Consider the following 72,089-nt stretch of genomic DNA (forward strand, 5'->3'; position numbering starts at 1 on the left):
AATAGCTATTTTTTATTAGCCTAATCTTCTTCCACGATTAAACCGAGAAGGAAAATTTCGTCGGTTCCTTAAATTGTTTTATTTATTATTATTATTAGTTTTCTAACGTCAATGCTTCTCATTTTTCATGTTATAGGGGAGACCAGGCTGATAATAGTTTTTTTGCTACATTTATACAACAATGTGACACACAAAACAATACTTCAACTTAGATATTAAAATGCAATCAAAATGTCTGATTAATGATTTAACATTTAAATAATCTATTAATTTATAAGGTCATTTAAAATTATTCAATAAAAGTCACAACTTTCTCTGACCTGTATCATTATCTTGAGAACACTGGCCTCCCTTTTCTTTTTAAATATGCCTTTGTTGTAGTTCCACTGTGTTAAAATCTTTAAGAGGTGTACCTTAAACCAAAACACAAAACTCTTTTTATAAAACACATTTGTGCAACTGGACTTTTTTGACTCAAAGCAGCTTGTATACGGTTTACATTGATTTCGCAATTACAAGAAAAAATAAACTGTATTTATTTTGATTTTCTGTATTTATGCCAATATCTGCATTCAAATTATATTGAGTATCTAGTGTTTAAATTAAACGAAGAACAGTCAAGATAACATATGGCACACTGTAAATATAAAGACTTTTAAATTGGGAAGAAAATCTAAACTAGATGTGCCTAAGCAGAGACAAAACCACACAAACACAGTCGAGACACAAGACGACACCGGTTTACTCATCTTTTATTGTCACATTCATATCTATGCTCTGTATTCTTTACAAGGAGTTCAAAACAACTGTGGATGAGAATCAATCAAAGTAAATCAGGCAGAGGCTGAAAGTCCTGGTGATGTCTGTGGCACCTGCTGTAAGAAGGGTGAAGGGATAAAGGTAGTCAGGTAAAGGTAGTCTCCTTCCTCTCTCATCCTCCTAAAATGTGCCCCATTTAATTCAACAGACCTTCACTCTCCTGTTGCATCATTACAGGTGAAATGAAACAATAAAAATGAAAACTATTTCAACATCATGCTGCTCTGTGTGGCCTGAAAAGATACTATTATGTTGCAGTTCACAGAGAAAGAGAGCGGATTCTATTGCAAACATAAGAGATACAATCCTATGTCCTTTTTTTAAAAAGCCATCAGAAATATAAATCAAATTAAGAATTTGTAAGTTAAAAATAAAGTCAGTTTAATAATAATGAAAAGGAAAAAAAAAAGAGATTGGATAGTTAAACATGTTTATCTCCCCTCCCACATTCCCATTTATTCCATTTCCGAATTCATCCTAAACAATTTCAAGCACAACTGAAGAAAAATCATCTTTGGAAGTAAAAGACTCCTATGCACTACAGTAAGGAGATGCTGCTACCCAGTTGCTTAAGTCATTTATTATTATAATTATTGATTCATTAAGCTTAACATTTTCAAAATTAACTTTTTGTGTCCTTTTGTTTGTTTGTTTGTTTTATGATCTGTTCTATCTGTTTGTCTTTATTCTAAGAGGTAGATCAACAAAAAAGAAAAGGAAAAAATTTTAAACATATGGTTACAGGAGTCGCGTCTTTCGATTCAGGCCGTGAAGTCATAAAATGGGACAACAGGTGGAGGACAGAATGTTAGTAGAAGCTCCGGGCAGGTCGTGCCATTTTATTGCTGATTTAAATCTAGTTTCACCAAAGAAGAGAGAAGGTGAAACCATTTTCAAGATCGGCGAGAAAAGGGCTTCAAGACGGGGAGGGTTGTATTAGGGTCAAGGCTGCATGGCGTGGAGGTAGTGTGGTGCCATCGAAGTGGGAAAGGACACAGAGGAAATAGCGCAACAGGCACAGTTGTGTGTTTCATCTATGGAGGTATCGTTAGTCACTCTATGAATGCTGGCCTAGTTAAGTTTGTGCCATTAGTTTCAGAAAAATCGGGGTTTATGGTGTATCCAAGTCCTCCGGGAAGTCTGTATTTATGAACAGGGAAGCCGTAATTATGACGTCACTTTAGTGGTGCGTGTAGCTTTTCTACAAAAAACAGATTTGTTTTAACTTCTATAAATCATCTTCACCTCAGTTGTGTTTTTCTTTATGTTTTATCCAATTTCTAAATGTGCTGTAATAGTAATTATACTACTTTATTTTATACATGCGATCTATTGCGACAGCTATATATTCTTACACACTATATATTATATATATAAATTATATATATATATATATATAAATTATATATATATATATATATATATATATATATATATATATATATATATATATATATATATATATATATATATATATATATATATATATATATATTCTTATTCGAATACACACACCCCAACTTGAAAATTAAAGGGCTTATATGAAAATGTGCTTAAAATGTATTCACCCTCAGGCCATCCAAGATGTAGTTTGTTTCTTTAACTGAACAGATTTGAAGGAATTTAGCATCACTTGCTCACCAATGGATCTCTGCAGTGAATGGGTGCCGTCAGAATGAGAGTTAAAAAGATCACGATAACAAGTCATCCATAAGGTAAAGCAATACAGTAGATAGAGGACTCATATTTGAAGTTATAAACATCTTAATGGTGGATTCTTACAAACACACAGCATTTCACGTCACATGCTGTTAACTGACGTACTTATGTTTGGACTCTAATTCTGAAGGCAACCATTCATTACAGAGTATCCACTGGTGAGCAAGTAATGCAAAATTTCTCCAAATCTGTTCAGATGAAGAAAAACTTAAGCATGTTTAGCATGTTAATGTGCGGTCAACTCATAAATACAACCTTTCCGACCATGACTTGAATGCACCGTAAGTCACAAAGATAATTTAAGCGTAACTCTGCACGAACAGATCTTCACAGGTTAAACAGCGTTCCTCGTCCCGTGCAAACCATCACACCACACATCCGTTGCCTGTCCTGCCACCTCCCCCCGAAAGAGTCCCAGCTCCAAGCTGGAGTAGTATTCTATCCAAACGTCTACTTAAATGAAGAGCTAAAAATAAATTAAAACTCAAAAGTAAAATGTAACATGCACTTTCGCTCTCATCTGCTTGATAAAAACAATCTTATGGCTAAGTCTTGAGGTAGCGTTCCTAGTTATGTGAGGTTTGAGTCGTCATTTGTAGCACCCAAATGTTTTCCTTAAGGAGAGGCCAGAAACTAGCACGGTGAGATACAACAGTGGCATGCAACGTCGATATGATGATCACACCCAACTAAGCTGAACTTCAGCCTGTGGTCTACATGTACATCTATGCACTGCAATGCAACTTTTCCAAGTGGACGCTTAACAGTCTGTGTGACAAACGACAGCCATTCGTTTGACTCGTCACAGAATTGCATAAGTAAACAACATACTATCTCTTTTCCAAGCTCAAGTATGCTAAACTGTTCTACGATTTGTTCAAGCCCTCGACCACTCACAATGTGTGGAGGACATTGAAATAAAAAGAAGAGAAGAAAACACTTCCAAGTGCCAAACAGGAGGCCGACTCGGAGTACTCAGGGAATCCTGTTTCTGTATGAGCACTGCATCCGTTCCTGACTGCGAACAGTCTTATTCTGTTTCTTTTTCCTGGAGTACAACAACAAGACGCAAAACCCCAGTTTGGCACAGGTATTACATGAAGAATTATTTATTTGTTAGTATTTTAAATGAACTAGTAGCAGTGTAAGAGGTGTCTGTGCATAAAGAATTCATATCGAGGAGAAACCTAGCTAGAATCCAAACTTAATGGAGAAAATTTGAGAAAAAAAAAAAAACCGTGACGAATGAGGAAAAATAAAATCACAAATAAATTCAATATCAAACGACTGAACTGAACAGAGAAAACGGTCACAAACGAGGCCAGCGTGAGAGAGGGCGTTCAACTCCAGAAATGAAAAGACACGTCTCTTTTGAATTGGATAATAACGCAAAACTAAAACGAGCAGATGAAGGTAGCGATTGGTGAAGGGGATGAAAGGTGAGAACACGTGGGGGAAAAGAGGAAGAGGACTTTTGAAATCTTTACAAAATGTCCACCTGTCTACTGAAACCAGGGCATCTCCTTCTCATCGCTTTTACCTTTCACCCGAAGAATAATAATAATAATAATAAAAGAGACAAAATAACAAAAAATGCAATTACAATAATATATCTACTATTTCTGTTGTTTTTTTGTTGCTTTTTTTCACAACTATGTTAGTTCTTGGAGATCCGCTGTTATGTTAATATTTCTTGCTCACAAATTTTTTTGTCTTTTATTTATGAAACAGTTCGCAACCAGATGTCATGTCCAAATAATGCTTGCTGTCAAAAAATACAAATAAAAAGGTAAAAACAAAAAAGGTTGCTGCAGTCTGAACAGAGCAGAAGTGTGTGAGTGTGTCTTGACAGAAATCTATGGGCTGGAACAGTGTTGTGTCTCCATGAAGATGAGTCATTGACAAGTTCAACCCTCAAGCAGAAAACAGAAGACTGCCCTCTAGTGTCAAAAAGGGAAGCTAAAAAAAAAAACATGAACATGCTAGCAAACCCTTCGCCTGAACGGAGCCTGAGAAGGACGTGGTCTGGCAGTGTCCATCTATCTTTAACGGTTAAAAGTTTTTCCATCCTTGTCCAATTAGTATTTTATTAAAAAAAAATACAAACAATTTCTTTTATCCGAATGTTCCGGTAAACAAATTATTTACAGGTTTCAATTGGAAAGATGTGAATGTTTTTATTTTATTCTTTCACGTTCTATTTTTTCGGCTTCCGCTTTTCGCAGGTACATTTTATGTTCTCAGTCAGTTTAAAAAAATGAGTATGACCGAGGCCATAGAGTGTTTTTCTATGTTCCTGCCTTTTTAAAACACCCTAACCACTTCCCCAACAAAAAGATTCAACTCAATTAGAAAACACACTCGCGCACACTTGCACAGGACAATGGGGAAGGACGGGACTCAATGTTGAGAATGGTTCACATTCAGTGTCTTGGGGCTGAAGATTGTAGACATGCTGTTGTTGTTTTTTAAGCATGGCGAGTTAAGTCAAGCCCTTTCAAGTATGTCATCCAAATGATGTCAAAATCCATCAGCGCAGCATGACGAAGAGCAACACCACAGGTGCAAAAACATTGGCACGAGTTAGAAATAGAAGCCATTTTTAGATTCTACCAAACTTAAAATCCTGTGGTCTAGCAGTGTTCATTATGCACCAGCTAAAGATGGTATGATCCGTCCTACATCCCACTGAAACGTGATTTCAAGTGCGACTCTCCAAGGACCCCCAGGTTGGCCTAAAGGCTGCGAGAGAGACCACCTAAATTGTGAATTTTTTCTGGGAGTCCTTCTGATCTCAGGTGAGGAAAAACCCCCTCAATTACACTCACGCATACACTCATACCCAAAAAAAGGGAAAAAATAAGAGTAAAATATTTCTTCCTTAAAAAAATAAAATATTCAAGACTATCAGCTTTTATATAAAAACACCAGCAAGCAAGCAAAAAAAAAAAGAAAAATGAAAAAATAAAGAAAAGAAACAAGAAATTAGGAATACTGAGGTAACAATACCCTGAGGTAGTTTTTTTTTTCTTTTTTTCTTAATTTCATTTTATCTAATCTGTTCTAGGTTCAGTGAGAAAGGCCAGGACTCTGGCAACCTCATCGGCAAATGTCGAACAAAGTGGGCGAGAGAGAGCACAGAAACCATCTTGCGGTCACCCGTTCTTGACCTTTGACCTACAGGCAGACTTGTACCCTGTCATTTCAAACCTGGCATTCAGGCTGACTGTCCTCATTTGATTCGGTCTCTGCATATCTTACAGCATATTTACTCTCAGGAAAACCACAGAACAATGCATCTGAAGGCCAGGTTTTATGATTGCTTTTTAAAAATCTGTGAATATGTCAATCACATATTCTTCAAAGAGAAAACATTTAAAAAAGATGCCAGGTCACGTTTTCTGAAATTGCGGTACGTTGTTTTTTTTCATCATCTGCCTGTTCCACTGCATTGAGGGGCCAGGTTAACTCACATATCATATATATATAATATATATAAAATATGCCGTTTGGGTGTGAGCGGCGATCGATCCTGGCCGGCGTGGTTTAGGACGGAACTGATGGGTCTCCGCACATCAAAGCTGAGCCACTGCAATACAACTGCAGAGGTCACCTTTAGCCCACACGCTTACTGAACTCTCGCCGCACGTCCCGCCGGACAAACGGCACACAGCCTAAAAGGGAAGCCTCTGAAAAACACTGCAACCCTCTTAAGCCAGGAACGCGATTGGTGGTGGTTAAACGTGCAGCATCTCAACACAAAGTCATGAAGATTATATTTACAACCTCATTTTTTTTTTTAAATCTCGTCACCCTCACAGTTTAGCGTGGGGGACTTCAAGAGCTGTGTTAACAACTTTGGCCCCTCCCCTCGTCTCTTATAGGCAGGGAGAAGTCACCTGATTGGTGACCCCGCCCTGCAAAAAATTGCTAAAGTTCCTCTGCTCTCTCCTTCCCATCTCTACCTCACTGCATTTCATTAATAATACCTCTGAATAAACATTTCTATACATATATCTCTATCTTAAAAAAAAAAACTGTTAAAATTTTGAAGTGACTGCTGATGGCTGAGGGTCCCAAGGAGCTCAAACACACTTTTGAGGGACCTTCATTACGCCCCATTCCTATTAAGCAGCTATGTAAAAAGCTCTCACTAGAGGGCGCTCCGCTTTGACGGACCTCCTCACCATCCTCAGTCACTCCATCTGGCCTGGCATCTGGTCTCTGTTTTCTAGTTATCTCTCTTTAAAAAAAAAAAAAAAATCACTTTTTTTCTTTTTTTAATTCTTGTTCGTTTTCACTCAATTATCTTCTTCGCCCTCTCTCGGGCAGGTTTTTTTTTTTTTGTCTTTTCTTCTCTTTAATTCGCTCTCATTTCGCTGCTCATTTCTCCCTGTCTACCGCTGGGTCTGTGTGTCACTCTCTCTCTCTCTCTCAGTCAGTCCTCTCGTTTGTCTGTCCCTCTGACTGGCCAGCGGCCCCGGACTCTCACTTCCTCCTGGGTTCTTGTGCCAGTCCCTGAGGGGTCCCCAGCTCAGACATGCCCTCCGGATGGGACACCTGTGGACCTCCTGTACCTCCTGTACCTCCTTTCTGCTGCTGCTTGACTTGTGTCAAAATGTCCCTGATCTTCCTCTGTGCCAACTAGAGAGAAGACAACAAACAGCATTTAAGTGAAAGTGAAGTGACGTGTGGCCGAGTATGGTGATCCATACTTGGAATATGTGCTCTGCATTTAACCCATCCAAGTGCACACACACAAAATGGTGAACACACACCTGGAGCAGTGGGCAACCGGTGCTCGGGAAGCAGTGGGGGGACGTGCCTTGCTCAAGGGTCTCACCTCAGTCATGGTATTGAAGGTGGAGAGAGCGCTGGTTATTCACTCCCCACACCTACAATCCCTGCTGGACCTGAGAATCGAACCCGGGACTTCGACTCTCTATCTATTAAGCCACGACTGCCCCAAAAGTGAGGTTCATTAGGCCACGACTTCTTAACCAAACTCTTTGGGCGTCCACTCCTATCCAAGCCAGGTATATTTGTGACCCCGGACCACAAAACCAGTCATAAGTAGCAACAGCCAAAAATACATTGTATGGGTCAAAATTATTGATTTGTTTTTATTCCAAAAATCATTAGGATATTAAGTAAAGATCATGTTCCATGAAGATGTTGAGTAAATTTCCTACCGTAAATATATCAAAACTTAATTTTTGATTAGTAATATGCATTGCCGAGAACTTCATTTGGACAACTTCAAAGGCGGTTTTCTGAATAATTCGATTTTTTTTGCACCCTCAGATTCCAGATTTTTATGCAACATATTTATTCAGCTTTCAGGTGATGTATAAATCTCAGTTTCAAAAAATGGACTCTTATGACTGAGACTGATTTTGCGGTTCAGGGTCATGTTTGTGCAGGGAATGCAGAAAGATAAGCGACTGACCTGACTTGCGTAGAAGTGTCCTATGATTTTGACGATGACCTGGTCGTGTTCATCGGGGGTCTGCTCTCGGGGAACCACTACTTCAGCAGCGGTGAGGTTCTGCAGTTCATTCACCTGTGATGGGGTCGTTTCAGCACAGAGGATTATTAATATGAAAGGAAATCAGCTTAATTTTATGGGAGTTTGACAACCACAACATATTAAGAGTTCTTTTTAGAGAAATTAAAATTCTGATTCGTCAAAGATAAATTTGTGACAGTGTGACAGAGTTTTTTATGTTTCAAGGCACTTTTCCATTCTATTCTATTGTAAGGATCCTTTATCAAATCCACAGGACTCTTAGTTTCACTAATTTTACCATCTACAAACTTTTGAGCAATATTAGTAGTATACATCAACAGTAGTTTAATTGATACACTATTATAGTTTCAGTTTTTTATAAGATTAGGCTTTTTTACGTTCTCCGTTTTCGATTTAATCTTAGTTAATGTTTTAATACTGTAATTCTGTTGTGTGTTTGTAATTCAAAATTGTTTTTTTTAAATGTCTCTTACTTTTTATTTATTAGTTTTAGCTTTAAACTTAATGAAAAAGAGAAATGTTGACATTACAACTAGCTCAAATAAAAAAAATAAAAAAAAGATATTATTTTATTTCAGTTAACGGATATTTTACCTCAAGTACCATTTTTAATGGCTTTCATTTAATAATCACCCATATTAACATTTCAACGTAGATGACTAGAAAAGATAACTTCAATTATTCCATACTAAAATGAACTGAAATGTACTATTTGCTGCTTTTAATATTAGGGAGAAAAAATTCTATAATAAAATGTGTATTATTCTATACATTGGATTGACACAGTAATAAAAACATCAAATCAAATATTTTAAAGCTATAAAAACCTTTCTCTGTGATCATCTCTTTTTAATTTTATGAGATAACTTCAAAGAAATTATTTTTCAGCCATACGTTAATGATGTACGACTTACCGTTTTCCCGCCCTTTCCGATGACCCTCCCTGCTGCTGCAGCTGCTACTTTGATGTGCGTCTCCAACTTCACTTCCTCTTTGGGGCCAAAGAAGTTCTCCTCCTTCAGCTTACCGTATATTCTGCCTTGAGCCTAAAACACACAGTGCTTCTTAAGTGACTTGGGTCTTCCTGACACCAAATATTGTTTTGAAATTAATTAGCAAAATATGCAAACCTTGAACTGGGCCTCAGGTGGTCCTGTAACAATGACCATTCGCATTTTCGAGTCTGGAGCCTCTGCTGGTGCAATCTGAGGAAAGACGCATTTGAGAGCTGAAGTCATCGTGACATAGCTATGCACTTCAGGAAGAGAGAACATGAACCTCAATATTTTAAATGACATACGAACACAATATTTGATCTTAGATGACCTGTGTGATCATGTTAACAATAATGTCACCCAAAGATAAAATATTTCTATCATTTACTCACCTTCACGTTGTCCTAAACCTATAAGATTTACCTTTATCCATGGAATATATATATATATATATATATATATATATATAATATATATATATTATTAATACTTGTATTCAGCATTGATCAAACTGATCAAAAGTGACAGTACAGACATTTATAATGGAACAAAAAATTCTTGTTCTTTTGATTTTTCTTCAAAAAGCCTTGAAAAATATTAAACGATTAATACTTGAGGTATTTATTAGCCTAATCTCTCACGCCCCACGCACAATTATTATTAATCTTTCTTCCCCATAACCAGTATTGTCTGCTTTTTAATTATAAACAACCAATGATGGTGACTATTGTTCATTTTTTTGAATATGCTTTCTGTTAGATTTGTTTTCTTTGTTCTTTCTTAAGACTAAAGGTGATCGTGCTTTTTGTACTGTTCCATTAGCACTGAGAACTATGGGTTCTGTCAATTCTTTTAAAAAACACCTGAAGACGCATCTTTTTGGACTCGCTTTTATTTAACAGCAGTGGTTACTTGTCATTTCATGTTTGTGAAGAGTGTTTCTGTGTGTTGTGTTATGGTAGATTTATTGTATGCATGTTTGATCCTTTTTATTAACAGATTGTAAAGCACTTTGTGACTTCTTGTCTGTGAAAGGTGCTATATAAATAAATTTTACTTACTTACTTTGTTGGCCAATCATATGCAAGTGAATATGGGTTTATGTATGTGTTGTAAGATATAAATATAACTGAAGAAAATCCAATAAATAAAGTAAAAAAAAATTGATTTCTGAAGGAACATGTGACTATAAAGTGTGTAGAAATGATGCGGAAAATTCAGCTTTTTAATCTGTTTACAAATTGAAAACACTGCAACAGGTTTGGGGAAAAATGAAGCATGAGTAAACAAAAGAAGTCATTTTTTAGGTGAAATATAATGCTTTTTTTTTAAGCATTGTAAACCAAAGAGATTACCCACAATGCATTTTTACAAAGGCTACCTTAATAGAAGCTCCAGCAAAACGGCTTAGCTGCTTGATATGCTGTCCTTTCTTGCCAATAAGGGCTCCTACGGCTTGGGCTGGGATGTACACGTGGACGGTCTCCTGTTCGGAGGCCTGTGGGGAGACACACAAAAATGAAAAACCTCTTAGACCGCCACAAAAGAGACCTGCGTTAACCGACCATAATTGGCTAAAGATGCCACAGAGGCCTAGTTCATGTGACATCGGTATCTACGATTTTTTACTTATAATGAATAGTGACAAAATTGGTCATACCCCCATAGGGCCATAGGGGGGTCCAGGCATGGAGTTTCCAAGGGCAGGAGGAGGCATGGCAGAGGATGACGGGAAGAGGCCGATTGCTCCCAGGTTTAGTCCAGGGATCAGATGAGTCTGTTGCTGGATGAAGGCGGAATAGATTTTCAGATTTATGATTAAAATTCATGCCTATTAGCCAAATAAATCCCTACACATTTGTCTCTCAGACACAAACTCACATTCATGGCAGCAACGTCATTGTCATATGCCTCCCGCACTTTCTTCATGATTTCCTGTTCTGCCAGGCAGCACGCTTCGATCGAGCCCTTCACTGTGATCGTCCTCTCTGGGTTATAAAGGGTCAGATCCTGCAGTCTGCATTAAGAGACATTGAGAAGAAAACCGTGTTAAGAACACTCAGTAGAAGATTCGGCCACTGGTTTTGTGATTGTGTCCTTTCAGTGCTTACGGTGAAATTGTGATCTTGGTATCAGTGTCTTGTTCCACTTTCTTCAGGTTGCGTCCCTCTTTGCCAATCAAACGGCCAACAAAGTTGTTGTGAGCAAGAACCTTCAGAGGCACCTCATCGGCACTACCAGAAATGTACAGTATTTGTTAATACTGATCTGAGAACAGACATGACCCAATAAATTAAATGCAATTACAACAATAAATGTAATTGTCCGTTACAGTTACTGAGAAAAAAAAACATTTAATTTAAGGGATACTCCACCCCAAAATGAAATTTTCTCAATCACTTATCCCCATGTCGTTCTAAACCCGTAAGAGCTTTGTTCTTCTTCAGAACACAATTTAAGATATTTTGGGTGAAAGGAGGCTTGTGACTGTCCCATTGACTGCCAGTAAATTACACTGTCAAGGTCCAGAAAAGTATGAAAGACTTCATCAGAAGAGTCCATCGGCCGTCAGTGGTTCAACCGTAACGTTATGAAGAAACGAGATTACTTTTTTTTTAAGAAGAAAACAAAAATAAGAACTTTATTCAACAATTTGTCTACTCAAGGTTGCGCTATTTTCTTTCAAATCATAAGTATACGTAAAAAAGAAGTATCTTTGTGGCACGGCTGACTCAGAAGAGCGTGCGCTGCTTGCGTTCAGCTCATAATCTCTAAAATGGTGCTACAGTGATGTGGAGAGAGACCGAGGAGACGAATTGTTGAATAAAGTCATTATTTTTGTTTTCTTCGTGTACAAACAGTATTCTCGTCGCTTCATAACGTTACGGTTGAACCACTGATGGACTTTTCATACTTTTCTGGACTTTGACAGTGTTATTTACTTAACAAACCTCACGTTCTTCATCCAAAATATCTTAAATTGTGCTTTTATGGTTTTGGGACGGCACGGGGGTGAGTGATTAATGACAAAATTTCATTTTGGGGTGGAGTATCCCTTTAAATTACAGTTTCTTTGAACGATTACAAAGGGGGTTAACATCTGAATATTTTCACACACACACATTAAACTGATTTCATTCCCAGACTGCAATATCTTTAACCTCAGAACGAACTCAAAGTAAAAAGAGGTGCTGAAATCTTGGCGGTGCTTTACAAAGAAATGATTACAATCTTAATGCAAATGATGAAGGATTTTGAAAGTCTGACAGTAATTAGTGTTGATGGCTGCTGTAAGGTTAACACTGGCTGCTTTAATTTATTGTTTCAAAATGATTCACTGTTTTAAAACATTCATCAGAAAATTAATCAAATGTAATCGGTTACATTAATAAAGCAACTGAAATAGTTCAACTACTCATTACATTTTAAATAAGGTAACTTGTAACCTCCAAAGAAACCTTCCCAACACTGGTCAATTTCGATCATTAATGAATAAAGTACTAATTTAATAAATAAATTAATAAATAACTTGCCAAGCCCAAACTTTTTTGAACATATACAGAGGGCATTATTACTTTATAATATTATAAGAAAACTCAAATTCGTAATAAACGTAAAGGGGTGACTGTTCTGATTGTCGTCGACGCTCACGTTTTGGTGTCCTTGGCCTCCTGGATCATGATTTCCAGGATCATGCGGCAGGCAGCTGAACAGCCCTCTGGGGTAGAATGGATACTTATGGGCTTTTCAGCGGCACCTGCATTCTCTTTACGATGCACATCAATCCTGAGAGATGAGAGGAGAAGAGAAGAGAGGGCGGCATCGTAAAGGTTACGCAACAAACAGTGTATCAAATATACAAAGGCATGAGGAAAAGTCAAACAATCAGTCAAAAAACCTTCTCTTAATTTCAATCAGTTTCTGTTCCATTCCTCCTCTTTTTCCATTAAATCACACTTAAGAGTCAGTAACTCACTTGCTCTGAGTTTGTTTGGTGATGTTACGGATGGTGGCACCCTCCTTGCCGATAATGGCTCCCACGTATTGCGTGGGCACCAGCAGCCTGAGAGGGATGTCAGGGTGTTGATGTTTGCTGGGGATCCCAGAGCCGGGCGACATCTGGCGGGAGGTTCCTCGCGGACCGTATCCGGGACGTCGGCCGTTGTCTGGGCCTCGCTGAGAGTCGACATCAGAGTTTTCATCAGGGATGTATGACACACGCAGGGCGTGGTTCTCAAACTGGTAACCGTTGATCTTCTGGATTGCTCTTTGAGACGAGAAACATGAATGATATACATGAATGCGAGAGGGTTTAAAGTAACTGACTTTCTTGGGTGAAAAAAAAAGTCACTGCGGTGTGGATGAATGCTGAATGATTCAATGTACAAAGATTAAATCATACAAATAGTTTCGTAGTTCAACAGAAGAGATTTGCTTAAATGGTTATTAAGCAACATTATGAATGAATCTGATGAAGAATCCAGGCTGACAGATCTCATAGTTAGCTAGCCTGAATAAAAGCTTGTAAAGCAGCTGAATCACCAGCAGGTGTCAGCCGCAAACAAGAAAAAACCGTAATGAGCGGATGCGTGCTTTGTGGTGAGTGAAGGTTTCATGTGATATTGCAGAAAGACAAAGGATTTTAAAGCTGAAATGTGTACTTAGTATTTTTTAAATACTTTATATTATTACACGACGATATACACATACAGTCATTTTTTTGTGCATTTTCAAAACATTGAGAATCCAGTCCAACCCAGCACATGGAAATGGTGCGAGTCTGAGGTGAGAATCAGTTTGTCCAAATAATGGAAGACAAGGGAAACTATCTGACAAAACTCATTATTTTTGCAATTAAATCTGGTGACACTTCAGCTTCAAAATGAAGGTTTCAGGGCAAAGTTCACTCACTGTCTAGCCTGTTCCCGCGTCCCATATGTGACGTTCACAACTGCAGTCTCACTGTCTGTATTCACTGTGGAAAAAATAAGAACAGAGAAAGAAAGGGAGTTTAAATAACTGCAATTTTTTTATCTTTCTGATTTATTTTTATGCAACAAAGCGCACACAACTTTTCCAGGTGTTCAGCATGCTTCTGATGTATCTTTAGAACATAAGTAATTCAAATGTGTGTACTATTTTTATCAGTAATGCATCATTCAAAACATAAAATAAACTATTTACCTTGTTCACAGTTCTCAACAGTTCCATACTGGAGAAGCATAGCATCAAGAACCTACAATGGATAAAAGAGAATGAATGAAAGTGGGGGGAAAAGATCCTGATTGCGGATTTACTTAAAACTGTAGTAACTAACAACAAATGCAACAGCTGACTGAATTGGTTTCACACAAGACTCATAAAATTACGCTTCATGAGTGTACACTTCATTAAACGTAGTTACCCAGGATGCTCTCTTCAAAAAAAAGTTTCAGTGCATTTCTTTTTATTCTGTATTACAGAAACATCCTAAGTCAGAATCCTATCCGTTTAAGTAACCAAGCTAATATCACTTAGGAACTTAGAACTTCCAAATCTGATCAAAATTCCAAAAACGAATTCAAACTTGTCTCAAACCAGGTGTGTATTCTGTCTATGATAATAGACTTAATTTCTCCATACCAAAACTTTACATCGGTTAAACTGAACTAGGCTTCACCCATTAAAACCTGGTTGGCGTCTGATTGGTTTCGCCTCCTAGTGGTTGAAGTTGGGGCTTGTGGCTGGCAGAAGTGGGGCCTGCTGGAGAGGTGCCAAGAGAGACCCCGCCCCGCAAGAACAACTGTCAGCCAGTACAAAAACCATTGGAGAAAACACACACTGAGCCACACCCATGCACACGCATGCACACACACACGCACACATACACACACACACACACACAGACCGTTTCTTTTTGCAAGAAGTTAAAGAACTGAAATACCTAATAAATAATTTGTCATTTATACTTATTTTCAAGTATTTTTTAAAGATGTTGCATTTCTCATCTTCCAGCTAAATTTGCAAAGAGATCTTTTACATGTAGCTTCATTTTCTAAAAGAAGAGCAAAATTAGTGCCTCAGTGGGACTATTAAAACACGTAGTTTTTCGTTGCGATTACCTGTTTGTTCGACTAATGCAAAATTATTGCAGTTTCTCTCTGGTGATGCATAAACATTTATATGTTTTTTTTTTTTACATCAAACCTAAAATAACATCTGAATCTATGAATGGATAACACAATCATTTATTCTTGGATTATGCTTTAATCTGTCTAAACTACATCCTTAAGAGCCACCCATACTTGGGTGAAGAGCATGCTGGTGTCGATGGAGATGAACTGAAGAAGTCTTCCTGTCAAAAGAGACATGGACACATCCAGACTCACCTCCCACTGTAGCTGTGGTGGAATGTTTCTGATCTGGAGTTTTCTGGTCCTGCAGAGGGAGAACAGAAAGACAGAAATGGGGTTAAGAGGAGGCTCCCTCACCAGTCTTGCTTCAAGAAACAAGAGCCATCAATATATCCAACCTAAAACTAATGAGAGCAGCGGTTCCAGCCGCAGACATCTTCAAGAAAAACTGCTCTCAAGTTTACACCCACAATCACATAAAAACTAATTACACTAATGCCATCCAACATCATCCAAACGCTGATTTACGCTGACAGCTAGTGTTCAGAAAGGTCCTGGTCTTGTCTATCTCTAAATGATGTGGAAAGAGATGCATGGAAAGGTGAAAGTCAAAGTCAGAACAAGGATAAATCCACCAGAATGGTAACTTTCATCATAAACGGTACTTCGTTTTAGCTCTGATATTAAAACTTTCATTCTTTCACATGCCATAAGAGTGACACCTTGTAAAAAACACTTTATTTTAAGTCAACTCTTAATTACTGCTTAGTAAAGTAGTTGTGAAGTTTAGGTATTGGGTAGAATTAAGGATTTTGAATATGGTCGTACAGAATGTGTACTTTATAAGTATTAATAAACAGCCAATATGCATGTTAATAAGCAACTAGTTAATAGCGAGAATTGATCCCTGTACTAAAGTGCTTTACTATACTAAAGTTTATTTAATAAATTAAATTAATTGAAACTGAGGAATTAAATTAGGTGTGTAAAAAAAAAAGAGTGGTATTCAAGTCATTGCATTTAACATTCATGACCTATGTTTAATGACCCTCAAAAAACAAAAAAGACTGATAAAATATATACCTTGAACTTTGGATAAAAGTATAAATGTAAACAAATATAAATGTTAAATTCAGTCCAGAACTTTGACCAGCTATACAAGTAAACCATAACAAGTATGTGTTGACTGTAGAATCATTCAGATAATTCTAGTACGACATGATTTACGCTCATAAATTTTATTTCAAAATCGAGGGCAGGACCTTTGAGGTTCGAGAAAATCTCTCAAAATGATCTGGAAGGAGGTATTATTTATAGGTATAGATTAAACATGGTGAAGATACTCGGGCATAGAAGCGAGGCGGAATGGGCAGAAGAGAAAGAGAGCGAGAGAAGAGACTGAATGGGTATATTATTGAAACTGAACACTGATGTAGTTCAATGCCATCTGCCCCGGAAGCATCCAAACTCTCGGCCCGAGAAAGAGAGAGAGAAAAAGAAAGAAATGCAATAACTACAGCAATGACCAAGCAATGCAAGGCTTATGGGGGAAAAAAATGAAGGAAAAATGAGTGAATCAACTGTAAAGTCTGATAGAAGATTGCAGCATGGCATTGCCAATGACACAGTTATAAGGAGACCAGATAACCTACACAAAGCCGTAGCACTCTGGGACCTCTAGAGGGCGCAGCAGCAAACTTCTGAAGCAATGCATGTTTTTAGGATCGAGGAGGGAAATGGGTGCCAGGGGTCATGTGGGAGGGGCAACCCTTTTCTGGTAACTGAGAGCAGAAACCCTAAAGACCTCTGAACTCCGGAAGGTTGACGCCCACCGGTTGACAAGCAGAGAAAATGGTGCCGTTTGCCCGCTTTCAAGCTCCCTTCATGCAAATGGCGGGCAAAACAGCCAATCAGGGAACAAAGAATCCTGCAAGGGTGTTTCACGCCACAAAGATCAGCATTGTGAGCGTGCCTAAGCCAAATTAAACCAATTGAAATCATGCATCGCCCAATTTTGAAAATGGTCATGCAGATTCAAAGGCCTTGAAGCACTTATTAGACTATGTACTTTCTTTTTTAAGTTGGCTTCCAATATTATGCACAAATCAGGAGAAATGCAACACGACTTGAGTTGAGTTTGAAGCAAATTAAGGAAAGCAGGAAAGCACCAAAAGGTTCAACAAAAGGCAAAGGCCACACAAACACGGTGGGTGAGACCACCAATCTGTTGGCTCTCCCGCTGATCAATCACCTTGCTTCCAAACCCATCCCCCAAGCTGACACTTCCACATCCCACCCCCACTACTACAAAAACATGCCTCTGTTTGGCACCCTTGAACCCGTTTAAACCCATCATGTCACATCCCACCAAGTCTCCGACCACTTTGATTGGTCAACACCATGGAAATCACGTCCAGATGAAAGAGGTGACCTTTTGGTCTCTTTTTACGTTGTTTAGAGCGAAAAACATGCTTCAGCTTCACGTTACTCAATTTACCTGTAGTGCGGCAGTCCTTATGTCCAGCCGTGGAGCAGTGGATGATGGGACACCAACCACAAAACCAAATCTGTTAACATGCTCACATTCCCAAGAAAGAGTTGCATGGGATTTCACTGTATTTTATGGTGTGGCAAATAAAGTCTATGTTTAGATTTGGCTAGATTTTGCTGAAACATAGAAAGTTCAATCACACAGCACTAAAAGACAATAAAAATGCTAATAAAAAGACCAAAGAAGAACATAAAAGAGTGAAAGAAAAAGAAGAAGAGCGATTAACCCCTATAAGGGTCAAAGGTGAGGACTCTATAGGCCAGCGAATAGCATTGGGGGAGGGTGTGTGTATGTGGTATTGTCCAACAGCAGCAGTGAATTACTGAAGTCTGCTCTTATCTTAATCTAGTGAACGTGAAAAAAAAAAACAAAAAAAACAATAATAATTAAAAAATTACTAAAGGTTGAGATATGATTATATAGCCTGAGATAAGATTTATCAGAGGATATAGCATGAGTTTGCAATGTGCTTTTGATAATTACAATAAAATCATAATAATAATCCATAAAGCTCACTCTTTAGTAAAGAGAATAGTAAAGAGAATCATACTAGGATAATAACCCCTGCTTTGCACACACAGCATCACATGAGCCCAACAACAAAAAACCCTTGAAGGGAAAGAGCTATATGTCTTGACACAGTTAAGCACATTCAGTTCCTCCACACACCACTCAGACATGCTTAAACACAAACGCATTTACTTTGCTATCTAAATGAGGGCACATATCAAACTACCAATCAAAAGTTTGGGGACAGCAAGAACAGTTTTTTTTTTTTAAAGAAACTAGTACTAATAATTAATAAGAAAGCATTAAATCCCAGTTTCCACAAAAGAGCATAAATGTTAACAAAACTGATAATAGTGAAAAATGTTTCTTGAGGATCTTTCTTAAGGATCATGGACGGTAAAAACAAAAAACAAAAGAAAAGGTGTACTTTTAGGTAAAATTCTGTAAAAAGACTACGGGAGAAAACTGGTAATAGGTTAAAATACATGCTACATAATCTGTAAAACATCTAGTAATTGGACATTTGATGTTTTTTTTACAGTAAGATATTGATAAATGTACAGTTATAAGTTAAAAAGCAAATCAAATTATAATTTGCAGTGGAAAAAACTAAGCTGATATAGCTTTTATTGTCGGTTCTGTACATTTTTGTTTTATGTTACAACATCTGCCGTTTAAGAAATGTTTATTGCATTATTTCGGTGTCATGTGTGCTACCATAACGGTGTTTTGTGTTTGTGTGAATGACTGCACCTTCTGTATTATTCTTCATGCAGCTTCCTCTTTTACCACCTGTATTATTCTGATCATTTTCAGTGTATGTTAAAGTTACAAAACAGATTTTAATAGCAGTGAGCCTTATTGGATTTACTGGTTTAAATAGCAGTTTTCTAGTTTGTAAATTACATTTTTATACTGTAAAATGTACTGTTTGCTCTATAAATACGTTAACATCTTTAATAGTATATTTTACAGAATTGTTCTGGCAGCCACAGCTGTGTGAGACACTGAAGGCTGGAGCGACTTCTGACAGCCCAGCTCTGCTTTCAAAGGAATAACATTTTAAAATCTCTGCAAACAGGAAAGTTATTTTAAAATGTATTAATATTTCACAATATTACCGTTTTACTGTAATAAAAGTATACAACACAATATCACACATGGGCCAGTCTCAGCTGGCTTGGAGGAATCAGCAATTCTCTCTTAATCAGACATATTTCATATCTTATATTTCACAAACACACTCTGGCATAAACACTGGCATATCAAAAAACACAAACTACACTTAAGGATGCTGCCTATTGATTATCTTACACGCAAGTTTGCCATAAAACAAGAAAATGATTCATTATTAAGTATGAATTAAAATGAAAGTACAACAGAATTGACAATGGCATCTAAAACGTCTTTAAAAGCTAAAATGCTACTCCAATGCTCGAGCACAACACACACTCACAATCTAAGCATTCAAACAAACAAGCCTCCAGTGCAGTGAACGAATGTGTCACACTGCCATTAAACACACACACCGTCGGCACTACACAGGTGCAAGCCAACGTAACCTCCACCTCACGTATGAGGAGTGTCGGCCTGTCAAGATACAAGAAAAGACACAAATCTGGAAGACAAATGCATGTTGTTGAGGATAATAAAGGTGCTTCCCAAAACATCGCTTTAGTCTCAATGGATACACTGTATTAAAAAAGCTACCATACCTTAAAAGCCTTAGACACTGGGAATTATTTCCAGTCAGCTGTGTGTGTTTTTTTTTTATGAAGTAACACTAGTTGGAGAAAGGAGCTCGGGGGAAAAAATAAAATGAAGAAATCATTGACTGTAAATACAGGGAGCTACAATAGTATGAACAATAGTGGAGATCAAATCTAAAGGTTAATGTGATTTGTAGTTTACATTAGCGTACATTTAGGGCAACGTCAAAGGGCAAGAACCAAGCCATAAGTCGCATTTAATTATGGGACTTAAAACTACAAAATGTAGTGATCTAACACTAATTAACCATTCAAGTCCCACCGTGCGAGAGGTCCAAAAGGAAACCCAGTACACAGGAAGCCAAAAATCACCCCTTAGAAGTCACAGCCCTGATCGAGCAACTTCCTGTCTTGCTGTGAGCCATTGCCACCTCAGCCAATCAGAGGTGAAGTTGATTTAAAAATGGGGGAAGGGCAGATAAGCAGAAAGAGAGAGGAAGAAGAGAAACAATATGCCAGCAAGAAAAGAGCATTGCATCTTTAACCCCTCCTCCATGACTTATACATTCATTCACCTCACACACACACTTTCATTGCTTAAATTGAAGTTTTTGCACCAATATTTTTGGAGCTACACAATGAGTGTAGGTTAAGATAAACACAATGTACATTGTTAACCAATAAATCAACCTAACTTTCCTCTTAATTTATTCATTTCCACATAAGTAGCACATAGTAATTCAACTGCATTTGGGCATTAGAGGGATCTGAAATTAAATTGCATCCCAGACACTTTCTGAAACATTTAGGAAATTCCCCAAATGAAGCACGCGTAACTTATCATGCATTCACTCACGGAGATAATGGGGTCAGTTCAACCAGTTCTGCCATTTGGAGAATTTATTTTCAAAATTTCTCCAAAAAGAATTGTATTAAATGGACCAAAGACATTAAGATGTCTGCATCAAAAGAAATTTACAAAAGTGATTTTATGTCCTTAGAAAGTACATTTAATGTAAGTAAAGTGTCTACAATTAAGGTTTCAAATAAGTTTTTGGAGAATAAAATGTAAAAATTTGGTTGAAATAAAGATACATAATCATTCAATGTAACACTATATTTATGTAAAAATACAAACAATGTGCTTATTCTGACCTGTACATATTAAAATATAGAAAGGAATAAGTGAGAACATTTAAAATTTGTAAAAAACAAAAAACAAAACAATCTTACTAACAAATGGGCAAAACCTATTATGGTGGCAAATAAAAAAAAATGTAAAATTAAAACTAATTAGTATATGGGGTGAAAGTAATTAATCTTTTAATATGGCAGAAATAGAATTATGTCGTATATGCTTGACAAGATTGTTACACTGAATGACATTTTAGTGAGCGTCTTCTGTAAATCAAATGTATGATATTTATTATTTGCTCAGAAAAACAAAAACTAAATTGGAATTAAATTAAGTCGATTTTTTTTTATGGGGACAACATCAATTTAAATCAGTCTCCAGAAGTAATATTCCATAAAAACTTATTGTTTTTATGCTTAAACACTTTTTAATCTTTGAGCCTAAATATAAAAGCAAAAATCTAAAGGACAGGTGAAACCTACAATTTGGGCTAAAAAGACTGTTGGTTGAATACTAACAATAATAAAAAAGAAATTAAAAAAAATAAGCTGTGATTTACTAAACAGCCAGGGTTGTTCACATAATCACACCGCACTGAATTTGATATATTCTTAGCTACATTTTTGTTTGGTAAACAAGGTAAACATTCATGAAAGAAAATGAATAAATAGGCTAAACCACATTTTTGAATCAAACGTTTTAACCATTTTCAAAAAAAAGTTACTTAAATATGTTTTAAATAATCTTTATATATTCAAATACAAATGCAAGATTAATAAATTAGATAATATATACAAAAAAACATACTCTTTCTTTAATAAAAAATCAACTAGAAAAAAGAAAAGAAAAGCAGACTGGGATTTATAGCTCTGCAGAAATAACATAATAAAGTTAGATAAATACTCCTTTTTCATCTACTTTTTGAAAAGCCATTTATGACAAATAATTTTTAACTCAATATAATTATTCTATTAACTCGCATCTAAAAATCCAAATCTAATCAGTCTCCAGAAGTAATATTCCATACCACTGAAGTCAATCATAAAAATGCACGTATAAAGGTATACACAACCCAAACCGAAATGATACGAAGCTAAAGCACCTTTTTAACCTGACGCACTGTGACAGAGGTGACAGAGGAAGTAAACTGCTAGAGGAGCTTCGTACACAGCAAGGCCTCTGCAGCTAATGCTGAAAATGGCGGGTAAGTGTGGGAGGGGAAGGGGCGTCCACAGAGGGACGTAGTAAGCTGCTTAAGGTCTAGATGGATGTGGAGGTTCCTCAAGTCAATGAAAACATCCTGGCAAAGAAGCTAAATAGCTCAGCTTGGTGGCCGTGTAGAAAGCAATGGGTGCCGTCGGAGATACCCTCTCAGCCGGGGAGACAGACGCTGTGGTTCCAGGCACTGAATGGAGCAGCAAGGGTTAAACCATAAATCAAAGTGGTCTAGAGAGTAGCACCGATGGTGAGACAACTTCACCAGAAATAACAGACGTCCCATCCCCCCTTTTTCCTGCTTCTTCTCACCGTTTCTCATTCCCTCTTTCTTCACTCCTCCCTGTGGAGCTTTCTGCTCTGCATTACCTGATAGGCCTTCCCTCCCCCTCGCCGCTACGCTTTTTTCCCCTTGCCCTATTCCTCTGAGAGGTGAAAGGTCACTTCCCAAGCTTAGCAATCAACACATGCTGATGCAACCCATAACATAGCAGAAGAAGAGAGTGAGGGGTAATATACTGCTCACTGCCGGCCCCAGCAAGACAGTCGTATAACAATGAAAACAATAAAAATAAATCTCCCGCCTCTAAAAAGTGCCTCTTGGCATTGAGCACTTGTGTTGGCCAATAGCATGGCAGGAGAGGACACTGCCTGAATTAAACCCTCAAAACTGGGACTTGGGTGCTTACAGTTTTTGTATTTTCACTTGAATTTTTTTTTACTCTTTAAAATGATCAGAATATGAATCCTGTCAATGCAGGAACTTCAGTGAGCAACTGCTGGAAAACGTGCAATGATGCATTCAACAAAAGCATCAGTTTAAACAGATAAATTCATAAATATTATTTATAATTAGGCATACACACACACACACACACGTACACACACACACGACCCTGGACCACAAAACCAGTCATGATGATAATTTTTTTGAAACTGGGTAAGTAACATCATGCTCTGAGACAAACTGTAGCTTCTCATAGGCTGCTACAGAGCAGTGACAGTCAATTTTTTATGCTATTGGCAAGCAGAAAATCTGAGTTAATATTTCATAATCCATGAAAAAGTGACTAGTGACTGAAAGTGTCTCTCTAAAATGGATTTGACAAACAAAGATTTGAGGAGCAAGGTCAGACCTTCACAGTAACAGATCTAAACTGTTGCAAGGATGGAAGACAGATGTCCATTTAGTTTTTTTTTTAATCATTAGATATACTAAAATAAATCTTAATTATATGAATATTATTAAACCAATGAACTCCAAAAGATGGATAAAGGGAGAAAGCCAACAAAAAAAGAACCTCTTTTTTATTACAAGCTACACCACAAGGTTATGTCATTCTCCACATAAAGCAACTTCACACACAGATTTAAAAAAAGAGAGAGAGAGAGAGAAAGAGAAACGGTTTTGTTATTGCAGATTAACAGTATTATACTTTTCTAACATTTAGTCTGAAGTTTAGGCTTCTCTAATTAATTCATACAGAAGATTCACCGTTTATGGGACATGTTTTACAAAGTGTCTATAGGAGCATTTTTATTATTTTTGCCTAAACTGTTTCCACACTGAGAAGCAGAAAACTGCAATAAAAAAAAAGATGTTTTAATTAGGAAAAGTATTCCCTCATTTAAAAAAAAAAACAGGAATGCTAATTAAAATCTGCTAAAAATACATGAATTACAAGACTAACAATCTCCACATTGTCTTTCTATCAGTCATCTTGATATACCAAACTGTTTAGCAATGACTTTAAACGTATACACCCCAAGTTTAGAAACATCAGGCAAGTAAACCACTGAAAGAAAATTCCAAGCTATACCTGAAAACGTTTTTAGACTTCAGAACTGAACAGTTTTTTGACTTGCATGGGCCCAACAGCAGAGGGGAACCACTCTGCCTTTGACTGCACATTTTTAAGCTCGTCAAAGTGTGCAGGGAGCGACATGCTCAACTGAGGAATGCAAATGGCCTCTGAAACAGCAGCCGGTGGGGGTGAAGCCAAGAGAACCTGAGGTCCTTTCCTGCGCATTATCATGTGAAACACCCCTCCCTCTCATCCGTCATCTTCTCTTTCTCCCTTGGCCATTTGATTGAGACCGAGAGCCATGGGGAACGGAGAGAGAGAGATCTCATCTTATCGACAAAGAGTTTTGTCTGCAAGTAGTTCTCAACCTTGCATCTCAACCTTTGACCCCAATGTGGATGGGGAACGCTTTGGTCAGGACTTTAAAAAGAGGCAGGGCAGGAGACCGGGGTTACCGGCAAACAATTGAACTTTTCAAAGAGGCCGCATATTATGCTGAGGTATGGCGGGTCTGTTGAAATGGGGGAAGGGATTGCAGGACTTAAAACGTTAAATATTAAATGTCTTTAATAAATTTGTTGTGCACCATTCAAAATACACCCAAAAAATAATAATAAAACCACTAAGCATGTTGAAAGAGGCTTACTGAAAAAGGGGCGTTGTCTAAATCATAATTCATCATCAATAACAGAAGGTATGGTCTAAATATTTTGTTAGCTGCACACACTGACAAAATTGTAGCAACTAATCTCTTCTCCGCGTGTAGACTACGATATTCACGCAAACATGTGCGTCGTCTACCTACAGGCCACACAGAGAACAGGGCTCGAGCACAAGAGCGTTTGCGTCTTTCTAAAAATCCCTTTATGTTTAGGCATTTTCCTCTCGGGTGGGGTTGGTTTGGTGGGTGGTATGTGAGAAACAACTGTAGAGAGTAACAACTCCGGGATCCATTTAGTTTACAAAGGCGAACTGCCCTTAGTTTGGGTCAAAGTTCACGCTTCGCTTTGCTGTGCCCTACTCCGCGTGGAGAAGATGAGAGCGCTCGTGCGCCTCCATTTTGTGACTCAGGAGCAGAGCACGGACAGACAGCATGACTGACTACAAACTGACTGAAGAAACGTAAAGTAAGCTCAAAATGAGCAAATACCTTTGCATTATGATTAAGTCACCGCAAGTTGCTTTACGAAGAACAATCACACGATTAAAGAATAAATTAGGAGGACTGACGCTTAACTAACCGAGGCATAATATGACCCAAGCATCATAAATAATTTGTCCCGAGGGCTTTTGTACGCCAATCAAGTTTGTAAGCTCCTCAACGATATAAATTAAGAGTGTAGGATATTAAATAATGTTTTTAACTTGCCAATTAAGTGTTCAAGAAGAGATGAAATGAAGGTTGCACTTCAAAACATACTTGTTCAGCTGCAAAAGTCACCAAATCACCTTTGAGCTGCTTTTGGAAGAAAAAACATACACACACACACACACACACACATACACACACATGCTCATGATTTAATCAGATCAATCAGATTTTTTTTTTAAGTTTCTGTCTCACGCAGTTTCATTTATACTGACACTCGGCAGTGGAGGAAAAATAAACTTACAGCGGTTTAGTCTAATTGCTCATATTTATTAGTGTAATTGCTCATATTTAGTTTACATTTTAAAAGTAGTAAAAATCTCATATAAACTTTGTTTTTTTTATTAAGTTTTCAATTATAATGCTGACAAATAAGACTGACAAAAGACAGTTAAACAGCTTTATTTCAGTTGATCTCCAGCTACGCATTTTGCATGAGAAGCGCGATAAAAAAAGAAAAGATCATACCCAATTTAACAATTAGCTTCGTCAGAGGATTTAAATAATAAAATAAAAATATATGCATATAAAAAAGAAAAGAAAATAAGCTGACACAAAACAATAACAAAAATAACCTTATCTGTAAAAGTTTCCAAATTAGCTATTTAAATATAGCTACAGTCATTGAATCATGAAGCACGCGATAAATATGGGCACTAAAATGCACATTGTCTTCCCACCAATTATTTAGGCTGCGTCTTTTGTTGTGTGGTTATGGTGTATTCTACTTTCTCATATACCCAACGCGCACCCGTAGGCCTACGTGAGGATGTTTATGAGAAGCAGACTCGTGAAATTTGGTTATCTCATATCACAACAAACACATCCGGAAATTCTTGTTCGGAGTGAGTAACATAGACCTGGATACATTTCGAGCATGTGGACCAGCGTACGTTCAGCCATCTTCCGCTGACAACGCCCAATTAACACGAGTCCCGGTCACGTGAGCAGGCGCAGAATGTGCTAGAAAACCATAGGTAACATACAGGAGCAGAACAAGCCTCCATGTCAGCACAGAACGCAATGTGGCGTGTTGTAAGGCTGCTATTGCAAAATGCATAAAACTGAGAACGTGCGTGTGAGAATTGCGTTAGTACATATGACCTTACAGCAAAATAAAAAAATAATAATTACTAGGCTAGCTGTAGGCTAAGGGTGACATTTTATTTGATGGGTTCAAACTCTAATATCACCATCCCCTTTTAAAATGCATTATAATGTATTGCTGTTGCACTATCATTGCACTGTATAGTGTCTGCTGTAATGTAGGAATCAACGTGCATAATAATTACATTACAGCTACGAGTTCATCCAGCAATAAAGTACTGTATTGCGCATTAAACTCCATTTACAAGCGCCTTCATTTGAGCCTCATCGAACTAATGTGAGGATGTGAATATTTGCCTGTAGACGACTGACTGCCTGCAGTGCAGTGCAGCAGGCGCAAGCGCGCGCGCTTCTCTCGAGCACACTCCCCTTTACGCACGCCGCGCTGTGGCTTCAGCTTCTCACAGCAGTGAGGGGGAGACCTGCCTTCATTCATAAAGTCACCGAGAGTACTACAGCGCCGTGAAAGAGGCGGTGCGCGCCGTCACTGTCCCGCCCACCGCCGAGGAGCGGAGGGGGTTGGTGGAGAAGAGGAGGTCTGCACGCTGACGAGGAAACAGTGGGTGTGGAGCGGAACAGAAACCGTCTCGTACAGAACCGAGCATCCAGGCTATATGTGGCACAATACAGTGCACCTGACTCAGCACGGGTTAATAACGATTCGGTCACGATTCGCAGCGCTTCCAGTGCGGTCCTCTTCAAGAGCACGGCTTGTAGCCCACGGATTTCCCGCGTTCTGCCGTAAAGATCAGCAAATGAATAGTTTCCATCATGTTCTGGTAGTAAAGCGCGCAATAAAAGCCCGGGAATAATTTCAAATAAATTATTTCGTTCCATTCGGAACTGATCATGAATATTATTAGCTCATCTATAGCTGTAAATAATTGATACTTTCATACTCAAAGCAGCTCATCTAGTTAGAGTTGCAATTATTATCATAAGATCATAAGCCAGATTTTAAGCACAGTGACTCGTTGGAGAAGCCAAGTCTACAGGTCTTAAACTCTGCAAATGTGAATGAACATGCCAGGGAAAAGTCTGATATTATCTTGTGCATACATTTGATATATATTTCGCAAGGCTAGCTCTTTTCGACCTGTTTAAAGCATAGTTTACATAGTTTTTCTCAAATAAATAATCATCTGTTTCGTAAAGGATAGTTTAAGTCAAATGAGCGCCAATGTGTGTTGTCACATTTCAAGTAGTTTGCCTTTTGAGAAAATAAAAACATTTTCCACTTTCCATCTTAACAAAACTGAAGAAACCAATAACTATCAATTACTATGTACGGAGATGGCTACTGTTTGCAAATTTAAAGTAGTTAACTTGCTTCAAATTCTCAGGCTTTTTGAACAATAAAAAAATAAAATAAAAAAACTATATTCTCACATTAAGACAAACAGGGTGTTTCTTTTAAGGCAGTTATATGACTATTAAAATCAATAATTGTTATTTGTTCCATGAATTTTTTCCCCCAAACTTTGAATAATCAAAAAATGTACAAAACCTATAACAACCTATATTTTCATTCACAAAACATTTATTGCTCATATATAATTGCATTAGAAACTAATCTTTAAATGCTGCAAGTATACTCAAGACTTCAGGTTTTGCTTTTCCTTTAATCACATTTCACAATTTGTTAAACTAAAACAAACAAGTAAACATTCAATTTAAGCAAAATAAAATTTAGTCAAACAAATAAATACATTTCAGTCAAAAAATGAAGGACTCTGAAATGTTGTCCAGTTCTTTTTAATGCAGTTTAAAACAAAAGTCTCTGATTACTTCACTTCTCAGTTTTTTTATTCAGACAGTAGTTATACATGTTTAAAACAAAGTTTGAAAACAAATAATACTATTTTAAATGGAACAAAATAAGGTTTGAAAACAATATTCCTTCACTTAAAAGGTAACATTTTTTAATTCAATTACTTTGTAAATACATAATTAATTGGTTCCTTTAACCTTTAACCAATAAACCCTTTGGCTAAACCTTTCTTTCAAAGCCAGTTTCTTCTTTTGTTACAAAAGGACCTTCTTTTTTGCGAAGTGTGACGTCAAACTCTAATGTTATTTTTTTCAAGTTTTAACTCTGAAAGTAGACAACACTCTCCTCTTACCGGTCTCCATGATCTCTCCTCTGTTTCATGTCCTCAAGAATAATGCCTATTAGAAATTACACTTTGTCTCAGAATCTGTTTTCTTTGTTTTGTGGTTTCTTTGGAGGGAAAATAGTCTTAAGTCTATCCAAAAGGGTTCAAAACTAAGTTAAAAATGCTCAGTAGTTCGCAGAACAACCTTGTGGGAATAAAGCTAAACAAAGTAAAAAATTCAAAATGTGATTAATTTATTTTCATAAACACTTAATACTACGGAATTAAAACTAGATAAAAAATCTAATAAAAATCTAGAAACTTCAACTGCATGTTTTTTAAACATTACTCTCCTGGCTGTATAGAAATAGCATATCATCAAATCATCCAGAAACAAGACAAATGGAACAATATTTTTTAATTTGTTTTATTTTTTGTAGGAGACTTTAATGGTTTTTTTATTTTATTTTAATCAGGTCAGCTTGATTTCACAACACCCTTTGTACTATATTATATCGATATCTGTATGCACAGAAATGACCAGGATCATAAAGTTTACTGAAATGTTGCTCTGAATACCATCAAATCTAACTGCATGCAATCTGAAAATATCATGGATAGTAATATATTTCTATATGTGTATGTAATGTCTACACTGGTGGTGGCTGTACTCCGCCTGAGAAAGCCTTCGCTCTACACTCCAAGAGGAAGGTATGACTCCATCTATGTCTGATGGGGACGTTACCAGCCCCTCCCCCCTTTCTATGCTTTTAAAATGCATGTGTGTGTGTGTAAAGGGGGATAGCATGACCATACCAGCACATGCCTGTTACGAGGCCATGTGATCTAGAGGCTCCATTTTAAGTCATTTGGACTCGGTAAGGAGGGAATTGCAATGTGGAGGAATAGAGGGAGGGGGAGGAAGAGAGAGAAAATAGCAGAAAAAGAGAAGAACAGTGTTTACTGATCTCTATGGCCTCACAAAGCCGAAAGGGGTACAAGCCATGTACGTTCTCTGTCACTTTCATGCTTCTCTATGGCAAATTTTCAGCTAAATTAAACAACTGCAAACTTCTGTTTTTGTGCAAGTTGTTATACTGCTAAAAGAACATAAAATATATGTGGACCTCACTAATATGAAGGATCAGACTGAATCAAAATCAAAATGACTAAACTAATTCTATCATATTGCAAACAAACATTTGAGTTGAGTTGTAACCAAACTACTGATTAGCCTTTTCTTCCCTACATTCAAGTTTGATTTATCAGAAAGTAAAAAATAAAAGAAATTCTGTCCATCGGCTGTTGACTAGATTTTGAAATGTGAGCGATGAACTCATCTGCAGGGTGTAAGTGGACTAAATGTCTGGACACAGCACCAGAGAAGTAGGCTAAGTATGAAGTTTCACTGGAAAACCCAGTTATGATAATTAAAAAAAAAAAAAATATGTAGGTAAAACTTTTTTTTTTTTAAATGAAATATATGCATGGATAAATCATGAGGTTAATAACATGCACTTACAAAATAGATAGTGAATTTGCATTTAATTCTGACTTCAAGAGTAGAGTTTTACACTTACAGCTAGCAATGGCAGGTCAGCATCCAATTAATAATTTGCTGGCACACAGCTCTCTAAAACATACATTACATACATACATACATTATAAAAATGCATACATTATTTATACATACGAAGACAGAGGGGAGATGGTCACTAAAGAGAAAATTAGCTACATCTTCCCTGTTCTAATACATGGTGAAACGTTCTTATGATTAATACAGTAGTAATATGATTCTGTAGGACTTGATTCGAATCTTCATTTTTAAATTTTCCAGGATTTTTCTCCTTTTGAATTACTACTAAAAAAAAAAAAATAGAAAAACAGAAAGAGCTTTCAAAGATTTCTCCGGTTATGTTTTTCAATGTATGAAAACAAATGGAACCAAATTGGATATTAATTTAGTTTCTAAGTATTTGTAGGTGCAAGGAACAATTATATGCTCAATCAATTCACAAAAAGAGTAGAGCTATTAATAGGAGCTTGTATGTTAGAAAAGTTTTTTTTTTTTTTTGGTGTTGGAAGATGACAACATGCAGGCATCAATCATTATGAGTTACAGAAAAATGCCACAAGCCTAATTTTCACCTTAGTGCAATGATAAAAATTATTTTGTGGTGAAGTAAATAATACAGAAAAACAAATGAAATTTCTACATTACATAATTTAGTTCAGACAAGAATAAAAAGAAAAGAAAAAGAGTAAATTCAATATACTCAATTTAAGCTTGTAGAATTTAAAGTTTGAACTTATAAGTATATTTTACTTGGAATTATTTGTTATTTTTACAAAGATTGTTTAAGTAAATATCAAAGTCATGATCCCGCTGTTCCCATCATGCACTTGGGCATGAATAATTAATAAGGATATTTTTTTTCTGTTTTCGAGATGTATTTACACTGTTTAATGGTTGCTTTTGGGACATCTAGAGTTAATTTTCTACTCAAAATGACCCATTCATACTCGAACACTATTAACTGATTTGTTTCTGTCTGAACTCTGTGTTCATTCAGTTAATAACTACAACATTGTGTCAACATATTACCTTAAAAAGAATAAGGAGCTGTGATAGTAAGTGAACCGCATGCTTTATTGGCATTTTTTTCAGTGCTATGTTGTTTGAGTAAAGTTTACGAACCATGACAGAGTTCTTGAGTACTGCAGTGTAAACATAATTAAGTAGAAATTACTCATCAAACTCTAACTGGCCATGTTAAATTGACTTATTATCTTTGCAAATTTTATATAACTTAGTTAAGTAGATTTTACTTAATTTCATTCTTAAATTTTTCTTACAAATATGTCTGCAAAAACTTGTAAAACAAAAATGAAGTTGATTTTACTTCTTGCAGTACATGGTCAGTTTTAACCCAATTCCACAGAAATTCTACAGTAAGTATTTAGGAAAGCATCCGTTTAAATATGCAATGAGAACTTGAATGAATATTAATCATTTTAAGTCCCTTGTGTCAACATTCTGTCAACATCACATGTACTATGACCCAGGCACTCAATACATGTTCATTGGTCCATTTGGAGGGAAAAAAAAGCAGAAAGAAAAATGTAAAGAATTTTCGGTTCAAGGGGCACCCCGTTCACCAGTGTTTATGATGGCGACGCCTTCAGAACGGTCTGTTCACCAGAGAAATAAAGAGTCATTGGGGGGGATGGGGCAAACAGGGGGCCCATACTTCAGAGGGGTAAACCACCATGAACTTTTTTTCCCCTTGGGAAACACCCCTAGTCTCACATCCTTCCCACACACAAACAGTAAAAAAACAGAAACACAGACCTACACGCATATCTAGACTGTCACACTGCACTCTCTAGAAATACCCACAATGCTATCTGAACATTCAAAAGAAAACAACAAGGTTAGGTGAAAAATTTACGATTGAGTAATTCTCGTCCAGGACGTCAAGCAGCACATTTTTTGGAGAAAAAGTCAACAGTTTGAACACAACGTGAACTTATTTTATTTGCGATTAGAGAAGTCAAATTTATGCAGTGCTTACAATTTACATTAATATGCAAATGTTCTAGATCAGTGCCAAAATTTAAGAATTTTACATTATAGATATGCTGCAAAAAATGAAGAAATCTGAATCAGGTGTGACCCTGAAACCCGTCCCATGCTGCAAAATGGCGCAAACCAATGATTTGAACTTCAAGCCAAGTCCCATCCACCTGTTCACGCTGCCTCTGCGGTTAATATATTCATCTTTGATAGAGGATTTCTGATGCCTCATGTCACACATGTGATCAATGTACAAGGAGAGAAAGAAAGAATGTTCTTATTCTCCATTAAGATTTCCTTGACCATAGAGTGATCAACACTATTGATTTAACTCTTAACGAACATCAAAAATGTTTATTAGGAGACATATCTCTAATAAACATATAAACACTCACTTTTATCATGTATTGTAGCCCATTTACACATTTGTGTGTGTGTGTGTGTGTGTGTGTGTGTGTAAAAGCCATTGAGGATGTGAACGTGCTTGTGGTACTGAATGCTTGTCCAAAGCTGAGGTAAAGGGACTTCGATCCTTTTCAAAAAAAAAAAAGCACAGATGGTTCAAAATAGGCAAAGGGGGAGAGAAGAGGACACATTGGTAAAGGGTTAAAATGGGAGGGGTGCTCTTAAAGGCACAACACACACTTAACTTTCAGCATGTCTGCGTGCTATGAGCATTTTTCCCTTTGTCCCTCATCCTCCTATTTTCCTTGTCCAAAACAACGGTCATTTTGAGAGAATCGCTCTCCGTAACAGCAGAAAAAGGGAAGCCCACAAGAAAGTGCTGCCATGCATTCCCTCCTCAATCCCCACCTCCTCTCCTCCCTCTTCCTGCTCAGGCAAACCCTGAGAGTAGAATGTCATATGACCAAACGGACAAGACTGCCTGCCTGCACGTTCTGCAGTCCTGCAAATTTGGGAATCAATCAGCAGTGCATGTCTCGCACCGGAAGGAAAGACAGCCTATGCAATACACAGGGACAAAGACAGACAGAGCTAAAGTGCAAGCCAGGAAAAGAAAAGGGAACAAATGGCACTCAAGCAAGCATGCTGCTAAGGGAGACAGAGAGAGATGAGAACGAGGTTGCCTCACGTGCAGCACCGTCAACGGCTTCTGAGAAACTGCACACAGGTGTTCCTGGCCCCTGATTGGTCGCACCTCCTTCTTCGTAAAAACCCCTCCCCCTGACTTCTGTAGTACTACATTCACAAGCGGAGATGGAGAAAAAAGGACAGGGAGAAAAGGAGGGAGGTAGCGAGAGAGAGAGGACAGAGCAGGCAAGTGTGGCTTCGGACTGCCTGAGCATGCAATGGCAACACACTCATTTATTTACCCGGCGAAACGCCTCGATTCAATTCAAAGCTGAAGATTTCCTTTTCTCTCGGAATCCACTATGCAAAGGTCTGGTGAGATGTAGCTAAGTTTAAATGCACAAATTTTCACTTAGGAGTTACTTAGCTGTTATTTCAGCCCTGCAGGTTTTTCCTTCAGTCAAAGCAACCAAAGCATTTGTTAGATATGGGATGTATTGTTTAGTATTTAAAACATAACAACAGGCTATTTACAGCACTCTCTAATTGCAAGACAGCAGACAATTAATTTTTTGTTGTTCTTTAAAAATATATTTTTGATTAATTATTTGAATCACTAATGGTTCTGACAGCCAACATGGGCCATGGTAAATGACAAACTCCAGCTTTTAGCAAAATTGTGCACTCGAAAGAAAAATTAATAGTGAACGGTCACAATAAAGAATATCCTGAGACAAAAACAGATCAACAGGGAGAAACTACTAACAATACACACACACACCCCTCAACAGGTCGTCCCCTTCACTTTTTATCAATAAACCTGAAGTACATTTTCACTTCAGTAACAATGTTTCCCTACTACTCACAAATACACACGTGCAGTCAGATGAGCGGCTATATTAAACTGCTATTGTGGAAATAATAATTCACTTTTTTCACATTCCAGTTCACGTTTCCCAAAATATTATTACTATTGCAATTTGTATTAGTATATTTAAAAACACATATTTCTATTGCATTTCTATACCCACGACTTGCACCACACTGGCGTCTTGCACTACGTCTCTAATGCATTATTAAAGCATTAGTTCACCCGAGAACAAAAATGTGTCCATCTTCTAGTAAATTTACATTTTTGGGTGAAAAGCAGAAGTTCAAAGAATTAGCATCTGACACAATTTGTCAATATTCATTTTATTTAGAAAGAGAGCAATAAAATGTTGCAGCAAAAACATGTTGCTTTCTGGAGCTTGATAGGTGCTTACAAGGGGAAGGGAGCACGCAGAGTAGCATGTGGAAGAAGGGGGAAGGGCTATTGTTACACTTTTAACACCCAATATTGTCATAAAGGTGTGGCTCTTCCCCTTGTTTCTAAATTTCTCCCGCCGAAGGACTTCAAAAGTGGCCCATCATGCCATTGCAAATGGCCCCGTCACACCAATGCAACATTACATAAAGCAGGGAGAAACTCTAGGTGTGAGACATGGAGCCGCCCACACAGCTCTATGCACAAAACACTATGGCTTACTCACTACACCCTCTATGGTCTTCACTCTTTTCTTTGCACACATTTAACATCAGTTTTACCAACAACTACTTTAAATGCATATTACTTTAAACAACTGAATAAAAATGCTCTTGATATCAGCTTTCGGTGGTTTTTTTTTTTGACCAGTTTTAATTATTTTTCCTTTTAACAATAAGACACATTCCTAGTTTTACTTATGAGCATTACATAAGACAGACCAAATGTTACCAATCATAAGGGGTTTGCACTCTGATCCTCCACCCCACCCTACCATAAATCTTTCTACTCATCCTTCATTCACACTTCTCCAAAGCAACACATGGAACCTGAAGCAATTGAAGTGTGTTCATGCACCAATTAATCAGAAATATATCTATTTGAATTGGACAGTACTCACCAGAACATACACATACAACACAAAGGGTCAAATCAACCTATATGCTGACCTGGGAGTGATCCCTGCTCTTTAAAGACCTGCACCACAAGGACTTTTATCAAAATGGCGACGAGTAACAGGTCCACCCTAATTAACATTTCTGATGCATTTTCCACAACTCTTGATTGTGTTTTGAGTGTGTGCGCGTGCGTTAGTTCTCGTTCCTTGGAATTTTCACCTCAAAAGAACCACACAACGTCTCACCAGAGCAGACTATACGAATTCTAAAATTATCATACGCACACAGGGAGAAAAAAGGTTCTTTAAGTAACCTATAAACGTAAATGGCAAAATATGTGAGTTTAAGAGCAAAACGCATTTTTAGCAAAAATACCTCACCTACCAATTATATTTAGGATTAGTTCACGGATTAGTAAAGTGTTTACGTGGCGCTATCAAGTGAATTTGTAAATATGCATTTGCTCTCATTCATGTTAATGCCCCAGTGCTTTCAAATGGAGCCTTCGACAGAGGGCTACATTGTACGCCATTTTCTCATTTGCTAACGTTGGTCACTCTTCACACTGATGGCGACCCAGTGACACACTATCAGTGCACAGTTGGCCTCCCAACACTGATCACAACGTATGCCATTAACAGCTATTAAAAACGTATATATGTTACAAATTAATTCATGATAATTTTATTTTTTTTAAAAGTCCGCTTTGTCAGTGTAAATCTGGAAACACGTTAAGCCTCTGCATATATATATATATATATAAACGAGCTACATCATATGTATAGTGTAATATTAAATATGCAAAGCATACCTTCACACAACACGTATTTCACCAGTAAACAGATTTATGTCTAAAGCGCGTAAATCAGGTAGAAAGCGGCCATCAAAACAATTATTGCAACATATATGAACAGCAGAATTTAAAATATTCAATTATTATATGCAAATTATTTATCTGTATTATTTAGCACACACTGTCGTTTTACTATATAGATTCTCGACAGCATGCAACATTTAAAAAAAAATATACCATCGAGTTGTAGCCCAGGTTAACAGGTGTGGCTCGGATGGTTGTGAAAAAAAAATGCGTTTAGGGTGTAAAGAGGTAAGAAGGAGGGTTGAGTTGGGTGGGGACGAAGGGGGAGACCTTTTTGTTCCACACAAACAGTATTCTGCGCGCCATGCAAACTCCCCAGAACACAAATAAATTTCTGAGGATAATTCTAATTTTAAACAGCAGAGTTAGACTCTCATATCCACATTTACTCATAACTATCGGCAGAAATACGGATAAATGATATTTCAGAAGACACGTCTTTCGAACTGTACAGTTTGTGGAACATAGCCATGTATATAGGATACGCTTTGTTTCTCCAGCGTTGACCTGAAGCGGCGTTCCCTACAAAGTCTACCCTTTAAATATCCGTAACAAAAGTACAAACAACGATAGCGTTCCATAGCAGGTTTTAAACCCACAGCGGGCTGGAAAACTAAACCGGTGTTGCATGAATTGTTTAAACGAATCAAGCACCGAGGCCTAGGCCTTACAGTAGGCCAAGGCCTATTCAACAGGGAACAAGTGATTAAAATTGATATTCGGAGACCAGCATAACGTTTGACACAAATCCACGCATATGCACAACGTGGAAACGACTCTCATATAGCGCTGTAGTAACTATGAATGTAGCAGCACGTGGTGTAATGCTACGAGCATATGCCACTTTGAACACCCAAGCAGTATAACATCCGTCACGTGAAGAGAAACAAAGAATATTCGTATACAGAGAACTAGACTTAAAAAGTAACAACTACTTAACTGTTACAACCAAACAGATCGGCAATTTAAGCACACAGCGAGATCCTGCTTACACAGTACACATATTTGTATCACCGCCACGACATAATTATATCTACATTGAGCTTTTATGTAATACAGCAAGCAAACACTGTCGAACTTTTAAATAGAAAGCAAATACCTCTGCTTCTTAGGGACAGAATGTTCGACCTCAATTCGTTTGCCGTGAAGTTCCACTTTACCTGGGAAAAGGAAATAAATTATTATATTTTTTTCCTTTTTTTTTACCCCACTCAAAATGAGACCACAGCTTGCTTAAATGGCCCTAAAACATAACAAATGTGTGCCTCAAATATTTCTCTGTGTGAAAAGAAACGGTGTTTTTACTGTATAACTTGAGTTGCGAAAGGCCTAAACGAGCATTTGAGGTGTTGTGTTGGCAAGGGTGGGTGTTACTGAAAAGTAGCCCAATTAAACTAAATATATATAATAAATTACAAGATTCTTAGGACGCTTTCTAGGTTCACTGCTCAGGGCTACACTAGCTATTTGCGTCCACTGTATGACAGAATCCATAATTGTAGGCTATTATTTGTTATTCGTGTGTAGTTGAGACCTAGGCATATAGCGATAAAAGTAACAGCTGAAGATTAATTAATCTTGACCGTGACTTCATGTGGTGGATAGTTTTAACTGGATCCTCATCGGCATGGCGACCTTCGTGCTATATAGAACACACGTCACATACTACATATGTGGAGAATCGAGGGGAGACATATTTTGTGGTCAGTGGGACAGATGCAATGATATATTGTGGTCAGTGGGACAGATGCAATGAAACTGCATGGTTAAAGTCAGCATATGAGAATGCTACATGGTCGGATGCGTTAAAGACAAGAATGTATTCCCTTAGCATTGTGCCTATTAACTCAAGGGGCTTCAAGAAACATGTTTCATTTTAGCTCCACTGGCCTATTAGCCAAAAGGGGGAGGGGTGAGACCTGATTCTATAGCTGAGCCGGGGTAGGTTGGACTAAACCTAAGGACTGAGCTTTGGAGAAACACGTCCTACAGTTTACAATCAGAACGACGCTAAATGCATAGTTATTTGCTAAAGTAGAATACACTACACGCCTTAAACCTGTCAGAGCTAAGAAAGTATAAATGCTTTTAGCGCTCACTCTGCTTTTAAAAGTTCACTATCTCAGGCACCTTTTTGCACCATAGAGCCTTGCATTGCCCTGACTTCAATGGCAAAAAGCAGAAACATTGATTCATTTTCACAATACACACGAGATCCCCAGTAAAACAGTAGATATTTTTTTATTATAAACAAGCAAAACACTTATGGGATGATAACCAGAGTAAGTTACGGTGGAGAAGCAAACCGACAACGAAAGGCCCATTAAAATCAATTTACTCACCAGAAAATGTCTCAATCGCTTTCATTGCCCATTGGTCATCTGGGCAATCAACAAACGCATAGCCAGTTTTCATGAGAAACTGTCCAGAGTATGGGATCTTGTGATCTTCAAAGGTTTTAACCAAGTCCTCCGCGGTCACGTTTTCATTGAGATTTCCAATATATAGCTTGTTCATCGTGGAAAACTGTAACGCTCCCCCCAAAAACAGAAATGAAAATAAAACTTTTCGGCAAAACGCTGTTAATTTTGAGAAAAAAGGACGCCGACACCCGCAGATTACAAAATGATGTAGATGTCAGCCGGTGGGAATTAAAAACTGGGGGTAAAAAAAAATCAAACTGCAAAATAAAAAGGGGAAAGTTCGACTAACAATAACGTTGTAGTCTGATTAAGTCCTGCAGGCGAGTTGTAAATATTCTTCACTGTAGCAACCTTTGCGAATTCCCAGCGCGGTGTAGAAATGATATCAGTTTGAATTAAGCTGATGTTTGTTACGATGGAATAGTGTCGAGCATAAAGCCGGATCGGGAGAAATTCTTTCCTCTCGCTGCCCCTCAACCTTAAGCTGTAGGCTACCCTGCACTGTCACACAGATCCTACCGCTTGGCGATGGCACCGCCTCTAAAACCGAGTCGAATTTACTAAATTTTTTTGTTTGCAAAGAAGAAACCACGTGGTCTCGGAGTAGCTGGGGAAGGGGCCGGTCCTCCCCGCCCTCTCGTGCGCGCGCGCGCGCGCTCTCTCTCTCTCTCTCTCTCAAGCTGTGCTTGCTTGGAAAGACAGGAACATTTTCTGTACATTGCACCGTATATAGTCTGCCATGCACACATACAGATTCATACTAGCCCACACATGCTCCAGTTTTACTTATTGCGCTCAACGTCACGTTTCCTGTTTTCTTTTAACCTTGTGTGTCTGCATTTGCAAGATTTTCTCGGGATTCCAACGAGAGAGAGTTTACAGGACAAAAGGCCATTTATTATCATTTTCGATTTCAAGAGATTCTACGTGTGAATGCAACCCCTCTGATGTTGCCCGGCTGCTTTTCCTCATCCTTGCCCTTTTCGTACTCCGTTGCTAAAGTTGATCACGAAACACGTATTTTGAACCGATATAGCCTTATGACATTGTTAGCTGTAGGTCACGACCAGGGCGGTGAAGTAAAATATTTAATTAGAGTAGTTTTACAACCTAAGTTTATGGCAAACATTTTTGAGGTGGAGTAAATACTAACTAAGCAGTGACACACATATTCAATGCGTGGTTTTATTGAGACACTGTATCCTTTTTAATTCGGCTCTTGGGTACTCGGCTGTGCGGGGAACGCAGAATCCAGTTTAACTTTAACAGGTCAGCTCCAGCAGCGAGACAGACTTCCACATATCTCCAAAGTTCTCGTGCACACCTCCATGTCGCGCGAATCCGAGGCACGAGAAGATCCAACAACTGATTCAAAATGTTGATAAAGCAGGGCCTAGCGACGGGGATCCCGCCCTTCAACAGGAAGTGAGCAACTGTTGCATCGCGTATTGTGTGTGCACGCTGTGTATTATATGTTGCATTCCGAGGATTTTTTCACCAGTATTCTCAGGTCTGAAAAAATTCGACCTCAAATCCCCATTCAAATGAGTTAAAGGCAAATCGGATGGGAATTTCAAGGGGTTACTTTTGTTACGTGGCTCTCAAATTGTACACGTGGCGGCAGTACACCGGATCTCTGTGAGAAAATGGCTTCCCGACCATTAGGCTACAGCAAGAGTGAGAAGTGATTCACGTCTCGCAAGAATTTCATACCGATGGTCCGCTATGATGCGTAGTTAAGTGCTATTTCGACCAACGTGCTTAATGAAACAAGCGCAGATCCCGCTCCATTGACTCATTTAGCTTCCCTAGTGTTGATTAAATCACACCTGACGGGCTCCTTCAGTAACGAAGCATAAGCTCGCAAAGATGTTTTCTTTCAAGAATTATTATGATGAGTTGACTAACCCGTCTGTAATGGTCAGTCACCTTATCTTTTTATTGTCTGGATAAAAACAGGCTATCCCCTGATGCACATACGGATCTTGAGGGTCTCTCGCCAAGGTTTACTACAATGTAAACAAAGGCTGCTTTGAGGATGACACTCCTTATTTTTATGTTCATTCACCACAATGCATAAATGTATGCTCTTTGTAGTGTCTCAAGGCCATTCGTAGGTAATCCACTCTGTTCGGTGTAAATGAATTTGAACAGATTCAGTTGTACATGTCTGTGGCAACATCAGCTGACATGCAGGGTTTAGATGTACTAAGAAATAAAGGTGTCACTGATTTGATAGCCTCTTTTAGCTTAAAAGTTACTAGGTCAAATGCATGTGTAGCCTATATTCTCTTAAAAGCAACAATTAACTTGCAAAAACACAGAAAGTCATCATCTCTTGTGTTGCATGAGATATGAATTTCTTTTCATAGTACTGTTACACTCAGTAACTGTTGCAAGGGGGTGCACTATATGGTCCTGTGAAGGAACTGGCATGTCGATGCAACCCCCTGTGAGTCTGAGATTTGAGATTGTGACCTGACCACACACTGTGAGGGGGATGAGGAATAACTGGTGTGAGGATAGGGCATCTCTGTTCTGGTTAAGGGGGACCACAGGCATGGAGCTCATCCAGGACAACAAGGAGTTTAGGAGTATGATGGTGCATCAGTGAAATCTGTTTCATGCTATTCCTCACATAAGTGTTATGCTCATAAAACTAAGTAATTATTTTATTGATAGCAGTAGGTTTAGATACTATAGAATATAAAAATGCAAGTGCTTTGTTTTCTTTAGCGTCATGTTGCATTTAGCAATAAGGCTCTGGATCTTACTCAGAGGAACATAGTGTGGTGGGAAGGAAGTTCTGAAAAGAAGCAAGAATGACTCTAAGAATATTGTCAACATTTTTTATTTACAATTTACATGCTATTCAGTCGATTTCTGTAACTCAAGGTTACTTTTCAGAGAAAATAATGAATGCTGTAACCAAAAAATCTGAAAGACACAAAGTAACAAAATTAAACCTGACAAACAAAGCTGAAGTTATTTTTGGTCTGGCCCTATATAGTTCACGGTTATCTGACTGGCTTGCCTCTTTACATACAAAAAAAAAAATGTTGCATAACTACGAAAAACTTAAAGCCACAACAAGTCTCTGTGTCAGTGTCGAAATAGGGACTGGAATACAACATCATTGCAGATTAATTACTTCATATTGTATAATTATTATAATACAAAATTAGACCTTAAGTTTTTTTATATAACCCAAAATAGATTTTCATTTTTTTTTTCATCACAAGGAATGCATATTATTATGCATATTTATGCAACCCACATGATCACCTTTTTCAGAAGAAAGTCTGAGTGTGAAAGAGGTAAAGACTTCATTACTTATGTTTTACTTGAATGCTTCAATATTTGTTTTCTTGCTTCTTTTGTATCTTCATGAATCTATATGCAAATCTTATCGTGGAAGGAACTGATAGATCTTAAGAATCTTTATTAACTTTTCATTGTTTTTAATCAATTCTAAATCAAATGTAATAAACTGACTGAATTTGAAAACAAATAATTTTGATAATTAATCATGAATTTAATCTGACTAAGAACAACGGAATGAACTTTGAATTAAAAATACCACAAGTGTCTGATCATTTTTAGATACTGGATAATTGAGTAGCACTTAGCTTCTTTAAATTAGACAATTAACAGAGAACTGAATCCCTTTTAAATAGGAGTACTTTTAGTTATTTTCATGCATGCACAAATACAAGAACACAAATGTTACAAAAAGTAATCCAAACACATTGATAGTTCTTTTTTTTTTTGCAAGAACAAAAATAACAGCAGAAGCAAATCGGATTAAATTTTTTTTAGAATTTAGAATTTTTTGTTTTCCTTCTTTAAATACCTTGTAATAATGAAGATTACAACTCCAATATAAACCAATGCAAACAGTTTAATGCAACTTTTTATTTATTTTGACAACCTGTTACATCTGTCCCATACAGCATCTGCTCAAAATCATCTTTGGACTATTTAAATACTAGCAAAGAGTGATGTTATTTCTGCCCTCTTGGAGGAAGTTGAGAATGATTGGCAGTTCCCTGTCATTTCCCATGATGCAACTCAAATGATGTGAGACCCTCTCTGCTGGCCTCTCTGTGTTTGTAAAATCCTGTAAATCCATCTTTAGTAATCTATGCAGTAAGCCACTATGAAGACCCAGCAGTATGTTTAGTGTGTTTCCAACTCCTGAAACAGTTTCGTTGCACAACTTCTGAAAAAAAACTGTTTCAAACCGTCTTCTCTTTTATTTCTATAATAACTATAAACACATAGTCTATCTAAAAATATTTCCAGTTTGTAAAAGCATCTAAACTAAACTTATTACAATAGATGTCTCTTTAAAACCCACTCTATTTTAATGCAACCCACAAAAAATAAAAAATAAATAAATGTGGGTTTATAAAAATGTTTGATTTAAATGCTGTGTGCAAATAAATAAATAAATTATATTACAAGCAGTGTTTCATTTTGCGTACAATTCCAGTGATTAATAATTAGTAGCCTATATTTGATATGATCCAGCCCCTCCCGATAAAATAAGTTTCTCAGGTTTCCCAGTAAAGTTTCTCAAATCTAATAAGTTAAAATATGATCTATCCTCCTAACAAAATAAGCCACTGAAGTAAATAAGATATTTCTTTCTCTTATAAACACATAGTGTACAAGTTTAAGTGTAGAACATATTTGAAGCTTTTCAATGTGTACGAAATGTGCTATATAAATAAACTTGCATTGCCTTGCCTTTTAGGAACACAGAATAGTTAACAGCACAGCACACAAGCAAATTTAATTGTTTTAAGTGTGCAATCTAAACGCATAATACAAGCACGTTAAAACATAAATAATCAGCAAAATTAAACATACCACTGCAATATTAATCATGCAAGCCTTTTTGAAAAAAATTAATTTTGTTAACAAATTAAAAAAGTGACTTAGATTAAAAAAGTTTGATGTACAATCACACAATAGGACAAAACAAGAGAAAATAAATTAACAAGAAAAGAAAAAGAAAGAAAGAAAGAAAAGAAAGAAAGAAAGAAAGAAGGGAATGATCCTCATTTAAAGCAGACGCTGTTGTTGAACTACCTGTCTGATTCTTATCATCACTTCCTGTACTGTATTAAACTTCTCGATGATAATACACTGATTATTCGATATCCGGTTTTCGAAAGACAAAGAAACAGATTTTATGACCAGCAACTTGAAGCTAATATGCTGTTTTTCACAAAATGGAGAGGGGGAGGGTGTGTCCAATCAGAGAAGAGTTTCGCCTCTAAACCGGTGACGCAAAGAACACACCCCCGCGCGCACAATCTAAACAATTACACTCGCCAGTTGTTGTACTCCCCTCGTCCATATACACATACGACTTACGCTTCAGTTCACGTATATCGAAGTACGTGCTTCCTCCACCAGTCTTAAGTAATATTAACATACTGAGCGACTGAACACAATAAGCAATTTTTTTATTCATTCAAGCGAGTCAAATGCGCCTGAATTACTCTTAGAGAGAGAGAGAGAGAGAGAGAGAGAGAGAGAGAGAACTGCTGTGTGTTTGCTGCTCAATATGTGTCTGCCTACTCAACCTGCCCTGACCTGATGTTTCCAATGTAGATTATGTTATGCCATATTACTGTATTGTATTACTTAGATGTATATTTTGCCTCTGTAAATCTAATACCATAATTCTATCTATTATACATTCACATACACTAATTCACTTTGCACTACATGGTTTTTATATATTTTATTATTACTATTATTCTTTTTCTTTCTGTAAATACATATGTGCAATATTTGTAAGCAGCCCAACTGCAACTGCTTTGGCAATACAAATGTACAGTTTTTGCATGCCAATAAAGCACACCTAAATTGAAATTGAAATTGAATTGAGAGAGAGATATCGCGCGCGCACTTTGGGAGACGAGCTGTGGTTGACCCTCATATCAGAGATCTAACTTATCGACAGATGTATCGACAGTTCTCCGCATCAATTCGGCAAACTACAAACTATATTTAGCTCTCAAAACGAGATCAAGAGACCGACAACTGTAAGATGTTGGTGTTTTAAGTATATCATGCCTTGTGGCTGCTTCCACCAAGCGGGCATGTTGAGATAATGCATGTTCAGAGGAACTCAGACGCACGTTTGTTCACTTTAAGTACATTTTAACTTGCATATTATCATATATTTCTGGCAGATGATTACATGCACCATATGAAGCTCCATTAACTGAAATCATTTACGAGACGGATAAGATCTAATATCAGAATGCAAGCGAACATAGTGACATTTTCATATTATTGTGGGAGCAAATTCCATAAAGATTGATCAAGATTGTATAGGTCCTAGGTTACAAACCATAATGAATTTCGTTTACTCGAAGCTTCTGCCAGATTGATGTCACGTGGGACATGAAGACTGTGTTGTTTACCAGACGTTTCAGTCGTGATGTGTCACTTGGATGTGACAGGTATGTTGCAACAGAGTCACACATGACTGATACTCAAAAGCTCGTGCAGGCTGCATTGATTTAATTGATTTGGTCAAGTGCACCAGTGCTTACCGACAAAGACATAGCTTTAAAGATTTTCTATAGCCTACATTTATAGGGATTTTCAACGCGACGAAACTGGAAAACAGCGCAACAAAATAAAACAAAATGTCGTGTTAACACTGTGTGCTTAATTCGTATCCTATAATTTTCCAGCATAGCTACAAATTAGATTATGCATATTTTACCAATAGCTAAGATTGATATTTACTACCAGCACGTGTAAAGAAAACACATAACAAAGACGAAAAACGCTTAAAATGGCACACTAAATGAAATACATTGCAAGTTATAAAAAAGTTGCATTAGTTTATACCAACCCAGACCGTAAACAAGACCAATCGAATTATGAAACTCTGTTCTGCGTGTGTAACGAGTAATTAAAATGATTTAAAGATGCAAAGTCAGTCTGTTACAGCGACCAAGATGTTTAGCTCTTTGTAATAATCGTCTGAATTAAATAAACAGTTTGCTATAACGAAAAACCAAAGTCAAATCGAATCTGAGTCAATCAAGTGACTGTTCTGAAGTAATGTCTCATAGAAAACAAATCGTTCTGATAAATGAATGAAGGTGAGTGAAACTCAAATTGTTCATAATTGTGCCGTTTTCAGTTATAGCCTTATAACAATTTTGTAGTTTAGATAACACCATCATACCGCACCATGAATTAAATGCCTTCTTCTTTAAATTACGAAGCATATAAAGACCACTGAGAAACAATTTTCATCTGTTCAACATCTAACCTTTCCTCTGATTACTTCCTTTTAAACAGAACAGGCTGTTGATGACCTAAATTCGAGGTTTCCTCGGTTTGAGTTATTTGTTGTCATGCTCAACTTTTGTGCTGCTCTGCATGGTCTCGTTGTTTTAGCCTGTTGGTTACTTTGGTTAGTTGTTTTCTGATGAATTTACGCAGGATGTCGTGATAGATGTCGTGACGTCACGAAACGTCAACTTTCAAGTTGATCAAAGACAAAGGCGCTCCACTGACCACAAAACCACTCTTAAGGGTCAATTTGTACATATATACATCATCTGAAAGTTCAATAAATAAGCTTTGCTTTGATGTATGGTTTATTAGGATCAGACAATATTTGGCTGAGATACAACTATTTAAAAATCTGGAATCTGAGGGTGCAGAAAGAAATCTAAATTCTAAATCACCTTTAAAGTTGTCCAAATGAATTCTTAGCAATGCATATTACTAAGCAAAAATTAGGTTTTGATATATTTACGGTAGGAAATTTACATAATATCTTCATGGAACATGATCTTTAATATCCTAATGATTGTTTTGCATGAAAGAAAAATCTATAATTCTGACCCATACAAATGTGTTTTTATTACAAAAAAATATACCCCATCGACTTATGATTACTTGTTATATTAATGGTGTATGTAGGCAAAAGATAGGCTATAATTCAGAATAGGCCTAAATGTTGTAGTGACAGCATATGTGGAAATGAAGAGAAACTAGTTTATAACTCCAATTCTAATGAATACCCGAAAGCATGAAGGGTCCATGTTTTCTTATAACCGAGTCATGTAGAAATACAAAGCGTTTCCGTTTTCAAAGATAGCTTTAGAACTAATAATCTTTTAACATTTACCAGATGAGGTACATGTATGGCAGTTCCTTCAAGATCTACAATTCTTCACGGATGCTTGCTAGATCACATTTTACTACAAATCTCTTCAGTTATGTGCACTTTCAAGATTCGTGTTTGAGATCAGTTTGCTTCAACTACAACAGTTGACCCAGGAGGGCACAGACAAAAAAAAAAAAAAGAGTAAGTTAAAAGTTAAAGCAGAAGTTAAAGTTGTGATATCTGTGGCATATTTGTCATACCCTTTTCTGTGGCGCTTATCGATGTGTTTGTTAGGCTAGTACTTCTGTGCTCACGGTTGTTTTTAAGAGTGAAGTGTTTAGTTAGGGGATGTTACTTTAAGATGTTTTAGCTAGTTTTAGCTGAACATTTCCTTAACCAGCGTGAACAATGGCAATTCCAGTTTCACACTGATTTACAGTTTTCTTCATCATAACACAGTTGGCTCAAGGCCTGTGGTGACAAAAGCTACACTCTACAGTCCAGGATGTTTTAGAAATATATGAACTCTATTATCAAAAAGATTTGTATTTTATTTTTTGGCAAACCCTGTATAAAATCTATAAAAGTGGTAATTTCTAACCCGTTTTATTAAGCATGTTTTACATAATTCATAAATGTTTAAAGTTTGGTACTTTTGTAGATTAAGATGATGCAACATACAACCAAATGTGTTAGAAAACCGAATGCATTTACTTTCTAAACATCTTCTCATAAAATTTCTGGAAATAGACATGCAAATATATATATATATATATATATATATATATATATATATATCTCAACTTTGGACCTATCTTATAAAAATGCATAAAATCAACATGTGAACTTCAAAAATACACTCTCACTGCCCCTGCAATTTTGCATGATTAAAATAGTAAGTTGACAAAACAAATGAAATCAAAGAGAGGCACAAGTACTCAGAATCAGATTTATATATTTTTTCTTATTACAGTTGCAACAGATCGATACATTAATTATTCACATAATTCATTTTGCTAACAAGGGAAAAGCGTTAGTACATCACAAAGTCAAACTCATAGTCAGGGAACGGTTTCCTGTTGCAGGGCGTTCTAGAAGAGAAACAGAGACTGGAGTCAAACTGTTCATTCAAACCAAACAAATTAAGCAACCTAACAAAATATAATGTCCTAGACCAGAATATATTCTCTCACACTTCAGAGAGATCAACTGCATCAAAATGATAGCACATGCAAAACCTTTGAACTGTACTTGGGACCCGCTGGAGAATGCAAAACTTTGTTAAAGGAGTTGTTTTGTGGTTCACTTAATAGAAGACCATATGCTTGTCCATAAATAAAATGCATTATAATTGTATATGCATTATATAACATGTATAAAAAATACTAAAGGCTGCCAGTCTTGTTGTGTTTAGCATGCTGTGGAAAACTATATGCTTGCTATTTAAAGGGATGGATTGCAATAGATTTTTGCTAAATATTTAGGAGCATAGATAGTCGTGAACCATGGTGTCAAGTAACAGTTTCTCCAATCCGTACGAGGCAGCTTCATCCTGTTGCATATGAGGACACCAGTGGCACAGTATCCCCGGTAAAGAGAAGGACATTTGTAGCAGTGTCAAGGGACACTTTGAGCGGAGGCTGGAGTGGAATTGCTGTCTAAGAATTACAAGTAAAATAACCAAGAATAGGGAGCAAAAGTTAGTTTCTAGTTTGTTGGAAATTCAAGGTTATTCCCAGAACAATAACAGAAAAGAGGTCTCATTTGACACTCAAAAGCTTCACAATTAGAGACAGATCGAAGTTCACCAAACGAAACGATTTCCAAAAAAATCGACGACACTCAAAAGGCAACCGTTCCCATAAGGGCTCGGCCGGCTGCTGATGCTTTCACCAGTTCAACAGCATTTAAGAGCATTAAAATAAAACTTCTCTATGAACAGTTACATATACTTATTTTTTTAAAGTTGCATCAGTCTTAAAGTGTGGTATTCAATTCATTATCAATTTGTATCTCAATTTATGTTTTAAACGATTTAGTGAGTGAAATTATGTTTTAGGAACTAAGTGTGTATTTGCAAGTAAACCGGTTTGTTTTAAGAGTAATTTTAATCATCATCATCATCATCAATTCTTCGACTTGTTGTTTTCTGTTACCTCTACACTGGATGCAGGAAGGGTCAGAGAAACATGCACTCAAAAAGCTGAGGCTGTGATGACTGGCGTATACATCTTTTTTTGTTACTTACAAATGTACACAAGCACACATAAATCTATACACCTCATTCCCCCTCTGGACTGAACCTCTCCTCCATTAGAGGCAAAAAAAAGAAGAGAAAAACAAAAGGCAGTCATTGGCCAGCACACAAGGAGCAAGAGGAAAAATATTAACCAATCGGATGAGACAGAAACTCGGTCATCTGGTATTTCAGCCCTCCTTGTATCTGTGCTCGCTTGAGAGGCGTCCGGAGCTGCAGGTAAAGGGGAACGGTCTAACCTTGCTGGCTTCGCACCCCAAGAGAGGGCACTCTAAGGCTGTGAGCTGCCCTGACTGTCCGGATCGGTCCCGGAGGAGCTGGTGTCTGAGTCAGAGTCACCGTCGTGCTCCTCTGGCGGGCACTTTTCCCGCAAGCGCCTCTGGATGGCTCTGAGACGGGTCAACAGACCCTGGTAGTCAAAACGACCTCTCTTCTCCCCAAAAGGATCCTGCAAGAACAAAAAAAAAAGGGAAAAAAAAACAAAAAGGAAGGAACAGGGCATTTAGGATATTTAACCAAACTAAGGTGCCAAGTACCAAAACGGATAAAAATCAACCAAAAAAAAAAAAAGGCAAGCTAAAAATTAATAATCTGTTATATAATAATATATACACCCCCATTCAAAAGTTTGGCAGTATTTCATTTCCTTTGAAAGAAACTTATCACATCTACAAGGTTATGACAGATTTCTATTTTCTTTTGAATTTTTTTTTTTTTTTTTTATCCTGAAGAAATGTATCTGTCAGAACTAAAAGTGGTCAAGTATTAAGAGCACAATACAATATTTTTCTGAAGTACATGTGATACTGAAGACTGGAAATTTAGCTTTGCATATATGCATATATATATATATATATATATATATATGCATATATATATATATATATATATATATATATATGCATATATGCATATATATATATATATATATATATATATATATGCATATATATATATATATATATATATATATATATATATGCATATGCATATGCATATATATATATATATATGCATATGCATATATATATATATATATATATGCATATATATATATATATATATATGCATATATATATATATATATATATGCATATATATATATATATATATATGCATATATATATATATATATATATGCATATATATATATATATATATATATATATATGCATATATATATATATATATATATATATATATATATATATATATATATATATATATATATATATATATATATATATGCATATGCATATGCATATATATATATATATATATATATATATATATATTTTTTTTTTTTTTTTTTTTTTTTTTTTACTGAAATCAGTTGTTTTTACTGTATTTGTGTGCAGTCAGGATGAGCATAAGAAAGCAATAAAATGTAAACAAGTTACAATCACTGATCTATAATAGTTCATTTAAACAGATTATACAATATCATAACACTATAGAAAAGGTAAGAGCAAATCACACAAAGACAATAAAATTCAATCAGCAGCTGAACAACAGCTCGGTGCGGCACGACTACAAAATTCCTGAAAACTGATTCATAGCGTGACTTGCGGACAATAACAACTCTGTGGATCCCACAGAACCGGCTGCTGGCGAACAGAAGCTGCGCGGAGTGATTGGGCTCAGCTCTGCTCAGCGCTCCGAGGTGTGGTAGGACGTCAGATTCTTTGACTCACCGCAGCGAACAGGAATGTTTGGAATGTCACAATGCTCAGCGCTTGCATAAGGTTATACTTCCAATGTTAGGATGACAATTAAAATGACAAATAATAAGGCACGGTGGGAAAAGTAGCAAAGCAGATTTGCAAACAGTCATCACCTGCATGTTCTGTCCTTGGAGATGCAGACGTTCTTTGCAGACCCCCTCATAGAAATCATAGTACTCCAGGAAGGATTTCTCCATCACGCTGCTAGTATGGAAAAACAATGCTCTTTATAAGGGTGTTCAGTAAAGAGTAATAATCAATGCACTTTTTTTTACAGAAACAATGACACCAAAAATTACATTGACAATGCATTTAGCAGACGCTTTTATCCAAAGTGACTTACAGTGCATTCAAGCTATACATTTATTTTTTACCAGTATGTGTGTTCCCTGGGAATTGAACCCACAACCTTTGGAGCTGCTAATGCAATGCTCTACCACTGAGCCCCAGGGAAAGGAATTAACAGTTTAATTTAGCCGAAAACATAAAAAAAAAAAAAAAAAAGCTATTAAAAAAATTGAAGAAACATTCAAATAAAAAAAGTTGCACAAATATTTAAACTACATGTCCACTTCTTTATCACAGAATTATGTTTCCACTCCAACTTGTTGTTGAAATATAACCATGCTAATGGTGGCTGTAATGAAAACTTGTTTTCATGACAGCTTTATTCAAACATACATTAACTAATGAAGACAACAGGTTTATGAATATTTATTTAAGTATTTATTTATCTATCAAAATGCTCCTCTTCTCTCTATTCAGTTTTTAGCTGACTAACCAGTTTATAGACATTGAATGTCTTTCCTGAGGTAAGTGTAACATTGTAAACAGTTTTACTGACACATTTTTGGCTGCTGAAACACTCACCGAATGATTACTTACAGTAAATTTCAGTTTCCTTCAACATACCATCTGATGTTTATGAATGTTTATTTTGTGCTAGTAAAGCGGAAGAGATGATCCATTCATGTGCCTACAGCCATCTGTTACTTTACATCAAAAAGCGGCAGATTTCTTTTTGTATTCTATGAGAAAATTTAAAGAATTTGAAAGCTATCCATTAACAGTGAGAAATCAATATTATTAATCTGGCACTAGCACAAAAATAGACACTCACACAGTCAATAACTTGTCGAAACGCAGAAACTGAAAATGGCAGTTTTGGACGAAAATGATTGGTTGCTAAATTTTGGTGCATCACTAACAACAATACTTCGAGAGGTTTGGTGTGGACTACAAGTGCTTTAAAAATAACCCTGATTATGCAAAATGTTCAAGGGATAATCACTCACCACAAGGCCTCGGGACACGACACTTTGCCCTCTAGCATATCACACACTGCAACTCGCATGGTCTCGTGGCGGATACACTCATTATAGTTCTTGCTGTCTCCTGGATGCCTTTCCTAGCAAACAGATGAGCATTCACAGTGTTCAGAATAAATCACAGATTACAGGAGTGCCACATCAAGGCTTTAGATACTAAGAATGCATTGTGGGAGCTGTAGTACCTGCTCAAAGCCTGGCTCATTGTGGTAAGGGTTCTCTGTCATTAGGGACTGTATGGAGATAAGAACAGAGGAGATGCTCTGGGCGGGACTCCACGCTGGACCAGTCCAAGTGCTGTGGAAAGAAACCGCGATCAAAAACAGGATCACAACAAGGACGATAAAGCTAGCTATAACTGTTAACTATACTATTATCATTCATTCACAGACAAAAAAAGCAAAAACGCAGTGATTTCTACAATAATGATCATGTCTCGTTTTCATTATGGATGTGCGGTGGACTCTATTGTCACAGAATTAGAATTAAAAATATTAAAACATATTGTCCTTGGTGTAAGCAGACCTCAGTTTGGGAACTTAAAGTGGTCAGGTAAAATACATGCGTGACTCCAATCACAAAAATAAATCATCCTTACCCAAGGATGCTGAGGCAGACTTTGCCGTTGCGGTAGAAGTTGGGGTTGAATCGAACGGTGTTGTGGCCGGTAGTGATCAGTTTGACCCGTGGAGGGTGGATGGGATAGTCAGGGGGACAGCGGAACAGGAAGAGGAAGAAGCCTCCCTCATATGGTGTGTCGAAGGGGCCGGTGATGAGGGCGTGAATCTGTGGAGACACGAGGAGGAGGACGGCTTATTCCAAACCACTGCAGCCATTTCCATGACTTACTACAACATCACTCAATACTTTCAGCATTTGTTCATTAAGGTTAATGCTAATTTTATATTTTAATTTAATTTAATTAATTTAATTTTAATTGTTCTTAGTTAATGCATGCTTGTACATAAAATGTTAAAACCATTAATACAAAATGCAAACAGAAAATAAGGGCTGCAGCCAGGCAGAGTTTAGCTCCGACCCTAATTAAACACAGCTGATCCAGCTAATCTAATCATTTAGGCTTATTTAAAAACTACATGGTTTGGGTTGGAGCTGGTTTAGAAGTTTGGGGTCAGTTTAATATTTTAATGTTTTTAAAAGAAGCCTTCTTATGCTTACCAAGGTTGTATTTATTTGATCAAACATGCAGTAAAACAGTAATATTATACGATTTTATAGTTCAAAAATAACTTTCTAGTTTAAAAATACTGTATAATTATTCCGGTGGTGGCTAAACTGAATTTTCATGAGTTATTTCCTCAGTTTTCAGTGTCATGCGATCCTTCAGAAATCCCTGTAAATGCTAACTTGGTGTTTAAGAAATGCTAGGTTTTTTTCAGAATCTCTTTGACGAACTGAACCGCAGTTGTTTGAAACATATTTTTGTAACAATGTATGTCTTCACGGTCACTTTTGATCAATTTAAGGCATCCAAGCTGAATAAAAGTATTAACTTCTTTCAGAAAGAAAGAAAGAAAAATCATACTGACCCTGAACTTTACTAGTGTGCATTTTGTAATTAACATTAATCTAGAATGATAAAACTGTAAAAGTATCGTCCATGTAACCTAATACTTTAACTGTACACATGCAATTAATGCCTTCATTGTTTAGTAAGAATAAAACTATAGAAGGAAGGATCGAGGGAGCAGAAATATCACCATGTGAAGTGTGAGGGTAAAGTGTGCCGATGCTTACCTTGGTCATGTCATGAGGATCAGGAACCACAAACATTCCTGGAGGAGGCTCTTTATAAATGGACATAATGTCTCTAAACGAAGGACAGAAGAGCAGGGTATGAGAAGACGAAATGAGGAGGAAGCAGAGCTCACAGAAATACCCTACCGAGAAAACCATCAGATCACTGAATGCCTGGATTAAAGAGACACACTTCACATGAACATAACGGCCTCAGTGTCATCGAGTGCCTTCGTCTTGTGTCCACATCTCCATTATTAGTCCTCCAGGGACATCGATCACTTCATGCCCAGGACAAAGTCACTGCCAAGTGATAATTCCCTAGAGTGGCAACACTGTGTCTTGTAAATACAGTCGCCTATGATAGATGAATCTGGTTGCAACATGTGGCTGGAGAATGTTTCAGCATGCCAGGAGAGTAGGGGATGCCTGGTTACTTGAGCAATATTTTACAGATATTAAATTATCTTTTCTACTTAAAAAGTTCCCTGTTCTACTGATAAATGCCATTATTTGGTGGTTTTCTAAAGAAAGGTACCAATCAAAAAATAACAATATTCATTATGTTTACATTACATTTAGTAGACACTTTTATCCAGAGGGACTTACAAATGAGGGCAATGGAAGCAATCAAAATCAACAAAAGAGCAATGATATGCAACATGATAAACATATATATATGAAATAAAAAATACATATAATAAACATTTGCATAAATATTCAAATCAATATACAATAAATAGTTAATTTTGTGCAGCAGGCATCAATTCTCAAAGAAAGAAATACATACCTAAGATGAAAATGTAATAATAATAGTTCAAAAACTGAATTTATATAATACTTTATATAAAATAAATATATAAAGTGTGTGTGCACACAATATATATATATATATATATATATATGCATGCGACCCTGCACCACAAGTAGTCTTAAGTAGCACAGTTATATTTGTAGCAATAGCCAACAATACATTGAATGGCTCAAAATTATTGATTTTTCTTTTTATAACAAAAATCATTAGGATATTAAGTGCAGATCATGTTCCATGAAGATATTTTGTAAATTTCCTACTGTAAATATATAAATTTTTTTGATTATATACATTGCTAAGAACTTAATCTGGACAACTTTAAATGCGATTATCTCAATATTTTGATTTTTTCCCTTTTTTGCACCTCACCTCATTCTAGATGTTCAAACAGTTGCATCTCGGCCAAATATTATCCTATCCTAACAAATCAGACATCAATGGTTTATGTTCTCTTAATGGTTTATTTACATCAATGGTGAATCGTTTATTCAGATTTCAGATTATCTCAATTACAAAAACATGTACCCTTACGATGGTTTTGTAGTCCAGGGCCACATATATAATGTGCCGAGAATCAAAAGCAGTTAAAACGGTTAGTTGTGTTAAATCTGGAGTCTGTTTTTAATCAGGCTTCGGGACACACACACACACTCTCTACTTCCTTCAGCATAGGTTTAGACTGTAAAGTAAACAAACAAACAATGCAAATGTCACGCTGCTTAACTTAAAGATGTCTTACATTTCCCAAAACAGATATAGCTCTACATGACAGCCCAGTGTTAACGTTACCTTTTTATCCGGAGGATGCACTGCTGGGACGCCTTCTCGTTGTCCCAGTCGGTGCTCAGCGTGGGATCCCAGGAGGTGGCGTGGATTTGGGACAGGAGGCCCGCTCCGGCCGGGACCCCTGACACGACACCGGTTGGCAGGGACGGAGGAAAGGCCACCACGGGCACCGAGGGCTCGAGCAGACCGGTGTCTGCCGGAGGCGGCGAGGCTGAAGAGTGTCCCGGGAGGGAATTACCCAAACTCGCGGACAGCTGCGCCCCCACAGACCCGTTGGCCTGCTCCCCGACGCTATCCGCCATCGTCGATGAACGGAGCGAGACGCTGTCAGATCAGTCCGTTCACAATGTAGTTTCTGTTTCTCCTCGCTCGGAGTCAAGTGGAGGAGGAGGAGGAAGAGGGCAGAAAGAGAGAGAGATGACTCCTACATACTCTCCTCTTTCCCCCTTTCAGACCTCAACGATAACAAACTTAACGGCGAAAGCAGCGCCGATATTAACCAGTTTTCCGAAGGAACGTTAGCTGAGCTTAGAGACACGTTTATCAGTCGCATCGGTGAGTAACTGAGTCTAAACGTAGTTTCTCTTCGTCTGGCCTGTTTATCAGCGCTGCTTCATGTCTCCTCACTTCACTTCCTCCTCGTTTAGAAGCAAACAGTGCCATCTAGCGGTGCACTCCTACAGGAGATTCAGGATTCTAACGATTCTCTCGGGATTTATCTGGTTAACAAAACTCTAAATAATATGTCTTTGAACTACACGTCAAACTGTTATATGAAACGGTGCTATACAGTGACCATTACTGGTTCATTTTGAGTAAAACAGTAACTTGAGGTTCATGAGTCGTATTAGTTGGTAAGTGTTTGGTTCATTAAAAAGTAACGGGAGTCCGAACGCTATTTACTTACCGATTCATTTCAAACGAATCAGTGCGTTCGAGTCATTTGTTAGAGAATCGGTTCACATTAGTCGCGCTCGATTTGAGTTACATGTTGTCATTTAGCAGAGGCTTTTATCCAAATAAAGGCAATAGAAGCAATCAAAGCTAACAGAAGAGCAATCAAATGCAAGAGCTATGACAAGTCTCGGTTAGCCTAACGGTTGCTCGAATATTTGATTGATTAAAATGAATCAGTTCATAAGAATCCTTCGTTAGGGAATCAAACTATATGTGTCGGGATGCAGGTTTTTGATCTCACTTAAAAGGACTACATTCAAGAACCGTTAATGTAACGGAATCGACGAAATCTTTCGGCTTGGGTATTTTTAAGGAAGTCCCTTCTTGGTTCATAGCCCTAACGAAAAGAGGGTTTGCTCATGATAGTTTGGAAAGCTCATCATATGAGAGGATAACTTCAGTACCGAGCGCCCACAAAATAAATGGCAGGTAACCCTGGCTACCAACATTTCTACATTTGCTTCTCTGGAAACTAAATTTAGGACGTCCTTCAAACAAAGAAGCTTTGAGAAGATTTTTATGACAATGAGTTACTAGTTTTACAGTAGTACAATTAATTATAGCATAGCTGTGACTATAAACATTACTTAAAATTAGCATACTTGCATTAAACACATAAGTGAAGCTTTAAACCAAAAATCAGTTGATTAATCGATCGATCACTTAACTCAATGATCGGTCATGTATTTTTGCATTGCTAAATATTTTATTAAACTAATCAGGAGCTATTAAGGGGATATTTCACCCGTAAAAGAAAATTGTGATTGTCTCAAAGTTATATTCAAGTAAATTTTTTGATAAACATTCCACGAATCCAATATTATTTTTAAAACACACCAGCCTAGTCTACCTTTCCTCAACAACCTTACGTCCTCAAAGCGGAAAAACGAGAGCAACTGCAAACAGATTTCAACCATTTATTCAGATGGTCTTATGTGAGGTCTGTTCTTACATAAAACTTTCAGAGAGGAAAAACTGTACGGGGGGGAACATAAAAAGGGAGAGCTTTCTTGTAGTTTTGTTGGAATGGCGGAGCCACGGCCGAAGCTGTGTGTCCAGTCTCCAGATCAAGGGAGTCGGACCGCGAGAGAAGAGAAGACGTCCAAATTACATGGCGAACAGGATGAGGAACGCCACCATCAGACAGAACAAACCCATGGCCTCAGACAAAGCGAAGCCCAAAATGGCATAGGAAAAGAGCTGCTGTTTCAGGGAGGGGTTCCTGTAAACGGAGAAAAAGCCATTTAGACAAGCCACGTGTATAACAAATAAACCGTTCAAGAGGCTGATTACCTGGCATAGCCAATAATGAGGCTGCCGAACACCGTCCCGATTCCTGCTCCTGATCCGGCCACACCCACCGTGGCAGCACCAGCACCAATGAACTTGGCCGCGGTGTCGATATCTCTGGATACAGCGCTGGTCTGGAACCCCCGGGTTACATTAAGACTTGCTTCACTGACTGGCAACAGAGCAGCCTGAGAAGAGCAAGAGATCTAAGCACGTGCAAGAGAAGCTGCAAGACACAAGGAAGGGACTTTCTTTTTTTAACCTGTTCAGTTCTTGCTTCTGGTCTGTTGAACAGCACTGAAACAGGCCGGGCCAAAACCCTGTATCCTCCACGGAGCTGAGGGGGAAACAAATTCAGAATGAGAACTAAATTAAATGTCAATATGATATGCGTTGTTTTTCTATTAACAAACCTGAACAGAATGCATGTTTCGGATTTAAATATTTTACGCGAGTGAGTACAAGGATCCAACTTGTATTAATGTTATCATCTTTAACAAACTTAAACCAATGCACTTGCAGAGAAGGGAAAAAAAAAACAATGTGTTGGTATGTCTTTACTGCTCTAGCTCCTTTCTTAAACTAGCTTCTGAATACACCTGGCATGATTTAGGCTACTGTATAAGGCTAAAAATTCCTTATGTTCCTCTATTTCAAGTCACTTTGAATGAAAGCATCTTCTTTCAATTCAATTCATTCTAAATGTATAAACCTAAATTTAACAAGCCTTTAAATGCATGATTAGAATTGACACTTCCATGGAAGTTACTCAATACTCATAACATGCCTCCAAAAAGCCGTGGCATTAAGGTCATTTTCTGAGATGCTCAATGGAGTGTGACGGTAGTTGAGACAATACATACCACAGCAGGTGAGGTGACAAACTTGGCACACGCGTACATGTTTGGAGCCTGTGGAGAAGAAATGAGATGTTAGACAGGTAAAAAAAAAACACTAGTGTCATACACAGCATGGCATGAAATGTAGTGTTCCATACACAGTGATATTTATTTACGGAAGGCGACAAAGACAGGAGATGTGTGCAATCAAGACTTAAACAACTAATTTAGCAACCGAGACCTTAAATTTAAGACCATGCCATTCGGAGAAAGCAAATGAGATATTAAATAGTTTCCCAATTTCATCAGCATACAAAATCAAAAGACCATTTGTTTAGATCTGCTTGGATAGGTTTACATCCAACCAAAGGATTCTAGGCAGCTTCAGCCCAAGACCACATCCCCTGTAGGTCAGTGGTCAAACATGGCAGCACAAAGGTCATGGGTTGGATGTTTGACTACGGTAATACCAGTTTTTACCCACAGTAAGATGTACAGATTGGAGAGATAGTTTAAGACATCAAATCTGAGGTTTTTAGGCAGAGCCTGTTGAACGGTCCACATTGTGACACTAGCAGGATAAGTCTAGCCATAAATTCTGTACTAAATATTTTTCTCTTATGCATGTCTTATTTAATTACATATTTGCTATTTAGTGTTCCCTAGGTTGTCTATTTGGTCTCATTTCAGGTCATAGTATGGATAATCTTTTGAACAGCCTGAGGACAAGGTCCATGCATTTTTAAGTATGAAATGACATTAATAATCTTTGCTAAGATTACTAATCTCAAACTTTAGGCGTTGAACTTGTCTGGAAACTGCTCAGGCGAACAGGCTGGAGAGCGAAGGTCACCAATAGCTTTTACTTTTTTTTTTTTTTTTACTTAAACGCATGTAAACCATCTTACTACATGAAACGGACATGATTTATAGTTGCACTTCATTGTAGCATAATAAAGCATGTAAGTGCATGGTTTAGTCGCAGAGGCAGGGCAAAGGATCTTGAGGGCCGCGCGCGAGTCAGACATTTTTTAAGTGTCACGAGCGATATGTGAAGAACGCCTGCGTGCATTTAAAAAGCAATATAAATCTCGAAGCCAAGGAGCATTTTTGCTACTTCCCGGTTGCTCGACGTGTTGAGGTCCTAATATGTAATCTCAAACGGATTCATTCATTCATTCATATGAAATGACTTTGACAAGCGGCTAGCGGAGCTTTAGCATCGCGCTTCTCTGAATGGCACCGCAGTTACCGGATCCGGATCAACAACTTCCGCACACTTTCACAGCTTAAAAAAAGCAAAGCTGCCCATTATGTATCTTTAGACGAACGCAGAGAAAACCTAACTCACCTATTAGATACAGCACACAAGGCCCGGGGTTACAGGGACAAGATTGCAGCTATTTTAGAGGCAACGAGTAACGCTGTGAAAACTGTCACCTTGTCATTTATAAGCTTCGGAACTACGTCCTCATTCGTGATTGGGCAGAGGGTCACGTCCGCCTCCTCTGATTGGCTGCAAGGTATGTCAATATAAACAACATACCCAATCATGTGCGCTGTCAGGAAGGCGGCCTCTCTTTGATTGGTTTAAATTATTTAAGAAAGAAAACCGTGATGGATCATGAATCGCTTCCCGTGTCCCCTGTTTCTATTGGCTGCTCAGGGTGGAAATCCCGCCTTGTAGATTCTTTTTTTTTTTTATTGCAGCTTTGAAAAGAAAGAACGTACAAGGCAATAACATATCAATTACATCAAAACAAATAAAATAATAAACGAAAACAATAAATAAATAGAAATTAAATAAGCAATAAGAAAATCACGTCCATAAACAAGTAATTACAAATTATTCCAAGAGTAGATTTAAGGCTTTAAAAGAATAAAAAAATAAAGCTTTATTTTTCGCCTTGCTATTTCTTGTTTCTTTTAAGGTATACAGGTAGTGACATATGTTCTATTTTTAAATGAGTAAAATTATGGAGTAAATTTGGTAAAAAAAAAAGCAAAAACAAAACTATATATATATATATATTATGAGAATATAAAAATATAACAAAAGATTAAGTATAACAAAAAATTCTGAAGTGAAATTAAGAAATGCTTGCGATCTGCAAGCACATCAAACATGATGGAAATTATGGAATTTGTTTTATGTTTATCCCATTCCTGCTCAAATAAAACAGATAAGAGATATTATGATTTTCCAAAAACAAAAACTTCATACAAACTTATTTTAGAAAAAGTTGTGTATGCTCAATTGAGCTCCTTCCTGCAAAAAAATGATCTGTATGAAGAATTTCAGTCAGGTTTCAGGTCCCACCATAGCACAGAAACTGCACTTGTTAAAATTACAAATGACCTGCTTTTTGCCTCAGATCAAGGCTGCATCTCATTTCTTGTTTTACTTGATCTTAGTGCTGCGTTCGACACCACAGATCATGACATACTCATAGAAATGGGGGTCATCTCATTTATCACCAGTAAAATATGGAGTGCCACAAGGATCCGTCCTAGGTCCCCTTCTATTTTCAATATACATGTTGCCCCTTGGTAATATTATTAGAAAATACTGGATTAGTTTCCACTGTTATGCTGATGATACTCAGCTATATATCTCAACGAGACCAGATTCAACTTCTAAATTATCTAAGCTAACAGAGTGTGTTAAAAATGTAAAAGATTGGATTAAATTCGTATAAGACGGAGATATTAATTATTGGACCAAAAAACAGTACACAGAATCTTGTAGATTACAATTTGCAACTAGACGAATGCACTGATACTTCCTCTACAGTCAAAAATCTGGGTGTTATATTAGACAGCAACTTGTCTTTTGAAAATCAAATTTCCCATGTTACAAAAACTGTATTCTTCCATCTTAGAAACATTGCCAAACTATGAAACATGTTATCTGTTTCTGATGCAGAACTGCTTGTAACCCATCCAAAGTGTGTTCACTTTGGATGGGTTAAATGCAGAGCACGAATTCTGAGTATGGGTCACCATACTTGGCCGTATGTCACGTCACTTAAAAAAGTTCCGTATCAGTTACAAATTATCATTACTTACCTATAAGGCCCTTAATGGTTTAGCTCCTGTGTACCCAACTAGCCTTCTACCACTCTACAATCCATCAAGCTCCCTAAGGTCACAAAACGCTGGACTTTTGGTAGTTCCTAGGATAGCAAAGTCCACTAAAGGCGGTAGAGTTTTTTCACATTTGGCTCCCAAACTCTGGAATAGCCTTCCTGATAATGTTCGGGGTTCAGACACACTCTCTCTGTTTAAATCTAGATTAAAAACGCATCTCTTTCGCCAAGCATTCGAATAATGTATCTCTTTAATTGTGAGTGTAGTTGCATCTGATCTAATGCACATTCTTATTGTTTAGCTTGGGTTAAACTAATTCATTTTACTTTGTTGGAACAGCAGCTAGGCTAATGATGTCTCTATTTGTTTGTATGTTTTGCCACGGGACTAGGATTTACACAAGCTCCAGTCTGGATCCAGAACACCTGAGAAGAGATGATGCTGACCCTCAGAGGACCCCAGATGATGCTAACCCTGAATCAACAACAGAACTAACAAATATTGCTACAAGTGTGACTGCATCATATAATAATTATTCATTATTAATAATATTAATAATGTTCATCGTCTGGCTGACTACGTCTGGTATTAATTTTTCTGAAAAATCCTGTCATATGCGCACAAACTGACAGTCACCACTTATAAGCTACTACTAAATATTGTAGAAACGTAATTTTCTGTAAAGTTGCTTTGTAACGATTTGTATTGTAAAAAGCGTCATACAAATAAACTTGAATTGAATTGAATATTTCAGTCAACACACTCTATTATTACAAAGTGTAAGCAAAATACTGCATCCCAGCACACATGACACGATGATGCACTGTGTCTCTCAGTTTCTGTTTGACATGACTGTGCATGAATTGTTGTATAACTTTTGTGTCCTTGGTTAAAGCAAGATGTTCATTCATTGAGTAGTTGGTGCCCTCATGTAATCAATTAAATTGTGGTGTGTGTCATGGCAGGCATGGCGCACTGGTGTGTTCACTGTGCAGACTCATTGGCATGATTGAGAGCAAACGAGAGAGGTCAGGGCCTACAGCAATACATCATTCTTTATTCTTTCAAGAAGACATATTTAAAAGAATAAAATATAATTAATCCTTAGTGAATGCTTTTTTTTTTCTTTTTCTTTTGTTGCTTGATCAATATTAAGGACACAGACCGCATTAGGTTTATTACCCACTGTCATTTTTCGGATCATCTATGAGCTATGACGCGGTTCAGCGGCAAACAGTGGCAAAACGGCAGCAACCAAACAGAATATAGACGTCCTTCGCGCTGGCTGATTTCGGAGAAACATAAGATGTAAACTTTCGTTCCTACCAAAAAATTTATTCCAAGAAAATGGAGGAGAAACTGATAATCGTTGTTGCTGGGTTTCCTATTGTAGCAGGGTGGTTGAATCCACTGTAGGGAATGTCATCCACCTGTGCTTAGTTTAGTAACCCCTCCTCCTTATTTGGTTTGAGATATATAAAGGACATGTTATGGCCACTTGGCATGCGTCCTTGTATTTCCCTCGTGACGTCATCCGTGGTCGCCACAGGCTTGGATTGTAAGCTGCTCTTTTTTTTGTTCCTTCCCGCTGCTTTGTGCTGGCTGCCCACTCTTTACCGTGGCATTGATAGCACGTCACTCATATGGTCTGACTGAGCCGCTATATTGAATATGGTGTGCAACTACGAAGCGGTTTGCGTGCAGGATCATCCCGTGGGCTCTCCTGCATAACTGAGTCTTTTTGGGCTAATTAGTGGAAGTGAGCATCAACACTGAACCGTGATCGCGACTGCGTCGCTGTTTTGCCTCGACCTTTATCACGATAGCAACCCAGCGGTTGATTCACGTTGCTATCGGGGTGTAGTGCATGGTTTCGAGGGCAGGCTGAACGTCTCCCCGGGCCGCCGCATATGGAATTCCCTTGGTCTAACTTGGAATCAGCATCTCGTGTCTACCGTGTGGTTGTTTGGTTATTTGGTTTTCCTTGGTTTACGTTCAGTCCGTGCCTCATCTCTGAGCACTGTAAACCGGAGTGAACTTGGTTTATTTCAAACTGTTAACCTGTTTTTGTTACATTGTGCTATTTTGTTTGTGCTAAGTGGTTTAATTTCTTGAATTATTTGATTTATTTTGTGACATTGTTTTTTTGTTTTACTTATTTGGGGGTATTGTACTTTATAAACGTTTGTTATTTTTGTTTTATTTACTTCTTTGAGTTTCTGTCAGATTGTAGTTAGCAGTTTGTGTTTTCTTCTTTTTTTTCTGTTATAGGAGCTGGGTCTCTGGGGGGTGAAGGCGAGGCTGCCATTTGTGTGGTGTGTTCACGTTATAGTGCTGTGTGCCTGCTGCCATCTAACTTTCACGTGTGCATTTGGGTATTTGTAGTGGACTATTGTGGGGGGGGGTTCGTTCTACAATTTGGCAGCCGACCCGGACCCCCAGCTACCGCTCCTGTTGGCCATTTGGTTTTCTTTAATGGGAATTGATTTATTGTGTGTGTGTAGATGCAGATTGATGGTGTGCCTTCCTGTTTATTATATGGCCAATGTAGAGTTTTCACTTGGAAGTTTTTAGCTATTTATTGGTCAATATTGACAAACATAATAAACTTTTTTATATTATTCATGTCTCCTCACCCACTCATTCAAGACGAACCTGTGTGCCCTTAGGGCTGTTATTTCCCCAGTGGTCTGGGGTGGCGTAGTCGACCATACATTGTCATACATATGCATATTTTGTGTTAAGAGTGTGGGAAAACACCCTTACGACCTCCTTTGCTTTTGTACCGCCACGTTACAAATTGGCGTAGTCAGCAGGATTACTTTTTTTTTTTTGGGTGTGTTGGGTGAGGACGTGACTATGTATATTTAAAAAAAAAAAAAAAAAAAAAGAAATATATATACTTTTGCATACTTGTGTGTTTGTATCTTGTGTTTTTTTTTTTGTTGTTTGTTTTTGAGGCAAAACAGCGGCGTAGTTGGTGTGAACTGGACCTCCCCTGTCAGTTGGCTTCCCTCTACGATTGGTGAGTGCATTATTATGGAGGAAGAGTTGCAACAGTTAAGAGAGTTGGTGGCGCAGCTAAAAACTGATAATGAAAAGCTCCATCAAGAACGTACTGTTGAATTTCCGGGTCCCAGTGCAGCATTTAGTGCTCCAGTTATGCCTGTGGGGGCACCCGTACCCTTGGGTACGGGTGCCACCCAGCCGGAAAGATTTGTTTTTGTGCCTCGAGATCGAAGGTGCCCAAAGTTTAATGGCCATACGGGCATCAGCATTGAGGAGTGGATTGAGGAAGTACAAGCGTGCATGCAGTTGCGTCACCTCTCTGTGACTGATAGGGCATTTTTTTTGTTTGACCATTTGGAGGGGGAGGCACGGGAGGAGATCCGGCACCGTTCCGCGGTTGAAAAAGGGGACCCAGACAAAATTCTCTCCGCATTGCGAGAGGTATTTGGTGGCTCTCAATCATATGTGGCATTACAGGAGGCCTTTTTCTCACGAAAGCAGCGGGAAGGGGAGACTTTGTTGGAGTTTTCCCTCGCTTTAATGAGCCTCCTTGAGGGCGTTAAGCAACAGTCCCCATACGTAATGTCAAATTCTGAGAATCTGTTACGCGACCAATTTGTGGAACATGTAGTGGATAGTTCTCTGTGTCGTGAACTTAAACAGCTAGTACGCCGCCAACCTACTTCTAGTTTGCTGGAGGTTCGTAGAGAAGCAATAAGATGGGAGCGGGAGGGGATGCCGGGTGGTGCACGTGGGCGAAGTCAGTCCGTTCCACTAGTCCCTTTGATTCAATATGGGGTACAGGGGGGATCATCGTCGACTACTACCAGTTTGATGCCAAACTCTGAATTAAGTGAGTTGAGGGAAATGTTAAAATCCCAACAGGTACAGCTGGATCAGCTCACTAAGGGTTTGGCATTATTACAGGGTCCTGCCCCTGCTGCTCGGAGTCAATCTCCTCACCCGGTGGGTTATTCCTCGTATCCACGGAATAAATTTTCTAATACTAATCCGGTAATCTGTAGAAGATGTCAGCAGCCGGGTCATTTTGCTAGGGAGTGTGATGGGGAACGTATCCCTTCTCGTTCTAAGTCTCCCTTTACGGCTCCTCGTGCAGGGGGGAGTGGGCAGCCTCATCTTCAGCGGCCGTCGGAAAACTAATTCCCACCGGGCTGCAGAGCCTCAGCTCGGTTGGGGAAAAGAATGGCTTAGACGTTTGTCAGAATAACAGTCCGGTGCCTCATTTGATGTCGTCATGCCCGCATTTGGTTGTTCTTATTGGGGGGGTTCAGGTGCCTTGTCTGTTAGACACTGGCTCTATGGTGTCCACCATTACTGAGAGTTGCTTCGTACAACATTTCGAGCCATGGGGTCAAGATCGCCTTCGTTCGTGCCAATGGTTGCAGTTGCGGGCGGCCAACGGTTTGGACATCCCTTATATTGGGTACGTAGAATTGGATGTAGAACTCTGTGGCAGGTTAGTGTCAAATTGTGGGGTGCTTGTGGTCAGGGATCCCCCTGGCGGCTTGTGTTCTAAAGTACCAGGTATTGTGGGAATGAATATTCTCAGTCGTTGTTACCAGGAGCTTTTTGGGCAACATGGTCCTGCTCTATTTGAATTACCATCCTTACTGCAGGCCCCCAATTTTGTAACACAGGCATTTCAACACTGTCATGAGGTGGGTGCCCGTTTGGATGTCGATCGGGTAGGTCAGGTCAGAATGCAAGGCCGTCGAGCATGGCGTATTCCAGGTGGTACGTTAAAACTAGTACTGGCAACTTGTTCTGAGAAATTCACGAAGGAGACTGTGTTATTTGAGCCTGCAGAGTCGGGCCTACCAGCTGGATTGTTAGCATCAACATCGTTGGTGCGGGTGAGTCGCGGAACTGTCTCCGTACCAGTTGTAAACGTGGGGACTACGGACGTAGTGTTATATCCTCGAACCCTCTTGGGCTCTCTCACAAGGGTTTATGTGGTGAGTTTGCCCAAGGGGGTTACTGAGGTTAGCTCTGTCATTGCTGCTGTTGGCTCCCATAGTGCTCAGGTTGCTTCCACTATGGAGGAACAGATTAGGTCTATTGACCTATCTGTTTTGTCATTGCAAGATCAGGACCAGGTTAGGGCCTTATTACTGGAGTATCAGGGTGTGTTCTCTGCTCATGAGGGAGATTTGGGGTGTACCAGTTTACTGTCACACGACATCCCTTTGCTGGATGACATCCCTGTTCGGCAGCGTTATCGCCGGATACCACCCTCAGAGTATGAGGTAGTGAAGGCCCACATTGATACACTGTTGGAGTCACGGGTTATAAGGGAAAGTTGCAGTCCGTATGCTTCCCCGATAGTTTTGGTTAAAAAGAAGGACGGTAGTCTGCGCATGTGTGTGGACTACCGACAACTGAACTCCAAGACTAGGAAGGATGCTTTCCCCCTTCCGAGAATCGAGGAGTCCTTGGATGCTCTAACAGGTGCCCGCTGGTTTTCCACTATGGATTTAGCCAGCGGGTACAATCAGGTTCCTGTTAGTGAAAGGGATAAATCTAAGACTGCGTTTTGTACACCATTCGGGCTGTTTGAGTGGAACCGGATGCCGTTTGGGCTGTGCAATGCCCCCGGTACATTCCAACGCCTCATGCAACGGTTGTTCGGTGACCAACAGTGCCAGTCACTATTATTGTACCTAGATGACATTGTAATATTTTCATCTTCTGTGGCACAGCACCTGGAGCGCCTGGAGGTCGTCCTGAGTAGGCTGAAGCGTGAGGGCCTTAAAGCAAGGTTAGAGAAGTGTTCATTCTTTCGTCCAGAGGTAGTCTATCTTGGTCACGTAATATCAGCGGACGGCGTTTCAACTGACCCAAGAAAGGTTGAGGCGGTGGCTCGGTGGCCGAGGCCAAACAGTGTTTCCGAGCTCCGCTCCTTCTTGGGATTCGCTAGTTATTACCGTCGCTTTGTGGAGGGGTTTGCCAAGTTGGCGGCCCCTCTGCATAGGGTGGTGGCGGAGTGTGGAAGTGCTAGGCCCAAGAAGCGAGCGGAGCAGAGTTTTGCTGACGCTTGGACAGCTCAGTGTCAAAATAGCTTTGATGAGCTCAAGGCAATGTTTGTTAAGGCCCCGGTGCTTGCCTACGCAGATTTCTCCCGACCGTTTATTTTAGACGTAGACGCCAGTCTGAGTGGGTTGGGGGCAGTCCTTTCACAGGAACAAGATGGGAAGGTGAGACCTGTTGCGTACGCAAGTCGCGGTCTTAGGCCCCCCGAGCGTAATATGCTGAATTATAGTTCAATGAAACTTGAATTTTTAGCGCTCAAATGGGCCATGACCGAAAAATTCAGAGAGTATTTATTGGGCAATAAATGTGTAGTGTTCACCGACAATAACCCTCTCAGCCATCTTATGACGGCGAAGCTTGGTGCCACCGAGCAACGGTGGGCGGCACAACTGGCATGCTTTGATTTCGAGGTCAAGTATCGACCAGGCAGGGTCAATAAAAATGCTGACGGCCTATCAAGATGCCAGCCCCCAAGTAGAGGGGTGTTGGACAGCATGCTGCCAGGAGCGGCGGTTCCTGCCTCCATACGGCATGCTGAGAAACCAAGGTCTGTCCCTTTCGTCAGCCAAGCCTCTGTGGTGGCCTTGCCTGGGCATTCCCCCACCGACTTGAGCTCACTACAAGAGGGAGACCCAGTGATTAGGGAGGTCTTATTTTTTTTTAGGAGGGGTAAGTTCCCTGGGCCTGATGAGCGTCGGCAGCTCCCTAGGGATGCTTTGACTTTACTTCGTCAGTGGGATCGTTTGATGGAGTTAGAGGGAGTATTATATCGTCGCATTTTCCGCTCTGATGGTGGCGAGGAGCTCTTTCAATTAGTGCTGCCTTCTGCCTTGCAGGTGGAGGTCTTAACAGGGTTACACCAGCAGCACGGGCACCAGGGTATCGAACGCACTACAGAACTGGTGCGCCAGCGCTGTTATTGGCCAGGCATGTCGGCCATGGTGGCGAAATGGTGTCAAGAGTGCGAGAGGTGCCAGGCTGCCAAAGATCTGCAGCCGGGTGCCCGTAGTTTTATGGGTCATTTGCTGGCTTCCCGACCAAATGAAATTGTGGCCATCGATTTCACCCAGCTTGAAGTATCCTGTTCGGGATTGGAGAATGTTCTAGTAATGACGGATGTCTTTACAAAGTATACTATTGCGGTTCCTACCCGGGATCAACGGGCTGAGACAGTAGCTCAGGTACTGGTTACTGAGTGGTTCTACAGGTTGGGGGTGCCTGGGAGAATTCATTCTGACCAGGGCCGTAGCTTTGAGTCATTCTTGATCCAGCAACTTTGTAAATTGTACGGCGTTGAGAAATCTCGTACTACCCCTTACCACCCTTCTGGTAATGGGCAGTGCGAGCGGTTCAATAGAACATTGCACAACCTATTGCGCACCTTACCGGTTTGACGTAAGAGGGACTGGGCGTCCAGTCTCCCTCAGGTGCTCTTCTCCTATAACACCACCCCGCACCAAGCCACTGGTGAGTCCCCCTACTTTTTAATGTTTGGCCAGGAGCCACGACTTCCCATTGATTTTTTTGCTCGGTAGAGTTCCAGAGCCGGTGGCTGGCGACGTGCACGAATGGGTAGTGGAACATCAGACAAGGTTGAAAGTGGCGTTTGAGGGAGCACGAGAACGGCTGAGACTGACTGCTGACCGGCGTAAAACGCATTTTGATCGACATGTTCGAGATACGCCCCTGGAAGAGGGCCAGTTGGTTTACCTCCGCGATTATGGCATTAGAGGGCGCCATAAAATCCAGGATCTGTGGAGTCCAGTGGTGTATAAGGTGGTAGAGGCTCCTAGATCTGGGGGTGCAGTGTATAGCATTGCACCTATACATGAGGAGGGTAAGGTGAAAAGAGTTCATCGGTCGTTACTAAAGGCTAGGATTCAAAGGAATCCTACCCCGGTTGTACTTGGTGGGCCAGTAGGGGAGCTCGAACAGGAGCCGGCGGAGGAGATGGAGGAGGCAGATTTCTGGCTAGTAAGACCCGAAGGCCCCCAACTCGTGTTGGATTCGGTCGACTCTGCCCCTTCAGTACCCGAGCTTGGAGTCCCAGGTGAGCAACACCAACCCTGTGGCATGGGGGTTGGTCCAGTGTTATCACCTGGTACCTCAGCTATGGAGCAGGCTCCTGTTGAGGTTTGCCCGGTGTTATCTCCAGGTTCCTCAGCCATGGAACAGCTTTTTGCTGTTGAGGTGGTCCCAGGGAGACCGAAGCGGGCCACAGCTGGCCAGCATTCTAATATTCACCGCTTGCCCAGGGCTGTGGTTGAAACGGCAATGGTGGCTGTACCCCCGGGCCTGATGTCTAATACAATACTTGCTTTCTTTAGACCTTGGGACTAATTGGGGAAAGTAAGCGAGTTCATCGTCGGGGCGACGATGTGTAACTGGGGGGTAGACTGTAGCAGGGTGGTTGAATCCACTGTAGGGAATGTCATCCACCTGTGCTTAGTTTAGTAACCCCTCCTCCTTATTTGGTTTGAGATATATAAAGGACATGTTATGGCCACTTGGCATGCGTCCTTGTATTTCCCTCGTGACGTCATCCGTGGTCGCCACAGGCTTGGATTGTAAGCTGCTCTTTTTTTTGTTCCTTCCCGCTGCTTTGTGCTGGCTGCCCACTCTTTACCGTGGCATTGATAGCACGTCACTCATATGGTCTGACTGAGCCGCTATATTGAATATGGTGTGCAACTACGAAGCGGTTTGCGTGCAGGATCATCCCGTGGGCTCTCCTGCATAACTGAGTCTTTTTGGGCTAATTAGTGGAAGTGAGCATCAACACTGAACCGTGATCGCGACTGCGTCGCTGTTTTGCCTCGACCTTTATCACGATAGCAACCCAGCGGTTGATTCACGTTGCTATCGGGGTGTAGTGCATGGTTTCGAGGGCAGGCTGAACGTCTCCCCGGGCCGCCGCATATGGAATTCCCTTGGTCTAACTTGGAATCAGCATCTCGTGTCTACCGTGTGGTTGTTTGATTATTTGGTTTTCCTTGGTTTACGTTCAGTCCGTGCCTCATCTCTGAGCACTGTAAACCGGAGTGAACTTGGTTTATTTCAAACTGTTAACCTGTTTTTGTTACATTGTGCTATTTTGTTTGTGCTAAGTGGTTTAATTTCTTGAATTATTTGATTTATTTTGTGACATTGTTTTTTTGTTTTACTTATTTGGGGGTATTGTACTTTATAAACGTTTGTTATTTTTGTTTTATTTACTTCTTTGAGTTTCTGTCAGATTGTAGTTAGCAGTTTGTGTTTTCTTCTTTTTTTTTCTGTTATAGGAGCTGGGTCTCTGGGGGGTGAAGGCGAGGCTGCCATTTGTGTGGTGTGTTCACGTTATAGTGCTGTGTGCCTGCTGCCATCTAACTTTCACGTGTGCATTTGGGTATTTGTAGTGGACTATTGTGGGGGGGGGTTCGTTCTACAATTTGGCAGCCGACCCGGACCCCCAGCTACCGCTCCTGTTGGCCATTTGGTTTTCTTTAATGGGAATTGATTTATTGTGTGTGTGTAGATGCAGATTGATGGTGTGCCTTCCTGTTTATTATATGGCCAATGTAGAGTTTTCACTTGGAAGTTTTTAGCTATTTATTGGTCAATATTGACAAACATAATAAACTTTTTTATATTATTCATGTCTCCTCACCCACTCATTCAAGACGAACCTGTGTGCCCTTAGGGCTGTTATTTCCCCAGTGGTCTGGGGTGGCGTAGTCGACCATACATTGTCATACATATGCATATTTTGTGTTAAGAGTGTGGGAAAACACCCTTACGACCTCCTTTGCTTTTGTACCGCCAAGTTACACTATCATTTATGATATGACGTTATTTTTTCATACAGAAAAAATTCAAAAGACCAGTTACAAAAGAGAGAGAGCCCTGGCCGCGCGCGCACACCCACATTCACCGTCTTGCTCTCTCTCCCTCGTGCTATTAATCAAAATAATTTTTTTCCCCGACCAAATTTGACCAAAACGGTTATAAAAATGCTGTCATTATAAAGGTGTAAAATGTCGTTGATGAAAATAATGACGAAAAGTACTCGTAAACGAAATTATCAGTAATGCAGTGGAGGAGATAACTTAGCCTTGCCAAAATCCTTCACAGTGACATTGAACTAACGCTGTAAGCTAACAACACAATTTGCTGATCTTACTAGCTGACTTGGCGACACTTCCATTATAATGTTAAATAACAACGTTTTTTTTCAAAAACAATTATATTGTTGGCAAATAACAGCACTTGCCTCAAAACTAATGTCAGTGTCCAAAGCATGAATTCATCCGCGGGAAAGCTGCCGCTATCTTGACTGTGATTGGCCAAATGACTCGCGTGCAGAAGACCCCCCTCCCCCGTCAAAAAAACTCTTCGGATCTACACGATTCACGTGGATGACATTTTCCCATTCAAAACGACAATTTTCGCCGAAAAGCGACTTGTTTGCAGGTATGACCATAGAACATCAGAAGAAGAAGAACTGACTCGCAATAGCTAATGGATATCTCCAGAGGGCGAGCTAT

General features: G+C 38.6%; 3 protein-coding genes across 5 annotated transcripts; all 3 read right to left on the reverse strand.

Annotated features, from left to right (window-relative positions):
- Positions 1-5,834: 5,834 nt before the first annotated feature.
- Positions 5,835-39,078, reverse strand: igf2bp1 (insulin-like growth factor 2 mRNA binding protein 1). 2 transcript variants are annotated; one of them, XM_059551789.1, is made up of 15 exons: positions 38,425-39,078; positions 37,182-37,242; positions 15,432-15,480; positions 14,248-14,299; positions 13,975-14,038; positions 13,040-13,330; positions 12,715-12,849; positions 11,175-11,297; positions 10,945-11,080; positions 10,724-10,840; positions 10,445-10,561; positions 9,199-9,273; positions 8,983-9,114; positions 7,988-8,101; positions 5,835-7,182 (listed from the first exon to the last, which is right to left on the reverse strand). In XM_059551789.1, the coding sequence occupies exons 1-15, from the start codon at positions 38,597-38,599 to the stop codon at positions 7,027-7,029; spliced, it is 1,797 nt and encodes a 598-aa protein (XP_059407772.1). In that variant the 5' UTR covers positions 38,600-39,078; the 3' UTR covers positions 5,835-7,026. The 2 variants fall into 2 exon arrangements, with proteins under 2 accessions (XP_059407772.1, XP_059407762.1); XM_059551779.1 differs by having other exon boundaries at positions 10,724-10,846; positions 38,425-39,067.
- An 8,520-nt stretch (positions 39,079-47,598) lies between these two features.
- Positions 47,599-55,981, reverse strand: ube2z (ubiquitin-conjugating enzyme E2Z). Of its 2 annotated transcripts, none has more exons than XM_059551810.1 (7): positions 55,334-55,981; positions 53,731-53,803; positions 52,571-52,758; positions 52,158-52,269; positions 51,940-52,052; positions 50,758-50,845; positions 47,599-49,368 (listed from the first exon to the last, which is right to left on the reverse strand). In XM_059551810.1, exons 1-7 carry the CDS (start codon positions 55,630-55,632, stop codon positions 49,192-49,194), a joined length of 1,050 nt encoding a protein of 349 aa, XP_059407793.1. In that variant the 5' UTR covers positions 55,633-55,981; the 3' UTR covers positions 47,599-49,191. The 2 variants fall into 2 exon arrangements, with proteins under 2 accessions (XP_059407793.1, XP_059407785.1); XM_059551802.1 differs by having other exon boundaries at positions 50,758-50,848; positions 55,334-55,979.
- A 1,209-nt stretch (positions 55,982-57,190) lies between these two features.
- Positions 57,191-59,898, reverse strand: atp5mc1 (ATP synthase membrane subunit c locus 1). The gene is made up of 5 exons (XM_059551822.1): positions 59,768-59,898; positions 58,441-58,488; positions 57,840-57,914; positions 57,581-57,765; positions 57,191-57,509 (listed from the first exon to the last, which is right to left on the reverse strand). The coding sequence occupies exons 2-5, from the start codon at positions 58,477-58,479 to the stop codon at positions 57,395-57,397; spliced, it is 414 nt and encodes a 137-aa protein (XP_059407805.1). The 5' UTR covers positions 58,480-58,488; positions 59,768-59,898; the 3' UTR covers positions 57,191-57,394.
- Positions 59,899-72,089: the final 12,191 nt, after the last annotated feature.

This window comes from Carassius carassius, chromosome 1 (assembly GCF_963082965.1).
Source record: "Carassius carassius chromosome 1, fCarCar2.1, whole genome shotgun sequence".
In the NCBI taxonomy this organism is placed as follows: domain Eukaryota; kingdom Metazoa; phylum Chordata; class Actinopteri; order Cypriniformes; family Cyprinidae; genus Carassius; species Carassius carassius.

Bases quoted from the DNA above. Each gene is read 5' to 3' on its own strand.
- igf2bp1 (XM_059551779.1), bottom strand. From the start codon at position 38,599: ATGAACAAGCTATATATTGGAAATCTCAATGAAAACGTGACCGCGGAG. The intron at 12,850-13,039 runs GTGAGTTACTGA...CTCATCTCTCAG, and splicing joins ACCAAACAAACTCAGAGCAA to GATTGATGTGCATCGTAAAG. The intron at 9,115-9,198 runs GTTTGCATATTT...TGTGTGTTTTAG, and splicing joins CACCTGAGGCCCAGTTCAAG to GCTCAAGGCAGAATATACGG.
- ube2z (XM_059551802.1), bottom strand. From the start codon at position 55,632: ATGGCGGATAGCGTCGGGGAGCAGGCCAACGGGTCTGTGGGGGCGCAG. The intron at 50,849-51,939 runs GTGAGTGATTAT...TTTCCATACTAG, and splicing joins TCGTGTCCCGAGGCCTTGTG to CAGCGTGATGGAGAAATCCT. The intron at 49,369-50,757 runs GTGATGACTGTT...TTGTTCTTGCAG, and splicing joins TCCAAGGACAGAACATGCAG to GATCCTTTTGGGGAGAAGAG.
- atp5mc1 (XM_059551822.1), bottom strand. From the start codon at position 58,479: ATGTACGCGTGTGCCAAGTTTGTCACCTCACCTGCTGTG. The intron at 57,915-58,440 runs GTATGTATTGTC...TTTCCCCCTCAG, and splicing joins TTGTCACCTCACCTGCTGTG to CTCCGTGGAGGATACAGGGT. The intron at 57,766-57,839 runs GTTAAAAAAAGA...TGCTCTTCTCAG, and splicing joins CAGAAGCAAGAACTGAACAG to GCTGCTCTGTTGCCAGTCAG.